This window comes from Eufriesea mexicana, unplaced genomic scaffold, assembly GCF_001483705.2.
Source record: "Eufriesea mexicana isolate 0111107269 unplaced genomic scaffold, ASM148370v2 scaffold77, whole genome shotgun sequence".
Taxonomy (NCBI): Eukaryota; Metazoa; Arthropoda; class Insecta; order Hymenoptera; family Apidae; genus Eufriesea; species Eufriesea mexicana.
This window is the reverse complement of record NW_016908244.1, coordinates 899,783-956,572: the sequence shown is the minus strand read 5'-3', so window position 1 is coordinate 956,572 and position 56,790 is coordinate 899,783. Positions and strand designations below refer to the sequence as shown.

Sequence of the window (56,790 nt, the reverse complement as noted above, 5' to 3'; positions counted from 1 at the left end):
TATTGACGTCAGATTTTAAAAAGGAAGTCCGAGGAAAATAAGACGGCTTGCTTGGTCGGGAAATGAGCGGATTTAAATCGCGCCGAGTTCGAACTAACAAGTGCACGCCGGTGGTACCGGTTTAACGTGTTCCCGGTGACATTTCAAATCGCCTTAAATATTTATTTCGCGCTACCGTGGTCGATTTTTTACGTCGCTTTGCGTCATTAACGAGGAATAACCTCGTTCGCGTGGCCCGCTAGCCGGAGGGCCCCCCCGACATCGTGCCCCGCGACCAAGACGCCGGATATTACGCCGCTATTCGCGATTTTTCGTGGCGTCGGCCAACGACGAGGAGGATGACCGAGGTCTGGCTGTCGGGAAGAAGCCGCGGTCGCAAATGAGCGAAAAATAAGCGGGCAGTTCTAGCGAAGTTACTTAGACCCAATTAAGTCGAGTTTACCTTAGAGCTACGTTGCATTCGCAGCTTCCACGTATCAGAGGGAGAGGGGATCGCGCGGAGACGGCAGCGGAGGATGCTGAAGACGAAGCGAGCGAGAGGAGGAGACGAGAAGGGCGGCGAGGATGAGAGCGCGAGCGTGAGAGAGAGAGAAAGAGAAGGATGATGGGAGTTCAGTTTCCCCCTGCTAAGAGGGTTTGCTTGTATCCCTCGAGATGCGCATACGTCATCCGATTAAAATTAGTAATTAGCTAATTAACTTAAGCACGCAGCACTCCGGGCTAAGTAAGTTGACCGCCTGATTATGATGCATCGCTTCCGAGTTCGAATCTGCGCGCGCTTCGCGTTCGCGGTACCCGCGGCATCGCCAAGAAGGGAACAAGAAGAAGGATGGGGGGCAAGGCTGGCGGAGGAAATGGCGGAGAACCCGGCGGAAGTAAGAAAATGGGGAAAAAAGCGAGCGCGATGGAAGGAGCAACGCGTTGCAGGCGCGATTTATTTCTCGAGTTACCAACGACGAGCTCGTCGCGGTTGCCACGACGATTTCTTAAAAGCAAAGTTACCGTTCTCTCCGAGCCCGAACGAGATTCGAACGAGATTCGAACGAGCTCGCGACGCCGACTGGCAGATTCGTCCGCGTGATCCGAACGCGCGGAAAACGCTCCGCTTAAACGTACACCTCGACGTGCCCGTATCGAGTACCTATTAATCGATCGTGAATTAAGAGGGAGGATATAACCGCGACGTGGCCGATGTCGTCAGAGTGGCGCCTGACAGTCTGCCGCGTATCGCATTCCGCGTATCTCGGCCCGCAAATTCCACTTTTGCGCCGTATACGTTCGCAAGGAGGCCAGTGACGCGAGTGGAAAATTGATATATGCACGGGGCGATATCTGGTGGAAAAGTGTACGGTATCGTGGTATCCGAAGCAGCGCGAGCGAAGGGACGCGCGTCGTCGAGAGTGATTCAGAAGTGCTTTCCCGTGTTCCTTAACTAACCGTTCGTCGGTCCTGTGGACGCATCGCGTCGCGACGACCGTACTCGCCCCAAGTAGGATCGCGACAAGGACCAGGCTAAAGGTCCTTCCCCTCGCTCCCTTTCTTTCCTCCTCCCGTTTCCTTCTCCCTCTAAGTCCCTCTTTCGATACTCTCTCAACGGCTGTTCCAGCTTTTCGAATCTTCTCCGTTGTTACACGTTCAACGCTCGTGCTCGTCCCGTTCGCGAATAATCGCGAATAATCATTCCGACACGGCCGTTTGTCGCATTTGCATTGCGTCCGCGCTCCTCGCTGCTCCGTTTTAATATACCGAATAATTTCCCGTGGCACGCGAACGGATAGTAAAATTCGAGTTTATTAATATTTACGCGGCGTCGCGTGTCAAAATCATCGCGTCGACCTGTACCGTGATTCGTGATTCGTGATTCGTGACTAAACGTTGATGAACTCCGGTATTTTTGGACCGTCGTGCGAGCTTCGCGTAGAAGAATTTCGGAAATCTCTCAGGAATATCTTGGGAAGATACTTTCGTGTCGTATTCCCCGCAAATACGATTCCCTAACTCGCTAATTTGCCTTTCACGACTTTCGAGAGAAAGCGAGAGAGAATCCTCGGAGACAGATTCGCGGTTTCATCCCCTAAGTGACAGTAATGTGGCCAGGATTGCGGCCATTGGGAAGCCTCGAAAGCGATGTATCATCGTTAAAGGACTGTAAAAGATGCGTCGACGCTCCTTCGCCGGCTCTTTACCCTTCCATCACCGCCAGCCAGTCGGATAAACATTTATTTCCCAAAGCAGGAGTTGCGCTCGCTCGAGGTCAGACCGTTGGCTCTGGTAACCGGTGGATTCACGAGTATTCGTTGGATACTTTTAACGGAATTCTTCCGGCAACGGCGACAAAGGGTAACGAGGTTCGGAAACGCGGGCAAGATTTTCGATCGACGCGGTCGCTTTTGAGCGTAATGGGACCCGTATGTGTGATTTGCCGCAGGACCAACGGCTGTATCGCGATTAGAATTTCTTTGTACCCTCATACGCGACGCACACGACCCTCCCTAACGCTTCGTGTCCGCGTCTTCCGGGCGAAATCCTCGCGGACCGATGCGGGCTCCTACGGCGCAACCTCGCCGTCCCCGGATTCGTTTTAACCAACTATTAACATTAAATCCAGCCGAGCCATTAAACGAGCCCACATTTCGGGACCATCGGAAAAATTCCACCCGCCCGTAGTCTCCTAACGAATCCAATACTTTACCCTCTTCCCTCCCCCATCGTTCTCGTCGCGTCTCGTTAGCCGCGCGCCCGTTAGCAAAGTGACTGGTCGAGCGAAAAATGAGCAGCGAATAAATCAAAGTTCCCGGTATCGATCGAGGAAACGACCCAGGATGATAGTCGAGCTCGACAACGACATCGACGACCGGGAACGCCGAAAACACCCTTGGGAGCCGGCGCGCGGAGCCCAAGACCACGATTGTTCGCCAACTCGTCCATTTTCACGATCACTCTACGGTCACGAACTTCAAACTCTGTTCGATTGGTTGGTTGGCATTATAGCTGGCTGTAATTAGTGTACGAAACTGAGAGACGGGCAGAGGGGCGACGGAGGGGTGGCAGCATACGTGTAATGCTCACGTTAATTACCTGACATGTTTAGCATGCATTACATCCACGTATACGCGGTAGTAGCACCGACCCATCCTGACTGACTACCTGCTCGCCTGTTACGCTTTACCTGTGTGTATTCACAGCCGAGCCATGCGCGCGGCGCCAGGTAATGACCGAAACCGGGGAATTTTCGCCAAGTTCCTACCACCAACTTGAAATTCACAGGTATCTACCGGCCAACGTTAACTCCTTGCCTTACCGTTTAAGTTCCAATGGCGCGTGCCGTGGTAAACAACAGTGTCGGACACGACGAGCCACTTCGTCCTAACGCGACAGAGAATGACGCACAAGCGAGACAGAAAGTTCTCGACGAACTTGACCGGTCGTGTTTACGTCCTTATCTACGCACCATGGCTCTCACCGGGCATGCTCGTATTTGGAACGATTTCCTTATTACGAGTCTCACGCGACATCGTAGGCGAAGGTATTAAATACTCCCGATATCAAACGACCTAACCCAACGATCCAAAACCACCTAAAAACTTATCCAAACAACACGTAGACTTATTTAATTCCATCGCGCAACTTCCATGACTAGCATTATCCAAGTACACTGCGTTTAAATACTCCCGATATCAAACCATCCACTCCAACGATCCAAAACCCACCCAAAAACCTATCCAAACCAGCTCGTTGCGTTTAAATACTCCCGATATCAAACCATCCACTCCAACGATCCAAAACCCACCCAAAAACCTTATAGGTGATTAGACTTATTTGTGTACATCGCGCAATTTCCATAATTACTATTAACTAATTACGCTATAATTAAGCCTTTGGCTTACCATTTAAGTTGCGATGGGATGGGCCACAGTCAACGGCAAGATCGGTCGCACGTCGAAGAATCACATCCGAACGCGTCGAAGAACAACACGGAACTGAGACCGAAAGATCTGGACGAAAATGATCCACCTGACCGGTGATGTTTACGTTGAGCCCTATCTACGCACCGTGGCCCTCGCCGAGTTCCTTACCGCGAGCCTCGCGCGATATTGTAAACGAAGAGGTTAAGTCCGTTGTCCGACCTCCGTTCCTATTCCTCTTTCTACTTCCTCTCTGTACTCTTTACGCCCGGACTAACCAACGCGACAATCTGACTACGTAGTTAGCGAACAATCGCGACGCGACGACGTTCCGTGTAATTATTCGACCGATTTCGATAAATTATCGCCGCCATTAGCAAACGAACGAGCCTGAACGTCGACCACCGCCGACAGCAGCTGGAAAGTTCAATCGTTAGAAACTTTCGTCCGTCCGCGTTCCCGTCCGGACACACGGCGGACAGACTTAACGACCAACCGGACAGATGCCTCTGCAGTCGATCGAATCGAACGCGAGGATCAGTCGCGATGCAAATAGAACTCTTTCAACGAAAGACACGCGTATGCGCCGTCTGTTTCAATCGAATATCGAGATTACAGGACAGAATTGTTCCAGCGAATGGAAGTATCGCGTTCGGTGCTTTATAATTGACGACAATATTCGGGATGGATCATAAAGATTTCACCGAGATTCGCTGCAGCGCGACGGATAATCGGGGAAAGAACGGTCCGCATCCGTGACCGAAAGAACGATTAATGCCGCGCGAAAGGTAAATGGACGGTGAAGGGTACAGTGGACACCGGCGGCCGTTACGATCAGCTATCCGAAATAATGCATAGAACGTAGAGTGCACGTAACGGAATAACAATTTCCTACTGCATTAATTAGAGGTCGACGAGGCGTGAAATCGAGGTTTACGAAGCGTCAACTAGTTTTACACATCGCGACGGAATAATAACGTCGCGACACGACTAGAATCCCGAATACATTACCTACACCAGCGCAACCGCGACCTCTGCTGGATCGCTGAAAACCAAGGGATCGAGGGGGAGGGGGAAGTGGGCGCGATCCCCCACTCCGCCCCGCGCCACGGCTCGCCGGTGGTCTGTAATGATTAACGACGAACGTTAATGCCCGAAATTCGATCGCCGCGCAGCAATTATTGCAAACGTAGACGAGACCCGGGTGCGTGGTTCGTTTCACGAGACTCGAAAAGAAACTCGAGAAGGTTACACCTCGTTGGACATCGAGCGGTATCTATCGAACTCGCGATCCGTGAAACTCGGCAAACGAACGGTGCGCGTTACTTTGCGAACACTGTAATTTTAATTCGGCATAAAGCCGAACGTCCGTTCGCAAAATTGCGGTGTTTAATTGCGATCAACCGTGTAATGACCGGCAGCGGTCAATTAACACTTCCAAGACCAGCGCGAGCGTGTACGTGCGCGAGGGCAAGAACGTACGGCACACACACGCGCGAGACAGATCATCGAGTGTATACGTATTCAGCGGGTATACGCGTGCACGTAACATGCGAAGTAGACGCCTGGAATTGGCGTTTTTGTTTCCCGATATCAATTTCGGAGCGACGATGAGGGGCTTTTAATTGGGACTGGCGATGCTGGTTGGCAGTGGCGACGTTGCTGATGGCGACCGAATCGTCCATCGACAGTAATGGAACGCGATAAATGCAAGTAAATCTCGACACGAGCAGATTCGCTATTTTTTTCCTTTTTCCCTTTTTTTTTTTTTTTTTTTTCCCTGGTGAATACGACCTAACCGAAAATTAACCGTCAAGTAGGGACAGTGAGCGATGAAACTCTATCGGTTTCGAATCGAGTTCGATAACCTCGAATGTTGCGTTATCGAGAGTCGCGAATAAGTAACAAATATGTCTGCGAAGGTACGTCTCGTCGAAAATTTGAGAGCCGAATGTTGAGAACACCGAACAGCCTGGTTGAGAAACACTAAGAATGCTAAGAAACACTATACTCGTATGCGATATAATCTTATGGGTAGGTCAATAAAACAGTCTCCCGTTATATCGTTCGAAATCTGTTTGAACGCGTAGCTGTCAACGTTCGTCTACGGTCGATGAAAACGAACAGTTTACCAATCGAGAAAATTGCGAATATCATAGTCTTATGTTGCAAATGGTAAAGCATCGTTTCTTACCGTACACGTAACGTTGTGTCGCTTGGCGAGGAATGAGTATCAATATTTGAAAGTTCACTGTAATTTGTTTATCCCGAGCCGAAGAAACTATGGCACGCTTCGAAGTTTACGTTCCACTTGGACTATCCGCAGCGCCAGAAGAATCATTACCGGCTACAACTGGTCTAAGCATAGTATACCAACAAACTAAATAGATGTCATTACCGTTACCGTCCCTCCTCCCTGCCACGCTTTTTCTATATCACGTGATGCATTCCACGAAATTTGTGTTTTATGGTTATGTTATCTCTATAACCACCGTATTAAAAACTAACCGTTTGATGAATTGAAATTTACGCAGATGTTAAAACGAAGGAGAATTGAAACGCATCGTGTCGCGTTATCGTCGTAGCATCGAAGGTCTTAATTTTACGATTGCGACGCAACGCAATTTAAAAGCGGGAAAATTTACTGCCAAGCATTTGGAAGAACAGTGACTCGAAATACCTTTGTCATTCTTGGCGAAGATTGCTTCCTGCAACGATACAATAGCTTTGCTCGCAGGTCTCTAGTCGATGATTCTGGAAGTGGTTATATTTCACTGCACACATTCTATTACGAAGTTACAATTTGATCGATCGTAGGAAGCGAATACCGTCTGACCCGCACGAGACGCGTGAACTCCACCTCGATTTGAATTTCACGTAGAAAAATGACGCCGCCATTTGTCCATCTAGCGACCAAACATCGAACTAGGGAGTCAGCATTCGAATGGTAACTGCTCTACGTATGACTTTATCTTCGAATTCTACTTCGTCATTTCCGCTGCTTATCGCTTAGGTAAACTATTCGTATTCTAAATATAGTATGAATAAGGGAACATTATCACCGATTCCATTATAACAATTATACGATATTGAACGACAATGTTGGAGGGAACATTGGAAAAAAGAAAAGAAATAAATAAATATATGTCACTGAGATTCGTGTTTTACGTGCGATTTCGATAATAAACGATTGAACGCGTTCGAGATAAATTGGTTAAAATTAAACTCTGGCAGAAACTAACAAAGGAGAAGGGCGGATAGAGGAAGGGTGACGAGAATGGTTGTAGGTATGGGGATGAAGCGTAGAATGGGGAATGGGCAAACAGAGCGCAATTAACGTGCGACCATTAAATATGTACGCGAGTTACTGCGCCACGATACGTGTGTGCAGGCCAGCGCAAATGCATTGGCTATCGAACGCTCGCACGGCACTACCGATCTCTTCTTGCATCCTGTTGGCACAGCCGCTTGATTAGCTCCGCCATATTTACATATCATTAGCCGAGTGTTTGTCCGAGTCGGGAGTTCCCCTTCTGCATCACCGTTGTCCGTCAATATACGAAATAAAAGTTATTACGCCGCACAAAATATTGCGTCGATAAAAATCACTCTTATAAAAGCAATTTTTGCTTAAACATCCTACTACTTGAAAATCATATTAAAAATTTAACGCGTATAAATAAACTTACGTTCTAAAGTGTATCGTGTTTCAGTTTCACTTTATTCATAAAAATACGAATTTCGATCTTAATCTCGTTGCCTACATTGCATAACAATTTCCTTTTTTTTTTTTTTGTCATTTTATACACTACTTAAATGTATTGGACAAGCTGGCGGTGATTGCCGCAAGAGGAAAAACGAAAACGGAATAAATAGAATAATGAACTCGACTGCTTAACGCCCAATTTTCAATCGGACAAATTATCTCGACGATAACGTAGTGATTATTTCACCGCTATATAAATCGTAATATTCGACACAATCTAATTGCTGAAAGACATCTGCCTATACTGCAGACTGAAATGTAGTAAATACTGCTACATTAGTTTATCGAAGAAAATGCTTACGAATTTTATAAATGGTATGCTAAATATAATAGTAACGTTCTGTTTCGTCGAGGCATTTACTTCGATGTAAAATATTTAAAAAAAAAAAAAAAAAAAAAAAAGAAAAAAAGAAAAAAAAAAGGAAAAAATCTTTCTTACGCGTCATTTGTAAGAAATCGTACCTCCATCGCGAAATTAAGATAGCAAACTGCTTTAATAATGTTTTATCTACTTAACGTACACGCAACCTTAACGTCTAGGTTATCGATTACGGTAACGCGTTTTGATTATCTTTTTCTTCCTCTTCGTCCTTCTTAATTTCAATATGGCGACATTCAAATCAGTCTATTGAGACGTACACGTTTCTCGAGCTTATCCATAAGAAATTATTGTAAAAAGTATCCTTTTAAATTACTATTAAGGCAGTATGGTAATATGACTCGACTTACATACGCAGGCTTCGATTTAAGCCTTTCACAAATCGCCCAGTATCTATCAGATATGTGCGTGTTTCCTATTCATCGAGATTGAATATATCAATGAATCATTGCTCAATCAAAGCCTTTTGAAACTCAGTAAAATGTTTACATAAATAATTTTACTATGCATCATAATAATTCGTAGATTTTTACCATCTTTCTGAGCTAATCTTCAATGTATAATATGATTGTGTAAACATTACACAAATGATTCACGATTTCCATTAATTTCTCATCAAATTGTATCATTGAATTGGAAGAAATTCACACTTGGTCCTCACGCAATTGTTAACTACTACGAAAAGATCGAGAAGAGATCTAATGAACAACAATCAATAAATAAACGAATAGCTAACAAAATTAACAGAATAATAATCGTAAGGCAATGTATCTCTATAAAGTGAAACGTACTGATGCTTAGTTACGATCATCAACGTCATGTTATAGTCGGAACAGTGATACATGAACGATTGCAATGTTTCTCCAGGCAGTATAGGAAATAGGAACTGCCTAAGAAGCTCAGTAACGATTACGAGTAATCTAATCCGTCTTAAACGCATACGGATTCGAATTTATCTCAAAACTATCTGTACGTTTAATAAGTTTTCTCAAACGTAACGTATTCCACACGAAGAACTTAGTGTTCAAGAAATAGTCAATTTCATCGACGAAAGGAAAAAATTTCAGCAATGAGCATAATCAGCGCGTCAACACCGCATTGTAATCTAACTCTAGCAAGTGGCAGCATTGCTACATCCTGTTTCCAGCATAGCTGATTCAAATTGCTCGAGCACTTGCATACTCTCCGGGGATACAGCAGTAATGCCCAGACGTTCCTTGTATTCGTTTCCGGATAATCGTCGTCGAGAGTACTTAATAGAATCGTTCATCGCTTGTTCCGGAGTATCGCTGTCGCTCGTACTACTACTGCTGGTACTGCTACCGCTGCTGCTGCTGGTCGAACGTCTGCCACTAGATAAGTCTTGTCTCTCGGAATCAGCCTTATCATCAGGAACTGAGACCTCGTTACGAAGCTCCAAGAAATTATTTTGTGCGTTACACAGAGATGCTGAGTCTTGCCGATCCTTCCGATTCTCAGATACAATTTCCGTCAGGGGTCCAATGCGTCTCGTATAATTTACATCGGTTGGAAACGTACCAGTCAATGCATTATCCTCCTCGTCGTCAGGTCCACATTCAACTCTCACATACGTATTACCGTGTTTACGTTCATATGTGACAAAGTCGCTCGATCTGATTGACTTTGAAGGAGCAGAATCATGCGATTCAGCGCTCTTAATCGTGTCATTCTTTTGTCCTTTCTTCACTATAATCTTGCTCGAGAGCCAATTGTTCTGTTTGATCTCCCGACCAACGAAATCATCTTCGAAGTTGCTGGATGACAGAGGTGTCTTGGTGGCATATTCGCTACTATTTGTGTCTTCATCCGCAATTTCGGTAACTTCGAGTTCATTCCTTTCGGAAGTAGTACCGCTTTTGTATACTAGCTTTGCTCTAGATGGCGCTGGTATATGCGCTTCTTCCAATTTCACGTGCTCGAAGAATTTTGTGAGGGCACCACGTTGTAATTGGACCGTAGGCTCGTTTCGTTCGCCTGATTCCAGCTGGTAGCTTTGATGATACAACTGTTGCCGACCGACTGAGATATCTTTGTTAGCTGCGCCGACGTCTCTTGATTCTCGAGAATTATCGGTGAGGATATAGGACTTGTTATGGCCTGAGAACAATGAGTGGAGAAGACCACCGGTTCTTGGCCTGTACTTTGGACGACTACTGAACAAGGTTGTTTCCTCTGGCTCGGTTGATTTTGTAATTTGTAGCTGTTTATCGGATTCTGTACTATCGTAGGAAGGCAATAGGATTTCTGTGGCTCTGGCAGATCGCAGTTGATTGATACCGAATTTATTCCTTGGCTGCCTGCTTCTGGACTTCCTTCCGTTGAGACTTGTTCGTTCCAACTGATATTTGGCCGTGATGGAGAGATTCTCTGCGTCGATGATCCGATTGAGGGCGGGTACTGCGCGGTTTGTTTGCTTCTTACGGTTACGACTGACGGCGTCAGACAACTGTTTACCAATGAGCATAGCGGAGTCGGAGACGGCGATTTCTGTCTGAATGCGAGAGTTGTAGCCTGATGTGGTTGGCAGTTTATAGTTGAGCACTGTGGCGTGATTTTGGTCGTCGGAAGACTGACTCGTTCTTCTAATTGGTTCTGTGATTTTTTTAACGATAAGGTATGATTGATGCTTTTCTGACTGAACACTGGTGACTGGTAGCTGATAGGCGTAGGACACTTGAGGCTCTGCTCTGTCGATATAGGCGATACTCGATCGAGGCAGCTGGTTGAGGACGATGGAGGAGTAGGACATGGAACTTTCTCGATGGTCACTGTTGATTGTTGCAGAAGACCCAATGTCCGACTGGTTGACGCTATTGGAGGAGATTGGGATGAGGAAAGTTGAGGAAGGAAGTTGACTGATGCCGATGGAAGCGGTGAATCCCCGCTTTTTCTGAGTTGCATCAGTTTTATGAAGTCCACAAGCCGCTTTATAGATCTCTGCGTCTTCTCTTGCTTTCCTAATAATTCCTGGCGCGTGCGTTGCTGTAGCTGTTGAAAGAAAAATTAAATAATTAATAAACATACATTGTTGTCATAAAAAGATCTGAAAAAAAAAAAATATTGAATTCACATCGATTACTATCTGATAATATTAGGATAAAGATGCACATGCTCTTGGAACAAAATTTAACGAATCAATTTGTAACTGTATCTCCCGACCTATGCGATATTTACACACATACGCGAGTCTTTAACTCTTCTCATACACGAATCTATCATCTTCGACAATTAAAACTAGATTCACTAAGACGAAATACATAAGCAATACTGAATTTAGACTTAAAAAGTAAAGACGAAACATTAAAACTATAGATAATTCTTTCTTTTTTTCAATATAAGACACTGAAGTTTCAATTGTACGTGAAGGAAGCATCGTGCATTCCGTATTTTTACGGATTAACGAATAAAATTATTACTGTAGATGAATAATCGATCCGACGAAGGAATAATTCATATAGGAGAAACAATTATCTAATTTATACCTGTATACATATATGTAAACTCTACAGTAATAACGCTAAAAAAATGATAACGTCAGAGACAAGTCGATTTTTGTACGAACCAAAGGAAGAAATAATTCTGCTACAAAAAATCGACACATCTTGAAAAAATAATATACAAAATGAAGAAGAAAACGTAGAGATCTTGCAGGTTCTTACTGATGAAAAAACAAAAGATGGAATATGTTTGCGTATAATTTCATTAACTGAACAGCATTCCAAATGAAAAAAAATTTGTGAATTTCTTTCTACGCAGGCCACAGGACGAACCTGAAGGGACTGGCCGAGTAGTTGTGAGCGTTTTTCCAACTCGTAAACCTGCAATCTCAGATCCGAGTTTCGCTTGCGCAGCTCATATCTTTCTCTCTCTTTCTCCTCTGCAAGATATTTCGCGTTCAATACACGTTGCTTTTTTGAGCCCTATTACTGACGATCGACCAAAAAGTTCTTCTTAATTGCAAATTCTTCTGCTGTATTTGAGAAGCCGGTCTCACTCGCGACACTTCTTCCGGCAGGCTGCTCTCTCGTTTATTCTCTCTGTGTGCTTACGCTCAATAAAGTCTGCGGCAACGCTGCGATACCTCGTTGCACGTTAAATCTAGAAATTGTGGACCCATGTTACACAATTTCCTGCCCTTCTTTCATACAACTTGTTTGCATTATTACAAACAAACTTTTATATCGCGTACATAAAAATGTACGCTAACTTCTGATTATCGAGTATAACCAAAAGTGCCGCTTTATTTTCATCTTTTTCTTTTTCGTTTAACTTTTGTTAACAAGAATACATCACTATACATCGAATGATTCCGGACGGTGCCGCCGCGAAATGAGATAAGCGTGCCACGAACATTCATAAAAGCTAGTGTCTGCAGGAAACAAGAACTTTTTTGTCAATCACACGATCAACATTACTACAGATAGAAATCTTCTGAAAAGCCAAGGACGATTTACCGAATTCCTCGTCCTTTTTAAACGTTGGGCGTCCTCCGTCTTCCTCCTCCCCGTCATCACCGTCTTCAATTTCTTCCTCTTCTATTAGAGCACACTTGGGACATATTCTCGGTGGTGCCGGTGAAACAGAATGGCAGGACACGTGGTAATTTGATGCACAGTTTTCGCATACCGTTAATGTACCTAATGGAACAGACAATTATGAGTATTAATGACTTAAAGGTATACATAAACGATAGGAGGTAAACGTCGATCGCATACCTGGATTCCTACAACTTATACAGACTGCTGAATCACTGCTGATCCTCTCGATAGTGAGACTGGAAGGTAACCCTGGTATATGAACCGCCTTGTTGCCAACCGAATGAACGGACTTTACAGTAGGTACTGGCAACTGAATCTGACTGGGTCCATTCTCAACCTTATTCTTATTGGGAAAAACTTTACTTTCCGTTACACTCCTAAGAATATTTGGACGCGTGGTGGACTTTTGAACCGGAATCAAAGATTTCATCACTGTCCTTGGCGTTGGTGGCGACGTAGACTTTGGTGGCACAACTTTTACAGGAGGTGGCGATGGACCATTCATGCGAGCGGTCGTTTGACGAGTTTGCGGAACATTTCCAGATTGCAGGTACGAGTGTCTCTTTCGTTTCTAAAATAAATGATCGTCAGTTGCGACACACCGTCTGATAGAAAAATTGCAAATTTCTCCATACTTACCGTTGGCACTTCGAGACTGGAATAAACAAATTGCGGATTAGCGGTGCTGCGACGTTTCCTTTCGGCCCTTTTATTTTGCAATTCAGCGCACGTTGTGGTCGTAATGAGACCAAGAGCATTTAGGAAATTAATTTTTTCGGTCGATTCGATTTTACAATCATCCGGGTCATCCTTCTCGGATTTCTCATTGGAATTCTCGTCCATAGAAACCTCAATAACGTCATCCTCGCCGGAAATCGTTTCCACCGAACTGGGCCGTTCCCTGAGAACAACGAATCCGATAAAAGATTTTGCAAAACAGCCTGGCATTATCAACTCGTGCAAACTATTCGCAACTCGGTATACTAAAACTCACTTGGTAGGCGCGGGATTCCTCCTAGGCAAGAGAACATCCCCGTTTCTAACGATCTCCTCGTAGTCCTCTTTCGAACTCTTCGTGGTGAAGTCATTGCCGGTCTTAAGTTTTGTCTCATTGTTATTCGTAATATGATTATTGTTGTTCAAGCCGAGAAGCGACGCGATGGAAACTTTCGCCCCGTTCGCATTCTCCGCTTTGAATGTTTCGACCTCTTTGCGCAGCCGCTGGACAACTTGCTTCTGCGTATTAAGATGGCAAACTATGAGCGTGAGAGCTTCGGTCAATGATGATCGTAGAAAACTTTCTTGGCAGACTGTGTGTCGCAGATAGTTTAAATACGAATGCGTGTCGTTAAGCTGCAAACCGTACAAACGTACTCTTAACGAACGAGCTTTTCCACGAGCCGCGAAGACATTCGCCCGAATATCAAAAGCGACGCAACGCGAATGCTAGCAGCGGTAATTGTTAATAAATTACGAGGAACGAGTGCGAATCGTCGGTTATTGCGCTAAATCATCGAGACGTACATTCTGCCAAGAAGATTTTTCCGCGACCCTCTTTACTTCTACGACTATTCGACGATGGAACACAATTGTGCACGGTTACGTAACGAATAATCGAAAAGCGACCGTATTCCATCCGAGACACATAGATACAAGAGTAGCCTCCCGGTATCGACTTTCGATTCTCTCGAACGGCGATAATTCTTAATTAATATCCGAAAAAAAGAAAAATAAATAAATAAATAAATAAAAAGGCAAAAGCATAGATAAGAGAAACGAGCCCTCGTAATCGTAAAGGAATGGATGTATTTCGTAGGCAGGACGTTAATAATCTTTTAAGATTCGTCGGACGGCTTCCCCCCGCATGGAAGACAGAGCACCGTCTCGGCGAGGTGGCGAGGAACTCGGAGAAGTTTTCAGAAGTAAAACGTTTAACTCGAAATACAATGAACAACGGTGGAAGAGCGATCCCGGTGAAACGAGCGTGGAAAGCTCGAGAAAAACAGGAGGAGAGGACGTGCCAAGGTGGAGAGCGAAAGGGAGCGGAAGAAGAGAACGGAAGAAAGGGAAAAAAACGCGGAGATTTCGTAAAGAGCTGAAAACGTTTCTGCGGGACATTTTATTGATTGAGCCCCTCCGCCTCTGCCCGGCCCCTACTCTGCTTCCTTTTCACCCAAGTCCCATTCGCTCTCTCTCTCTCTCTCTCTCTCTCTCTCTCTCTTTCTCTCTCTTTCTCCCACGCTCTCTGTCCCTCATCTCTCTCCATCTCATACTCCCCGGACACCCTCCACCCACTCCCACCCCGTGTATCAGTGTATACGTCCGTCTCTTTCGTTCCCGGTTCCACCATCTTTGTCCATTTCTATCCGTTTACGTATCTCCTTTACTCCGACAGCAATCTACCTGGATCGGTCGTTTATTGCCAACGCGGAAAAAGAAGAAAAATGGCAGCCAGTGGAGCGGCGGGGTGGCAGGAGACAGGAGAGACGGGAGAGACACGAGGGTATAAAGGGGAGAGAAAGAGCGCATCCGCGGCGACGGGATTACCGCGAAAATGTTTAGGAAAGGATGCTGGGCGATAGCAAAGCGCATCCACCGGAGCCTCTTCGGGCAACACTAGCCCCGTTATCGATTCTTCCCGTCGATTCGCGAATCCGAAAAAGAAACGATTTAACGCCACCGGGATACCTTTCGAGAACGCCTTTCCAAATGCGACCCACGAAAATTCCATTCCCCGCGCCCGCGCTGCGTACACCAACTTCCCGTTTCTTTTTCCCCCTCTTTTCCCTACGCCGCAACTTTTTTCCAAACTTCGATAAGCGCAACCTACCACGGGTTCGGCTGTTTCCGGTCTACGAAACCGCTGGTCGAAAGTTTCCCCGGTGCTCGATTTACGCGTCTCTCGATTGGGAAATACGATATTGTTATTGGACGCGATACACGCGGACTTATGATAATATAACAGCCACGATAATGCGGTCGAGTAAGTTTACGAAAAAAGAACGGGAAGAAAAGGGATGAAAGAGCCTGTCTATTCGTATCTATCTTCCACGCGATCGACAAAGTTTGGAAAGGTGGTCGGTAAACTCGCTCAACGAGTTCGCTATTTAATTATAACTGTGCATTACTCATTCTAGCGAGCGTCCTACGAAGAAACTGCAAGCATGGCGCATGAGGTCGATACATAGACGCTTGATTCGATAACGTATGGGAAATTCGTGGCGAATGCGTTCCGAAACTGACTCGTCTCGTTAACGTGACCGATTACACGCTTTTCGAATCCGAAAATTAACTCGTTTCCACGGTAACACCGACGTCGAAAGGGGATACGTATGCACCGTGAAGGTAGCCGCGTTAAGCCCTTTCGTGAAATTGAAAATGCATAAATCGTAATAGGTTATGATATATCGTGAAACAGGAAGAAGGAAAAATTATTACGCTTTTTCGGCGAATATTCGACTCGCCTCATCGAACGATGAAATCGCCGAGATAAATAATACCGTGACCGTCCTAATTAGTATACCATCTTAAAAACATTCCTCTCGCGCGATGGGTCTATCGATCGAGTTAGCGGGTGTTTCGTTTGTCTGAAATCAAGGACACGCTGGACGGCCGGATTTTCAAACGCGTTCCCTACGCGATCCATTATCGACGGGATAATTTCACGCGATATCGTTTCTATTTGCACGTAACAGACAGGCATAAATATGGAACGTGGACGGACAAGCCTGCCCTGGATCATAGCGAAAGAGTGAGGCCCGAGGAAATCGATTCTCAACTTACCTGGCACCTTCCCAAAGACACGATGTGCAAGTGAATCTTTTGTATCTGACCAAGGATGTCTGTATTCTGCAAAACGAGAGAGGACACGATCTTGATTAGACGTACGATACATATTCCATATTTATAGAGCGCTAAGTATAAACACGCATGAGACTTTCTCTTAATGCGGAATAATAACAGGACGAACGGAAAGCACGAATTGGTTTCAAGCATAATTTCTTATAATCGCGTTTTACCGGAATGCACGCGCCGACCGATCTATTACGTATATAACATAACGATTAATTATGGAAACTCGCATATGTAATCGGTGCGACAATGTTTATTACTTAATCATTCCTCTTTGGAAATGGAAATAGCGCGAAGCTGTACAAAATAGGAAATGCGTTATATGTTCGAAACGTGCTAATAACTCCGTAGGCAACGAGATGGTAGATAATTTCGTAGATGGTTAATACACGATAGTCAATACCGTACGAGGTGAAATGAAAAAAATATTCTCCCGAAGAATATCGATATATCGAACGGTAACGCGTTTGCAAGACACGGACGATTTAACATCCACTAAATACAGTAAATCAATTGTAACGCCAAAAATAACTGGTAGCGGAGACTTGGTTTTCCGGCAAGCCTGGTACGAGTACCACCGTTATTACGATCCCTCCGAGATACTCGTACATACACGATCACGTGTTTACGAAGTTCGAATTGATCGGTAGGATTAGGAAAAGTAAGCGACTTACGTTCGGGTCATCCTTCAGTTTGCCCACGCAGATCTGTAATGAGAAAAGAAAATTTTCGAATTAGCCACACTCTCGAAGACAGTTCGAATATTCGATTCAGAGCATCCACAGTCGCTACGCTTTTATACACGCGACCGTGGCGTCTCCTCTGCGGCGCAATGACGCAATTATCGTAACACTGTGTGTCGATCGTATTGGAAAATGCCTACGAACGGTCGAATTGACGTTTTTACGCGACTAAAAGCCTGCTTCCTCCCTCCTAACCGTTTCTTTCGAGTTGAAAAATTATTTTAAATGGACTTAGTTTCATAATGATAACTTTTAGCCGATACTTGGCGGTAAACAAACGGGAAAAAGATCAACGAGAATCGTATCGACCACCAAAGTAATCGCGTTCAAAATAAAAATGAAGCGTATTATATATAGATTTATTTAAATATCGACGTAATACTAAAATAAGCGCATACCAAGTATACAATGTCGTATATCAGTCTTTTTCCCCATATCGCGTATGCACCAACTATGCTTTTAAGATGTTATAAAATTTACGAACCGATATCACTGCGCACCTGTTTCCCGACAATCGACGTGTAACTGAAATGCCTATCAAGCAAGAACAGGTTTGTCCTATCCGGTTCGCAAATACGCCGAACGCGAATATTAATCCAATTCGATCTAATTGATAAATTCGCGATTGATAATAAACCATCCGACGATTAACCGTTAACCAGCTGTTTAAATCGCTTTTTTACGACTGCGTTCGAACGAAAAAAAAAATGGCAACAAAGAAATATTTTATGAACTAATTAAGCGCGAAGCTATTACATGGAAGGCGAAACGCGAAAAGATATAAAAATAATGGAGATCGATAGGAAACGAAGTTCGGAGATGTATCGATTAAATATATCTTCAACTTTTGGCCGGACGAAAATATTCGATTTCGAAGAGTTAGACGGGACAAGGTCGGTAGAGCAGGGCAGAATGCCGATCGTGCGCCGACAAACTTTCCCCCATTGCGCACATATCCCTCTGGCGTTACTATTTGTTAATAAAAGTTTGCTGTAAATAGACAAAACGAGTATACGCGTTATGCACGATTCGATAATATTGGTTTATATTGCTTCAACGTACACATCCGGAACTTGTCGATAGAATGCCTTGACTCTTTAGTCGTTTACAATGTACAACGTACTCCAACGATAACGAAAAAGCCGTTGAACAGTAGCATTTTAAATAAGAATATTGACAAGAATTAGCGCTGCGTCTGCTCAAATATGTTTCCGAATTTTCTTTGCGAATCTACTTCCTAGTCTGCTTTATAGGTCATCGAACAAGCGCAAAGGAATTTCAAAGAAACATGTCAAAGGAGAAAAGAAAACGTATCGGAGTAAAAAAGAATAGAAATAATTAAATATGGCGAAAATAGTTTCGTTTACCGACAAAGGTGCAGAGTACGCGACATAACCGCGTTAAAGTTTACGGCGTTGAATAAAATATCGAATTAGGCAAAGACAAAAGTAAGCAAGAAATGGTGGAAGAAAGAAAGAAAGGAAGAATATAGAAGTATAGGACTATAGAAGTTAGGGTAAACGAGAGAAAAAGAGAGGGAGATCAACCGAACAAGTGAGTAACTGAATGAACGAGTGAGAGAGATAAAGACAGAAACAGAGAAGGCGAGGGGAGGGGGTAGAGCGAGCGAGCGAGCAAGCGTGCGAGAGAGAGAGAGAGAGAGAGAGAGAGAGAGAGAGAGAGAGAGAGAGAGAGAGAGAGAGAGAGAGAGAGAGAGAGAGAGAGAGAGAGAGAAAGAGAGAGAATGTTGGTTCTCAAAGTCATGCGACGCATCGGTCGAAGCACTCTACCAACAAAGGTTAAGGTCTGAACACTCGTTCACCTTCGAGTTTATGTGATTCGTAAAAAAAATGACCATTGCACGGTGCAAACTTGTAACATGATTAAAAGCAAGCAAAAGTTCCTTTGGAACTTGTTACGCTTCTTTCACTTTCGATAACGCGCAACGTAACCGAAGAGGGAACACAGTTTACAAACGTCCGATACGAGTGAAAGGGATACTTTTATAAAATAGATCGAAAGGAGGTGTATGCCATATTAGTGAATCAGTTTCTGTTCGTATCTCACATAAACCGGACATCTTTGATCGAGATGATCGTTTCATAAAATTTCAGAGAATTTACATCGAAATAACAAGTTCCGTAAATATAGTATAGGAGGTGTGCATTTATGCACGCGCGCGCGTGCTTGATGCGTACATGCGTCCGTACACGCATTGTGCGTGGGAATACCAAGGAAATTGAGTCACAGAAAGAATTTGTCAAAAAAATTTGAATACGTGTTTAGTTTGCGTATACTTTGAAATAATTCTTAGGAAATAATAAACTGTACCCGAAAAATCCGTTAAAACTGTTCGAAAACTATTTCACTTCCCAAGTCGATTATTTATCGAACATGCTATCTCGATTTTTCTATCGATACGAAATAATGTGTTACGAGAAGTAAGTAGTTGGTCAAGCAAAAATCATTCGTTAACTTACTCACTCACTCGTTCGTTCGGCTTCGTACTCTCAATCTTTAAATCGTTATCGACATACATGCATAGCCGCGGGACTCACCTGATGATCGCGTATGGCATTTTTCAGTTTAGTTTGCACAGTGAGTATTTCTTCCTGCAAACTCTTCGATATCTCCATATTTTTGTATCAAGATTATTCGTTTTTCCTCCCTGTTCAAAAATCCGGCCGATTTTAGCGAGAGAAGAGGAGGACGGGAAACCCCTCCTCCCTCTCACTCTCACTCTCCCACCAAATTGACGAGAACAGCGGTATACGCTCCGATCAACCGCACGCACGGCGCGCACCAGCCACGAACTCTTCGAGCCACCGCAACGACACTTGACCGTTTTAACTTAAGAAAAGCGAACAGGTAAAAATGTCACAGACACATTTTATCGCTTCGTTGCGTACGTACATATGCACACCCTTATTTCACGGCACCGATGAGACGAAACAACGTCGCGAAACCGCGCACCAAAGTGAATTGTTCGCTCATCAACGAGCGTCTGTGCTGCCACCAGCACTGTTGCCTCCGTACACGGACGTGCCAAGTTGCTCGAGATCCCCTGACACCCCTGGCCCTTACCCACGATCTTTCTCTCTTTCTCTCTCTCCCTTTCTTCGTTTCTCTCGCTGCGTTGTATGCCCAGGGATCCGACGCGCTCCTTGAAAGAAAGTTTTCGCGCCAAGCTTATAACCGGTACATGTGCCACGTGAAAGAGCTTATCAGTTTATATTACAATTTTGCTATGTGCTTTGTTTGCATATGTTATGCAACCACTATGAACTACGCTTACAAATTTACACAAATACAGGATGTTCAAAGAAAACATTTCCTTGAAGTAGATCTTTTACGATAGTGAACGTTGGTAATGCCGGCGATAGTGGCGCCACATATTTGCGATTACGAAACCAAACGTCGTTCATGATAGGAAACAAGCTCGTTTTGTGAAACTCGATGATGTGTTTCAGAATTTTCACGCATCTCGAGACACATCTTAAGATGTCTACTCTCATTAGGCACATTAAATTTAATTAGCATTTATCTTGAGAAATTCACTTTTGTTAGTTCCTATACATATTCACTTGAAATAATGAAATCTTTACACGGATTATACGTTAATCTATTACGCTTTTCCATACTTATTTTTGTATTTAAATATGATAACGTACCATTTGTAATGTATTTTATATATTTAAAGTTATAAAAATTACATGTTTTTAATATTCAGAATATGATAATAAAATTAAACAAATAGGTACTCGATATTTCATATTATAATGACAAGACTATTATATATGGAAAAAAGTATATTATATGGTTTTTTTTATAAACCATAACATATTTCAATTTACTAAATTATTAATTTATATGATATGAAAATACATTTAATATATAAAATGTTCATTATATAGGCTGAATAAAAAAAAATATATTTATATATATGTGTGTGTGTGTGTATTCATACATAGAAAAATATGAAGTTTAAATCGATCATTTGCACGTGACTGTATATCACGTGATCACTCATCACATACCTATTTTATAGGCTAGATTAATAAATATAGAATATTATATCTTTACTCTTTGGTTTATAAAAATTTAATTGAGTTATAAAAAAATATGCATAAATGTTTGTTCTTAAATACTATCATTTTACTAATTTATTTCGAATCCAGGATTGTCTTTAAGAGATTTTATACCATATAGAATATTGACGAACAAAATAATGATTAAAGATATTAACAAATATGACATTGCGATAACTTTCAAAATATGTTATACTCTTAGATTTTTCCCATTAATTTATAACTGCAATTTGAAACTATATATTTATTTAATAAATATAACATGTGAATTATAAAAGTGTGCAAATTATTAATTTTTTTTGTAAGATCTATCTCTTAACTGCATTTTCATACCTATTTTGATAAATACGGAAAAATAATAAGTTTAGGCCAAATATTTATAAAAATTGTTATGTTTGAACTATAGACATTGTCTGCAAGTTTATAATGATTATTTTGTTCAGAACTACTTAAAAGACGATTTTGTTACCTTACAGTTGTACTTAGAGTTTGAAATAAATTTATATCACATACACAGTACGTAAAATAGGACTTAAAATATTATAATTTTCTCGTTTAACCTTTTAAGATTTAGTTTGTTCCTCGGGTATATAGTACGTCGTGATTAAAAAAAAAGCGCATGCGCAAACCTGAAAACTGTGTTTAGCGTTCAACTTTGTACAAGTTCTTATGTATATTAAGTACGTACTTCAACTTAGATATATTACATTCATTTTAATTGAGTTTTTTCTATAATCATATTTACTTTTCTAAATTTTATGATATAATTTTACTTATTTTTTAGTAACATAAAAAAATCGATAGCATCGTCTTTAATAGATAGTGAGGTTATACTGCAAGTTTTTTTTATACATTTAAAAATAAACATTTTATTTTGTTTAAAAGTAAAATTGTGTTGTGATTATTTAATATAATATATGTTAATAATATATTCCTTTATTTTTTACGCTTTTGCCTCATATGAAATTGGTTATTATGTATATCAAATATTTCTTATCAATTTATAAAATAAATAATTATTGTATTTAACAAATATATACATTAATTTGTGTATCATTAGTCAAAAGAGTTTATAAATATTTCAGTTACCTTAGTTTATATAGAAACAGGAAAATAATAGCGGAATAGTATTGAGCTCGATTATAAAATGTTTGTAGAAATGGCTGGTAAAAGGGCTGCATCAACAGATTTAAATCATGATAACTGGGATGATGAAGAACGACCTGAAGAAGCAGGAACATTTAAAAGAGCTACAGAGGATCAGATGAAGAAACGTGTTCTTAAAAAAGCTAAAAGACGTTTACAAAATTCTGAAGTAAACTTTTACATTTCTGTATCTTTTATTTTATAATAAACATATATCTTCTTCTTTTTCAATATTTTTCAGGACACTGGCAGAAATGCATTTGGTACATTTACAGGTTTCAAAACAACTTCAACGCATAATTCACCTTTTAGCTTCTTAGCTAATAGCAATACTAATGTTAATACAAATGATACATCTGCTAAAACAATTACAAATATCAATAAGTCTCCTATAAATATTGAAACTTCTAAAACTAATGAAAATGGCACAAACAAAAAAGAAAGTTCAGAAGTACAAACATCATTGGCTACATCTAGTAATAAAAACAGTACTTCCGATCAAGAAGACCAAAATATATTTAAGAAATCTCCTGAATATTTTGCTAAGTTAAAAGGATTAAATGAAAGTGTGGCACAGTGGATTAAAACTCATGTTGATACAAATCCATTTTGTATTTTAACACCAATTTTTAAAGATTATGAAAGATATCTTAAGGAAATTGAAGCTAAACATGGAAGTAAAATTGAGAAACCAACACAATCACAATCTGTACATATTGGTGATAACAAGGAAACTTCAAATACAGAAAAAAAATTTGAAAGTTCTCCATTTGGGGGAACAAACTCAAAATCTCCTTTTAGTTCAACAGAATGGAAACCTGAAAAATCAACTTTTGGCAATATTACTGCAAGTTCTAAATCCATATTTACTAAACCAGAACACACTCTAGAAACGGGTAAATCCATTTTTAGTAGTACAGATCAAACCTCAGATTCACATAAATCTATTTTTGGTAATATTGAACAGAAAGCTGGTAGTAAAAGTATATTTGGCAGTTCAAGTTCTGAAAAGAATCCATTCTTAAATAAACCATGTACTGTATCAGATAAATTAGACGAGCAAGAAACAAAATCAGATACAAAATCTACTACTACTACTACTACTACTACTACTACAGCTGCTACAACTACCGCTAGTACTACCACTAGTACCACTAGTTCCTTTGCAACAACAAGCACAACCACTTTCTGTTTTGGTCAAAGTTCCACTACTAGTAACACATCAACTGGTTTTAGTTTTGGAAGGTAATTTATTTAGATTCTTAAAAATAATCGAAATATCGTAATGATTGCATAATTCTACAGTACCAAACCATTTACATTTGGAGTTGAAATGGTAAAGCCACAGGAACCTGAAGATAACGAAGGAAAAGATGATGAAGATGAAGAGCCACCAAAAGCAAACTTCAAACCAGTAACAGAAGAAGGTGCCATATTCGAACAAAGGTATTTAACATTTTATGTAATAAATGCACAAAAAATGCATTGATTTAAAGTTAAAGTTTAAATTTAATGCAATGTATTTCCATATTTTTTACAGATGCAAAGTGTTTATTAAAAAGGATGGTAATTTTACTGATCGAGGTATTGGAACATTATTTCTAAAACCAACTCCAAATGAAAAAATACAATTACTAGTACGTGCAGAAACTTCTTTGGGAAATTTATTAATTAATACTTTATTAACTGAAAGTATTCCAACAAAACGTATGAACAAAAACACGATAATGTTGGTTTGTTTACCATTACCTGAATCACCATCTCCAGTACCAGTTTTATTGAGAGTCAAAACAGACGAAGATGCGGATACATTGTTGGAAGCACTCAATAAACATAAAAAATAAGAAAGAAATGGTACCTATAAACAATAAAAAATGCCATTGAAAAAAGATAATAAAATCGTTGAATAGTAACTAATGAGTTTTTAAAAACAAAAACTAACTATTGTTATCTTTCGTATTCATTGTAATATTTTGATCGAATTTGGTATAAAATATGTAAAATAGAAACAGACTCATCGTACATATTTTTTATTTTTTATTGTACGATAAGTACGTTATCGTATCAGTAATATAAGTAATATTAATATAAAGACGTGTAATTGAAACAAATAAATACGAATCAGGTTTAAAATATTTAAAGTATATATATGTTATTTGGTACATGCAAGTATTTGTAAAATGATGGATACGAGTATCTAATTAAATGTATATATTCAAATTCATTCTTTACATAACTGTATATTATAAATATAAATACTATAACGATAATTTTTAATTAGATAAAATTATATTTATATTCTTATTTTCATGTCCGAAATGTTATGTACATGTTTACCGGATATTACACGTTTTTCAATAAAAATATTCATAGATAAAAAACAGTGTAAATAGAAATTAAAAGAAATAGTAAGTTCGTCGTAACGTATACACTTCTATTTATTCTTTAATATAAAAAATCTTGTAGTTTTTATTTTTATAACTTATTGCATTGCAAATTGAATTCCTTTTGTTGTTTGTTTTCTTCCTTTTTTTATACAGCATCGAAATAAACTTTTTTTTTTTTATTTAAGTTTATGAAAGAAATATAAAAATATTGCAATATTTTGGTATAATAGTATATATTTAATATTGCCTGTTTTATAAAATATCATAAAAATAATAGATTATCTTAAGGAATGTCTATATTTTAATTATTTGCATCAATGTAACGTATGTTATTGAATTAAATTTACATTTACTTTATTAAAAATATAATATGCATGAAAAATAAGAACAACATTCATATAAATGTATTTATGATGATAACATAATATTTGGAATTAGATAAGTTTTTGTAAGCAGTGTTCTTAATTTAATGTGTTGGTAACTATTTTAGAAATAGGACCATTAAATAGACTCACATATTTTAAATAAATTATCGCATATTGTATTAAACGTTCTACAATTTTTCAAACTAAAATATTCGGTGTAAATAAAAAATTGTTAGTTAGTGTGAATAAAATAAATGTAAAAATTTTATATTTTTTATCATTTATAGTGTATTTACAATTGGTTATGCAATGTTTATGCATATACCTAATGTACAGTTATCGAAAGTGATTTTTCAAAATAATAATGTATTAATAATATATTAATTTTTGCAATTATTTATAAGCAAAAAATATTAAACTCTTTTTTACAAAATAAAAAATTTGTTTCATTCTTACTGTAATAATATATATCATAAATTTCTGTATAAAGTTGATGAAAGCTGCCACTGCAAAATGCACTCTTTATTTACAATAGCCATATTAATTTAACGTCGATTCAATAATTCATAAATATTTAATTCCTTATTGTGTATAAATCGTAAGTTGACATGTAAATCTTTTAAACATGAACATTTTTAAATGTTTAATGCAATTAACAGCACAGCACATTATCCTAAAACTCATTTATAGAATGTTACTTAAAAAACAATTTTAGAATTATTGTATGTACAGAACACATTTGCTTTCTAATAAGATAGGTACTCTTTAATGATGATATGCCCTATACAAAAAGATAATAAAATAAAGTTGGATTTTCTTATAAAATATTTTAGTGTTATGATTTATATCTATTTTAATATTGTACACCTTGTTTTAAAGTATCAGTGAAAATTACTTTCATATTTGCTAAGCTCTTTGGGCCATAAATGTTTTTAAAGCACCTCTTTGCCCAAGGCCTAATTGTATATGTTGCATATGAATTTCAACACAATTTTGAAAAACTTGTTGATTTTGCGGACTTAACTTTGCACGTATTTGTTCCATTGTACCTTGTAACACTTTCAATTCATATGCATTACGATCTGAGTCCGATAAACTCTAAAACATAAAAATAGTTATATAACATCGAGAGTTTAAGAAAAAGATAATCATATTAATGATAACTTTTCAAATTACTTTTACTTGAAGCATAAGTGCTGTTAAATCTGTTACTAATTGAGTCATTTTTCCTGGTTCCTTATCATTGATCATATTATTTCTTGCAACCATATCTGCAGCTTCCTGCCTACATTTTTCGCGCAGATGAGAAGGAGCTAACATAGCTGCCACACTAGGTTCAGGAGCCATTTCTTGACAAAGTTCTTGAACGTCGTTAAGATAATCTTGTAAAGCTGTATTCATTTTTTCCAATTCGACTACGATACTGAAATACATAAATATAAATATTAAAAGGAAAACATGAAATATAATGATAGCCATATAATAATCACTTACCCTGCATATCTTCTTTCAAAATCTGGTGGAAGTAACTCTCCAAAGGAGCGTCTTTTCTCCGCCTCACTGTTCATTTCTTTCAATTTTTTTATTTTAACTTTTTTAGCAGCTAATATTTTATTTACTTTCACCATAAATTCCAATAATTTTAAAGGATAGCCATTCATTGTTCCACCAATATGAGATTTCTTTGGTAAAGATACAGAAGCATTCGATATTAAGGGATCGCTATTTAAGCGAGGTGACATTAATTTCATGGCATATGGTGGAGATGGTACATATTGTACATGTCGTGGTCTAAACTTTTGTGCAAATGAGGCAACACTTATTGTTTCTGGTGGTTCATTTGACTGTGAATTATAAATAAATATAGAATAATATAGTACTTTTATAAGTTCTCCTTGTTCCAAATCAAGTATACACATACCAGTACTTCATAATCAGGGACACTATGTGTTCCAAGTCCAGCACGTTCAAATGTAATTCTGTAAGTATTATTGCTGGTATCTACAGCATCAATACTTCCAGTGAATAAACCATCTTGAGGTTTTCTCAGTCTTGCTGTAACTTTGGTTCCTATTACTAACTGCAATGGTATTTCTGGTGGTAAATCTTTAAAACTGTTAATATCTGCAGCCTTTCTTTGCTGTAGCATTCGGATTTTTTGTCTTTTTCTTTCTAATTCCCGTCTTTCCTCCTCAAAAAAAGACTGTGAACACCTCCGAGGTTTACCCATCATTCTTCTTATTTTACACCATTCGACACGTGTTAATTTCCGAGTTTTTAATTGTGGAAACGATTCTTTCAAACAAATCATAAAATCATTGTCACCTTCAAAAAGTGTCCTGCATGAAAAAAAGAAAATTTAGATTATATTACATTAAATTGTAAATGTATGTGGATTCACCTTTTTTCATACATACTTATCAATGTTACTATAAAACCACTCGTAACAAACCCATTTGTGTGCTTTTGGTAATTTCAATAAATTTCTTAATCTCATACCAATCTTTTGTCCAATTTTACGATCCGGAGATGAAGGTTGCATTGGTTTATCAGGTTCTTTCTCTTGTTTAATCGGGGTCATTGTAGACGATATAGGTTGACTTAACATATTATTTTTTCTTGGCTCATTAATTATTCTATTTTGCTTTTTTGCAGGGGATGGTCTAGATACTTTTTTGGGAGATTGTTTTGCATCTGGATGTGACGGATCCTTTTTGATTCTAAAAAATTCATGTTAGTCAAAATTCATCGTCATATTAGTTTATATATTCACAAAGTTAAATATTTACCTATGATGAGGATGATTAACCAATATGTCATCGTAAAATAATTTATTTTTCTTTCTAATCCTGGCTGGCATTCCTCTTCGATTTAAAACTTGAACTGGTTGGCTAGGAGGATTTGGTTTTGGAGGAGGTTGAGTACCTACTCTTTGTAAACCTAAAGCTGCAGGGCCAAGTTCAGGTATTGGGTCAGACTCTTCTGTATCCATATGTGAATCTGTTGAATTATTTGAAATTTGTTGATCATCCATATCCATTGTATCATCATCGATCACTTCAGTTTTAATTTCATCAACAGATAGATATCCTCCATTTTTCATAGATAAAAGGGTTTCAGCAGATTCACCTGGGATAAGAAAATTATTTATACATTAGAGAAGAGAATACATACAATAATAATAATAATAAACAAAGATATTATTAATTTTTCTACTATTTCTATTTTAGATTACGCTAAAGTAATTATGATTAAAAAACAATATCAACAAATCTGAAAAATTTATTTGTAATTATTATTTAAATATAGAAGTATATAAATAATTATCATGACAAAAATCATTTTCTAATAAAAAAGTGTTTTATGTTATTTTCAAACTGTATTTTATTCCATAATATCATATACTGTAAGTTTTTTGAGGATTCATAACTTATAAAAAAAGTGATGCATAAAATTGCTAGTAACGTTTGATATAATTATTCATTTATGCATATAAAATATAAATTTTTTTCTCTTTCTCTAAATCTATCTTTAAAAAATTGTTCAAATTGAGACTTCGAAAAGAACCAAGAAAATCATTCTGCTCTTAGCTATCGACATAACCAAACTTGTACGTAGTTCCGTAAACAGTATGTGTACTCATCGCATTAGAATTAAAGTTATTGAATAAGTTATATTACAAAAATTATAAAATATTTTGTCAAGTATTTGTTTCCGAAGTATCACTTAATAAATGAAATCTCAAACGGTAAAGGTCTTCATTGTCCCGCTTGAATTGTGTATTGGTCATTTTTGAAATTTTAAACCAGACCTTTCTGAGCGCAATTAAAACACCAACTCTATGTCCGTTAACATGTTGTAGACAAACCTTGTATGTTGATAATGTCAAATTTAAAACATTTCTTGCTCTTATATAACTACTTTTTGTTTTTAATTAACCTTTATTATATTAATTTTATCAAGAATAAGTTAACTTTTACTCACTTTCAATCATCTCCGCCATGTTGCTATCAATGATGCATCATGGGTATGTGTTTCCGTCGAGCTCGCCCGCTTCGCGGTGAATTTCGTTAGTGGTTCTTTTCCATCGTTCCAAACGTTGTGATTGGTTAGCAAATACCTTTGAATACTGAAACAGACCTCGTGGAATTTTTAAATGTACACTAAACTGAGTGCAGAACATTTTATAATAAGATAAAAAGAAAAAGACTTACTGCTATTTAAAAGATTTAATAATATACAGAATCAGTCGACAAAATAAAATTATATAAATTCACATTTATTTGTACAATGTCATTCGTAACGCACGTGTCGTTCCTAAATTTAGTCGTGTAATTTATACTCTGAATTTAGCGCTCTTATTATGATATCGATACTAACTTAACATGATACGTATAAACCTCTTTTGCTTACTAATGATTTTATCGGTTAATACGGATAATATTGTTTCCATCGATAAATCCGTAGCACCTACTAAATACTGCAGAAATAAGGAAAGATTAATAACATCCCAAGAAAACGATGAATATTTGCTTATTAGTGCCGAGATAGATACAATTGTGGTGATGGAATGTCGATTTTGGTATGAAGTACATATTATTTTATCGATGGAAATGGAAAACTAACATTTTATTCTTACATTTTTCTTATGATATAGCAACGACAAGGAAGAACGACAGTCAAAAATTTGGTACTATCAAGATCGATACAGAGAGGTGCCTGAAAAAGAGATTGAATTAGGAATGGATAATAACGCTTCGTACAATAGAATTTATACGACGCCAGACCTTTCTTTAGTAATCAAAAATTTTGCAGAAACAGATGCTGGTGTTTATTTATGCCACGGTGAAGAAGGGCAGGAGATTGAAAATAAATTCAACTACAGAATCGAACGTAATATACTTTATCGAATTTACTTCTCTATAGTTAAATATAAACGCAATTAATGTTTAAATATGATCAGTCGAATAAATTTATTTTACGACAGCAATTTTCAAAGAACACGGAGTCTCGTACACAGAGCAAGGGAACATAACTGATTGGGAGAAATATCGTGAAATATATTTGGCATCAGTTACCACACGATTCGCCGTAACATCATCATTAATACTATTCCAGATTCAAGTGAAATATTTATCGAATACTCGCCCTTCGTGTTTATATGGGGCGTGGTTTGCATTAGGTTTCACAAATGTCTGAGTTGGCTGATATTCGAGAAGTAGGAATAACGCTTCAGGTTATTTCTGAATGGGCAGCTTGGGGTCCATGTGAACATTGCGTGCATAATCGGGGGTATAGGACGAGTGTTGGAAACTGCCGATTAAAACGCCAAATAAATATGGTAAGAAGGACGAATTATGGCGGTACAGATAATAATCAACTATATTGCATTATTATAGGCTGTTGCTAACAAGAGCGATTCATCTATAGTTAAGTTCTTTCGAAGGTCTCCCTCATTACCCTGCAAGTGAGTGACCTCGTTACTTTTTTACGTTAAATTATATAGGAAAAAGTGTATTCATACTATCACGGTTTATTTTAGAGCGATTTTACTCGAGGAAGAATTTCCTGGCATTAGCAACGCTGTGCGCCATGTGCCGGCATTTATTTTGAAGGAACCATGCAAAAAATGTCCCCGCGTGAAGAAGAAAAAAGATCACGGATTTAGATACATTAAACGATTTGTGCTCGCAGAAGGAGCTTATCTCACAATTATGTGTCCAGAGTAACAATTAATTTTGGAGTCGATATTTAATTCGATTGTTGTCAAGTTACTCTTTCTAATATCAAGTTCAAATATCATAGAGGAACCATGGATACACAAGTATCATGGAAGAAGGATTCGATCACATTGGAAAAGGGTGTTCGACGATCCTTTCGCAAATTGGATCCAGATGCTCGCGTGATAGTGGACGCTTTTGGAACACTTTATCTGATAGGTACTTTGAAAGGATAAATTACGCATCATATACTATAGTCTGACGGATTTTTTTGTTTGCACACTATCAGATGTTTCCGTTCATGAAGAAGGAAACTACACGTGTTACGTCGATAACGTTAATATGATGCGAGCTAAAGTTGTTGTTGTTTCTAAAGCTAGACTACTAACTCGAGGTAAAATTTGATGAATGTATTAAATTAGATTATCGTATCGATTGTACTGAATTTATATATTACGTTGCAATTTTAATGATAATACTTTTTTCTTTTATAGAATTTTTACGTCATTTGGGATACCTAGGATTTATATTTCTACTTTGTTCGTTTTGCTACTGCAGTGGCCTGGTTTACACGTTCAGGCAGAGACACAAATTTGACACAGCTGTTCCGGAAGAGAAACAGGATGCAAATGAACAGGAAGAAGAAACACCATTTATCGATTAAAATTCATAGTACAGAAAATGACTGATAAGAAATTGATTTAGTTTCTTATCATAATGTTATTAATAGCACAAGCTGTTTACCGACCGAGTTATCATTCCGCGAACGATTTCTCCTACGGGATCTTCTTAAACAGGCGATGACCTTAAAGGTAGCCAAGTGAAAGGAGGCAGTGGGAGGGACAACTGCATGGAGTACGTGTCCGTTTCTCGTAGTCATAGTTTAGTTTCAAAATGGCTGAGTTTGGTCGTTCCTGCTTCTCTGTGTCACTTTACGAGTGAGAAAATCAATTAAAAGGAAAGATATTGGCAAATAGTATTCGAGATAGGATGAATTTAAGGGCAGAGGCTTTCGTAATATCCACGGTCCTTTGCCTGGTTCTGCTCCACAGCGCAACCGGTGAGTTTTATACACAGATTGAATCTACACATATATATGCACGCATTGTGGACAATGTCATACTTTCACCGTATACCGTACAGCACATCGTTTCCATCAAGTGTAGTGTTTTTTTGTCAATTATTTAATTGCGAACCTGTTTACGGTCCTGAAAAGCGAGTCTGTCGAAAGAAACGATCATGTCAGTGTTGGCGTACTGCGCCCGTGAGTAGAGTGTTATTTACAAGTGCTTCCTTTTAGGACTTCTTCGAAGATGTGTGAATTGTAGATCAAGGGGAGAATTAGGATCGTGTAAAGATCCTTTCACTATGAACTCGACGGCGATCGAAATGGAAAAAGGTGTCGACGCTGTCCCCTGTGCGTCAGGTTGGTGCGGCAAGATAATTGAACGACAAGGCATAAACAACGGTACGTATACGATAAACATGCGTTTACATTTGTAAAAGAATTGTTTTACAAAAATATTTTTTCGTATAGAGTATGGTACCGCTACGCAAAGGCTTTGTTTCCAACGTGGACCCGATGACGGTGAGGAAAGATGCGCGTACACCGTGTGGAATTACAAAAAGGTGTACATGTGCCTTTGTTTCGGGGATCTCTGCAATGGAACGACGAAACTAAGCTTCTCTAATGGCTTGATTTTCGCAACGCTTTGCATCTCATTTCGGTGGTTTATTTGAAAATATTAGGACTGAATTGAATGTATATTATTGTACAAAAAGTTCCTTCTATCTGTACATGACGTGATATCTTTAATTTCGACGTGCACAACCAGTATCGGTTCGTTATTAAGCGTAAATGAGGAAAATATCTGTAAAATATCTGTAAAATTCTTAATTTTATTTAGAATTTCGTATATTATGTATGATAATCACAAGAATCTGAGGTACACACATTTTACGTAATAAATCTTTGTGGAACGCTGTACAGAAATTAGTACAATACTTGTACTAATGCCGCAGTATACGACCATTTGTGTTCATTAAACCTGCAAGACTGTTAATTACGGACTATGTAAAGAAAAGTTATATATTATTCTTTTTATTGTTCTTAAAATTGTCGAATAAAAAGTAAAATTGATCTTTTGAATGGGAGTAAATACAAATGGAGCATACGTTTAGTCCGATATTAAAAGTGGATTTTACCGTTTCCTTTTATCTAGCAACGTTCATTAGCCAATGGGTAAATTATCGTTAATAAATTTAACGACGTCAAGCATTCGTAGAGAATGGAGAGTTAGGCCTTAAACTTCTCAATATGTGATCATGAAGGCCGTTTCGTCTCCTTTCTTCTTGATTTTTCAATAGTGCCCTTTCATGTGGAATATCGTCGTAAAACAGTTCGCCTTGACCATAAAGATATTTTACAGCCAGCATTGCTTCTTCTCCGGTCAATAGATACGGGTCGTGATATTCTGAAATGTTATTAAACGTAGAACGAACGACTCTCGTTTTACTATTAAAACTAAATCCGTATATCTATCCTTGCATTCTTCCAGCGCATTCTCGCGTGTCAAATGTGTTACTCACCAAGCCCATTGGAAAAATCAGGTGTCAGGTGCCTCGATTCCTGCGAACTGTAACCAAGATCATTGATATCCACCGGGGGAATAAAAACGCCTACTGGCCACAGAGATTCAGCATTTTCCGGTTTGATATGAACTGGCGCAACGTTCCCTTTGTTGCGTAAGCGTTGTCCTGCGAACATGCATAAGCCACCGAGTATATGATATAATATTAATATTAATAATTAACAGGCACTTTCGTTCCATTAAATTATCGGAGTACGCGCACACATTCTTACGCTTATCAGAGTGAAATATCCTACCGAATTCCCTAGGATTTCCCGTGGTGCTTCTTCTCCCGATAGAGACGTACGATCTTTGATCTATCGTTCGATCCCCTGATAGATAAGATTTAATGTTATTTCGCTGCAATGCAAGATTTTTAACGATAAACCACGTAATTACATTTATGGACTAACCGTCTGTCGTAATACCGTGCTCATAAATATGCGGAGGGGATATAAATTTCACGTGCACTTTTGAGAGGGGCAAAGCTCTAGTTGCAGCTACCGCAACTAAGAAGACCACCACTTTCATCTGTAATTAAAATTCTCGAATGTTCATGCGTTTACCACGGCCAGTTTCCAGGAATTCAAATTTCAGATTTATGCGCGATTAAATTATACGCTCACAAGTATAGCTTATTTCTTTCACCGCGAAATATCGCGATGCATGTTTCGAAGGACTTCATTTCACTTTTACCATGGAAATTGTCCTCTCTACAACGTTAATATAAAAGGGGGTCAAGGTATCCGAGGGCAATATTTTTACGTTATGCTAGCCCCCCCCCGGATGGCCGAAACGAACGAAACAGTGAACCGCATTTACGAAACGATGTCGACATCGGTAGATCCTGCTGCGAGTGAAACGGAGCAAAAATTAATTGCAGGCTCGGTATACCGCTGCCTAATATAGTTAGATAATCCGGTGCTCATAAACGATAATCACGGTTCGTGGCTGACATGCTCCAGCATATCGTATTACGGATGTATACGAGATAAGAACACAAGTACTTAGAGTCTCCGTGATAGTGATTTGTTTGCAGTGCTGAGTCGTGTATCATCCTTATTCCCATATATATCATCGAGCAGTGTAAGTCAAACTGTTATCCAAGCGCATCGGGTGTAACCAGACCGAATATCGCGCCAAGCAATGTCCACTGAAATAAACAATTATCCTTCGACACGAATGCCTCGTACATGAAACGAGTTTAAAAGGGAATCAGAGAGCGATCATAGGAGCAACATCCTCGAACGCGTATAATACTGTGTACTCGTGTGTCTGTGTTTATGGTCACGTGAATATGTCCGCCTGTGTGTATCTGCAGATGTACGCAATAGATGACTGTGAATTGGTTCGCTCATACATGACTCGCAGCGGCGCGTCTTGCAAAGGATTACATAGATATCTGTCCGCGATTTCGCCACTCTGTTGTACATTCGAATGCGAACCTTCGTAGAAAGTAAACGTCCAAATAGTGTTCATATTTTAGGTGAAACGCCGCTCTCCTTCTGTCTTTGCCTTGTTATCAAGGCACGCTGATATTTACAGGGTTATTTGCTTCTTTCGAGAACGGATTATTCAACGATATTGGCCAACTTGCATTATCCACGGTTTTCATCGAGCTTAACGGCTCGCGAATCACTGTATCGCGCCATTGTTTCGGCAAGCGCATCGTCAATAAGACCGAAATGAAAATTATCGCGGGTCACGTCGGTTCATAATATTTACCTTCGGTTAACGGAATTCCGACGATTAACAACCGTCCAGTTAATGATAAAATGTCGACCCAGAAACGTATAATTTCGCGACCTATACCGATCTAGTATGTAACGATACCGCGATTGAAACTGGATCGTATATTTTCATTAGCCTCACATGGAAGGAGCCCACTTGCGCTTGACAAGAGCGTTATTATACCCAAGATAGCAGCGGTTAAAGACATTCATGTGTTCGACGGTGCGTGTCAAACCACCCTTTCGCCTTCCTTTCCGCTCACCTTTACTGGCGAGGTAGAGGTGGCTCCTATTAATTCTGCGCCCATTGTACGCTAGTGAAACGAAATGCAATAGCAACGATGGAAAATTTTTCAGCGTCGGCACGGGCATTAGCATCGGATGTAACGCTTTTATAGAAATCCCTAGTTACGAAACGCTACGTATAAGTGCCTTCGATACATTTCTTCGAACAAAGAGGCCCGTTGCGACTAGACGGGAAACGTGAGAGAAAAAGAACGAGGAAATGGAAACGAATGTTTTTATGGAATCGACGTATACAGTATGAATGGTATATCGCGTAAAATGTCCGTCTTTAGAAAGTACCTGTTGCATACAGACACGCCGAGTATCACGCAGTTAAACAATCGCGATGACGCTAAGGCACGTGGTCGAATGTGGTTAACATTAATCCAGAAAACCTTAACTGTGCATCAATGTTGTGTCAGCTACGATAAAACTGTCGACGTTCAACTATATCAACGAGCAGTGTCCTGCCAATTAACCCGGTCAAGTGTCACGTCCAATTAAATGTAGTAGCAATAAGCAATAGAAACGCACAACCTTCGTTTTATTATATGGAAACGTCGACCACTCGTATACAGACCACTTTATACGTACTTTTAATCACAGCGGCGAACTTTCGATATTTTGAAACAAAATCGCGAAGGGAAACGATCTCGTAGGCGTACACAGAAAACTATTTCGGAAAATATCGACAGTGATCTCACTCACCGTCGACATCGCGAAAAGCACTTGTAAAATTCCGACCACTGACTCTTAGTTCCTTTCCGCTGGTTGCGTTCCTTATACACCGTTGAACACTCGCGTGAAAACAAAATTCCGATGGTATACTCTTCCGAAATGACTTATGCAGCGTCTCTTAGACACGACCAGGAACTGTTCCAGTTTAAATGTGTCGGGAGAATGTCGCGCGTGGGTTCCAGCATCCCCCTTCTTGTTATGTACCCCACCTGTACAGACCAGGTTGCCAAGGTTCGTAAGGACTCGCACGGGGACACGGTAGAACTTTCATTTCGGTAAACGCGACGCAACCATCCTTTATACGTTTCAAAGGAACCGCGCGCAAGGATGACCAATGGCTGCGCGGCACCGTATGCGCAATAGCAGTCCTTTTGGCGCGTTATCCGCTATTGCGTCATAGCTACTGCGAAATTGTCTAAAAGGTAAGATCTTTTGATTTTCAAGCGATAAATCGTTATATTATTCCTCATGCGTCATGTTTACAAGTATAACGATCTGATTTCTTAAAATATAGCTCCAAATTTGTGAATTCTTTGTGCAATTGGCTGTTCCGCTGGTGTTCTATAAGGTCTGCCATTATGCTTCGAAAGTGAGTACATAAAAAGTTTATTATACGTATTATTGCACGAGTTTGAAATAATTTTGTCTGTTAGTAAATATATGTTTTAATCAGCGACTTCCAAATATTCGCTGTAAGAAATAATATTAGAATTTTGCATTTTACATAAGTAAAATTTTACGTAAAATTTTGTATTCGCAATAATTTATTACTACGACAAATAATAATTCTATGGAATATAATATAGAAGCTTGATATTATTCGAGGTATTAGATGTATATATACGCGAAATAGGTACTTGAAAGTCTTGAAAACAAAATTGTATAGGGTACCCTGGAATGTTAAATTCGCGCGCATTTCATGTATGATGTAATGGCGGTGTACTGTATAAAGTGTAAATAATGATATGTTCTTGACACTAAAAACATATATTTACTTCCTTATGTGATTATTACACAATAATTGTTATACGATATCTATTTTAAGTCATTTATTTTGTATAATTGCTTTGGGACCCATGCCAAAGAAATATAACCTTAAGCAGTGCTTAACCAAAGTTTGCATATTTATTACACAGAATGTGATACATAACACAGTTATATCTTTTTGTATTAAGTAGTTTATGATGTGTTATTTAGAATGTTGTATTAGAATCGTCAATGATGAACCACGGATAATAATATATTTGAGAAATATTCATGATATATTTTAGTCGGATAGGTTTTCAGATTGATATGTTATTTTCTATTCGTGAAATGTAATAGGAATAAAACTACGGTAGTTTTAATCGGTTCTTCTGGTTAGTGTTATATACGTGTTTAAGAAGACAAAGAAAATGTTCTTTATTATTTCAATTTTTTATGGAAATTTTAGGAATCTTAATATAGCACAACATTGATTCATGTAAGAAGCGTATATGCATATAGTATAGTTTTGAGCATGCAGTAGTATAGTTTCATTTACTTTAACTGCAGTGTTGATTGTTATTATAAAAAGCATAGTTTGAGAGGTATAAAGTTTTATTTTAGGAGTACAATTGTTCACATATATTGTTTACAAGAGGTATCATTCTAAATCACAGGTCGCTATGCAAAGTTATTCGTTATTATTTAATAGTTATAATACTATTTAAGGAACCAAAAGCAATACTTTGTTCAGCAATATATATTTTATGAACAAGCACTTTGCTTAAATTGTTCAGCATAATTTATGTCACGTGTTATTACCAAAGCAATCATTCCAGTTGTTGTAAAACGTGTTTCGATAATTTCTTTTCATTGAATACTATTGAATGTTTACTATGTAACTTTACGATCAAAAGAAGAAGAATCATGTTGTATATACAACATTAAAAGTCTATTACTTGTTTCATCAATATAAAAACATTATTTGAATTCCTAATATCGATAAAATATTTAGAAGTTAATATTATCTATAATCACCAAGCATTATCTATGTTAAATTTCTGCGAATTGTAGATATAATTTCTACTTTAAAAGGATATGTATCATTATACAAATGTGTTTTCACGCTAATATATAATCTTCCTACAATAAAGTTAATAATCAGCGTTAAAATACTGACTAGGTCTTCTGCTTATGCATATTAAGGTTTTCTTGGAAGTACAATGCACGTGAACATATTACTCTATTTAAAATACTTCAATTACATATAATTAAAATCTTCTAAATAAATACACATCTCGTTAATCTGGGCAATCGTCAGTCAGTATGATTAATCTTTCATCGTTCTTTTTTCCATTTTATGTAATTACGACTGTACGATCATTGAATCATAATAAATTACATCACGATAGAGCATATTGCTCGATCCAATTACGTTAGAAGCAGTGTCATTGTACTTTTTCTTCCTATTAGTGTATCTATTCGAAGAACAGTGACGCTTTTTTCTAATCAACTATTTTCAGTGTACGCAGCATAACTAATTAACGCGACTAACGTACCATTAAGATGGTCCCTTAATGGAGGAAAACAATCCTGCTATTTTGTCCGTTTCGGATCAATCAGATCGTCTCGTAATAACTCACTGTACTCGTTTCCACGAAACACTCATTCTCTTAATTAATCCTCATCTTCCTTTTGCCTCGTTACTTCGAACATCTTCACGTCGATCCGATTTAGCGTTGTTGAAATTCAAGTATTACACTTTCGAGGGAAAGATTGATACGTAACTTTTCTTACGCTTCGATCTCGCCGCTTTGATTGATCCCCTATTTCCCGTATTCCTGATGTATAGACGTAAGGAACCAAAACGCCACTGCCAAGAATATCGTACCGGAAAGGTCGCCTAGGGCCGTCAAGTACGGAATAGCGGAGTTATCCGGGTCGATTTTGTATCGCCACATAGCGTGAATGATTATATGTGCCACGTACAGTAACAGCATAACCTGTGAAACAAAAATCGCCTATTTTTCGCAGCCATTCCGGACCTTTCACTTTTTCGATACTCTACTCGAATCGCGAACGTTATACTCACTTGAAGAACAGCCATGAGGATGTAAGAGAAAACGAAGTATATGTGCAACGTGGACGTTCCATTTTTCATGTAATCGGCGACAAAAATGAAGACTAGTTCACCGAAAATCGCCATGCAAATGAGTATTCTGGCCGTTTTCGCGTACAGCGCTGAGGAATGAAAGCGAACGTTATTGCGCAATCGGGGGGAACTGTGAAAAAGCCTGTAACAGCGTAACATTAGTTATTCTTGCATCACTTACAGCCTCTAAACAGCGCATTCCACGGGGCAATGAATATTTTCGAGTCTGGCGGTAAAATCCCCATAATCGTCGTCTGGTGTAACGTAGTTGAGATTCGAGATGCTTGCACGGAGACTAAATTACCACCAATTCCGTTTATAATTGGTTGGAAGATCACGAATCCATTGAACGAGTCTTTGACTCGATCGAGGACCAAACCGCCGAATCTAAATCAGAATGTAAATAATAATTTTCAGGGTCGTTTAGCCTCGAGGATTACGTCGAGTATTAACGGCGCGAGAAATTGAAACGAACCCGCTGATAAACAATGCCGATAAAACAGGGACCCATCCAGACGTTAACACGTTCCTGGTGTATTTGTTTCTCAGAACCACGCAGATCCAGAATGGCAAGATTAAGAAGTAGCAGCCGAGTATAACGTACAAAATCCACGTTTCCAGCGGCATTCTGTTAAACAATGCCGATGCGATCGTCGATAGCACGCTAATTGAGACGACGTCTCCGAAGGAGGCGGCCAAAGGCGTAGCTAAATTATCCGGGTTCATTTTGCATTTGTACGAGATCATGATGACTGCTATCATTACGAAATCTGTTAGGAAAGAACGTTAATGAGACTCATGCGCGATACAAAATTTCATGGTATGCGACACACGTTTGAGGAAAAAAGGAGAAAAATAAAAAGAAATACATAAGAGTCGGAGTAAAGAACAAACGTGGTAAGCATGAACTTGTTTCTTTTTACGGTATGCAATAACTTAAATGAACGACGTATCCTGAATAAGAAGTTACTTAATAAGAAGAAACGACATGCACAAAATACCGAATGAACGTTAATTGTTGATGGAATCGAACGAATCTCGTTTGCAAGGCCGAAATAAAGGACGTAAATAAGAAATTGATCGATGATCAATGATAACGGCCTTACCTAGAATAAAGCAAGAACTCGTGGCGGTGCACACGCTCGCTGTGGTTAATAACAGGCAATTGTCCCATTTGAAAGTGTACGCGCTACCTCTCGTTATCGCGTCGGCCACGACCGCGAAAATCGATACCAGAACAGCCGCCACGATCGCCTGAATCTGTACCAGCGCGATATTACCGATGATCATTTTCACGATCTCTCGAAACCCGTGCATATTGCCCAGATTGGCTTGCGTGCACAAGCGTGAGGCCAAGCACATGTCAAGATTGCCTTTCAGGCCCAACAGCGAGGGTACCAGGATGATTAATTGAGAAACGGTGTTGAATACTGGCCAGTGCTAAAACAGAGACGACATTTAATTAAAGGGGATTACGTTCCACGGACTATTCTTACAAATGGAATGCAACCAGGAATGTAAATTACGTTTCAAGAATTTCTACATTAGTAGACGCCGATAAAATCTTGGATCGCGAATGTTTGCACCAAAGGGTCGGGTGGCGTTAGCAGGGGATATAGAGGAAGGTGTCTATGTGTAAGATCACAATCCTGCTGCTCTTGGGTCAACATATTTTTGATTTGTACTGCAGATAAAATACGGAGACGCGATAATTGAAAAAATAACGTTACAACGCGTTTTGACATTATCTTCAGACAATTAAGAATGAAGTGCGTGATCGATAAGGGAAATTTTTCTGGGAAAAATACGTGATTTACAGCGAAACGTAGAATCGGCGATACGTAGGAGATAATCGAATTCGATACAACGAATTGCTTTTAAAAATTTGATTAATATTCGAAAGAAACGTACCTCGACTTCCGCAAGCACGAGGCCCGCGCCGATGGTACCTATCCCTGCGATGAAGAAAGGCACAGCGACCTGAAGGATGGTGTGATACCATCTTTCGTCCCTGAGTGCGCTGTTACCAAACCCATCCGTGTTATTATGGAAGTCAGGATCGGGATCTGAATTTTCGATTGAAGAGATCGTCACTATGGAACTTCCACTGGAAAGTGTTCCACCACCGAGATTGGGCAGTGACATGTCCGTTTTGTTCTTTTGGCTGTTAGGGCTTTTCAGACCCGCTATCGAGAAATCAACACATCTCACATTGCACCGTACGACGTTTCAAAAACATTTAATTTAATCGTTCGCCGAAACGTTATCGCGGATCACTGATCTAAACACCGGCCTCGCGTTAATCATTAGCATTCCCGGGGCTCGACGAAAGCTTTGCTAATTCTTACTCAAATTTTTACTCGCAGGAATTCGCGATGTTTTTAGCCGTCAGGTAAATGACTGGTCGTGCAACGGCACGACCGCATCGTACTTCTCGATGCTCCCGCGAAACTCGTCTCCTCGTTCTGTACGAGCAGATGGAAAATAACGAACAGAGTTATCGCTTTAGACCGGTTGTTGTTGTTTATAAGTCGATTTGCAATACAGACGCGATATTTCCTTATTGTTTCGTGGCCCCGGTGGGGAATACGATACGACGGGTTCTTTGATCGACCACACGATTGTTTTATCAACATGTTCGCGAGTAATTAACACAACGGATTTTCATTAATATCAATCTGTGGGACGCTCGTTTGTGCAAAGTCGCGTTTCAATCGGCTCTCTTGGTACTCCGGCCTCGTCGCTTGCCGGTTGTTTAATGGAATCGTCCGCGAAACAAAGGAACTTGTGCGTTATCATCGTCGGCAACAACACACGCGACGCATTCTATCCTGCCGCGTTGATTTCTCGTTACGGAGAGCAAATGTCTATAAAAAGTCGTACGGTTCGTGACCTTTCGAGCGGAGCACGTACGACAGAATTTAAGCATTCGACACTGGCAAAATTAGCGGCTCGATTGTCATCGATCTTTCGTCTTATTTTTGATGCCAAGGCTGTGAGTAATAACGGCAGCCCATGATATGTAAATGCGTAAACGAACGGTCGGTCAATCGTTGCTCACCTGCGACTTTCTTCACCACTTCTGCCCCGGCTTTAATGTCGGCTACTGCATTCAGCTTGTTATCCAGTGCCTTCTCGATGCAATCGAAATCTAAAGCGTAGTTATCCTTGCCGTTCGACATGTTCTCTCGTTGTATGGTGAACGCGTGATCCTTAACTCGCCTGTCATTAGGTTTGTTTGCTAGATGCTCGTTATAATCCACGCAGTCGTTTAACTTTATATCAGTCACGTTCAGCAGCGCCGGTTCAGTCGACGAGTCCGGAAAAGCGACCATATCTGCAATACGTTTTCGTCCCCTTTTGCAATTTCTCGCGACCATTCGATAAAGGATAACGGTTAAAGAAGTCACCGGTGTGTTTCTCGAGCAGCGAAACACACGAGTGTCGCGTTAATCTCGCGTGGGCGTCGAAGATCGGCTGTGTAGCCGAGCTAGGGCACGCTACACGAGTGCAAGATTACATTCACGTGGAATTCATTTTTACACGTACCGAGTTCGGTGTTGGCGGACGATCTTGTGGTATCCTCTACGAAATTGGCAGAGTCCGGGATCGACTTGCGATAATTTCACGTCGGACCTGCCTATTTCGGTCAGCCTTGACCTTTAAAGTTTAAAAGAAACGGGACGTATATAAAAGAAATTTTAACACAGAAGGTTAGAACGGGAAATGTGGAATTTTATTAACACACAGGACGAACATCGATTAATCTGCGATATCACCGATAATCTTAAATCTTGTTGTTGGAAATATAGACGTTAGTTGACCGATATCGATCGGAGAATTATACATTAATTGATAATGCACGAAGACATTCACGGACTGATAGCTGCGTCTTACCACGCTCTTAATGTCGTTGCTCTTAGTCTAGTCGTTTTGATAGCACGTGAAACCTTATATACGGGATCAGCATAGTATCATTAACGACACGAGGAACTTAGGTCTTGTATTACTATTAATCCAAGTCCACGTGTCGTCGGATTTAAATTACACGCATGCGAGAAAAAGCTGAAAGCAGCCATTTGCAATATTTCTGCAGAATCTACTTGGAGGGCAGGATTTTTTGTGAAATTGCCAATCGAGTATTTCCAGTGTCACTTTCAAAGGAGACTCCCGAGTATCTTGATTTAATTTTTACACGCCGTTGAAAAAACACCGCAACTACTCGAGATAATTAATGAAGCTCAACGTGCCGCACCTGTTTACAGAAATAAATTTGCTACCTATTACGTACATTTAATCGGTGCTCCGTGTACACGATAAAAATCCCGATATCTCGATAACAATATCGACGTTCAATTTTTCGGAACGGCAATCTGTTACCATCGGAGATACGCGCGCTTCTCGGGCACGTTCTCCGAATTATAGTTCGAGTAGCGCTTTTTACACCGCTATCAATTCGTGCTTAAACCACTGTCACATTTTATTCTTTCCGTTTTACGTTCGAAGCGTGGAATATGGGAGCTGTTAGGCTGGCAGTTATCGTGGAAACCGAACGTTATTACCGAGCAAAAATCATCGCGCGACACGTGGGATAGAGAGAGAAGGAGGATCGGGATTCGACGAGGGGAAAGAAATAAGGAAAATAAAGAACAAGGTCTTATCTCGACCGATACTTACGTAGTAACGATATATTGAAGAATTTGCGCCAGCGTGTCGATGTTTCCTCGTAAAGCGTTTATTGTGCCTTGATATTCGATTAACCCTGCCGCTTCTGGCTCGCGGCTGTCCGGTCTCGTTGTCGAAGTCGCGTGCGATTTCGTACGGGACTCTTCGCGATCCTCGCTACGTGAGCCGAAACAAAAACCTGTTTTCGTCGAGTCTTGACGGAACACTGAGATCGATGATCGATCCAGCGTCGTGAGAATCGTAGAAGGAAGAAAGGCTGATTGGCCGCGGGAAAGGAGGAAAAAGAAAAAGGAAGATGGAAGAAGGCGCGAAGCGTTTCGTACGGTTGACGCACCACCGTCGCGCGAACTCAACTGTTTGCCTCACGCGGTCGTGGCCGACTGATAAAAGAAGCTTCAGTTCGTTTGTCGGCACTTCGACCGCTCATATGCATGGATGCGACGTGCTGCTGTCCGGACATACGCACGTGCGCTATCTCGTCGGACGATGGTGGGAGAGCTTATTGTAAATAGATCGTGGATCGTAGATCGTTAATTGATTCGCGACATCGCTCGCAACAAGCTTCCATCTTACACCGCGATCGATCCGGTATCCCCCGGATCCCTGCCGAGTATGGCGCCTCTTCTCCTTTCCACGCTTTTCGATCCTCATACGCCTATCTACGCGGATACCCCTGCAGTCCCGCGCGCGCGTTATCCAGATTTCGAGAAAACCGCGAATTTCGTCGGGGCTGTAAGTTCTCCTTAGACGAGGTAAAAACGAGTCCGATGTTCTCGATCGTTCCCGATAACAGGTACCGATCCTTGTAAAATCCAGGTTGCTCAAAGCCATCCAGTTCATTTGCATCTGTACGTGATCGAGATGTAAAAGCGATTTAATCGCAAACGTTTTATTCGCGTTCTTCCAATTCTTGCGTTCATTCTTCGATTAGAATCGGCGACGTGGATCTCGAATGGACGTTCTCTCGATTATCGTAATTCTTTTTTTCTTTTTTTTTTTTCCCCCCGATTATTTCACGTTCGCGTAACGTAAGATTCGGCGTTGCGCGTGGAGAATGATTCAGCATTGGAAAAATCCTACGCGATGCTAGGAAATCTTTTTCCTATTTATTTCACCGAAAGGACGAGTATTCGAATATGGCGCGATATCGAGCGAGCCGTTCATTGAATATCATCCGATCGATGGAACGTTCGGATGACCGAGAAGATGCATTCATTTCCATTTTACGGTATCCCATGCGATGCAAATGCGATTGCACGGATGTAAATCCGTCCGCGGCACGACACGATCGTTTTCGAAGGAATTTCTCAACAATTGGTATTCCGTGCGTGCGCTTACGCCAACCGAATGGGATTTACCTTCGTTCTTTTCGGTGACGTCACAACGAGCAACTCACGAACAGAACAGGGAAGTACCTGACAGGTGACGCCTTCGTCGTGTAACCTTAATCGTAAATTTGACGATTCGTGTCGTCGGACGGCAGATAACCACAGGGAGATCACGATAATTTCCATTATCGAGTGTTACGCGCGATTTATTAAAACCGATTTCCATCGAGCGTGCACGCGATTCAGACACGAACGAGATTTCAGATACTTTCAGTGCCACTGGATTAAACTATCGTGAACGAAGAGATCATCAAGGTTAATAAATGAATTTCTTTCTAAGCCGAGACGTTCACGGTACCGTTATCGTTTAAAGATATTTCAGCTGAATTAAGATCGTCATATACGTAACGTCACCGGTGTCGAGTAACTCGTCAGGATAGTGTTATTATTTTCTCACCTTGTCCCGTCAATTTCAGAGTGATTTCATCGGATACCGGGGAATATAATAATATCAGTTGGTTTCGTGCGGAGTTTATTGCCCCTTGAATTTAGAGAATCGCGAATGCAATTAGCACGGAGGGACTTTGACTTTACACGGCCCGCTGTTGATAATCGAGTTCGGCTTCGCTGGAAATCACTATTAATACACGCACTGACACTTTCTCACGCTGAAACGTCTACGAACAGGATTTACGGACGCGTTTCCCTGGGTCTACCATACCCGGCGGGCATGCTCGAAGACTAATTTCACGAGAACGACTATAAACGATAACACCGAGTGTAGGTCGAGTACGTGTCTTAATATTTACATTTCAAAATAGGAGTACCGTACCGTCGCTTTCATTTTCTGTCCGAGGGATGATATCGGAGCCATAGACTGGCCTGTGCGCCCGAGTTTGTTGATTCATCAAACGGTAATTGTGCGTTACAGCTCGACGTGCGTAATGTGGAATTTCGTAAATACCAGATGCACGCGAAACCACGTCGACGCACGATGCGAAAATATAAGAAAAATGCGATAAAAATGAATTCACCCGCGTTTGCTAGATCATTTAAATCGTTTAATTCCACTGACATCGTTACCGCGGAATGAACAATAAAATCTTTTAGTCGCTGACATTCGACACCTCTCGCTAATCTGAATACTATAATGTAAACAAATTTTATAGCAGCTTTATTGCTGGCTGTAAAACACGTGGATCCTTTCCACGATTCGCGTGCTATAACTACCATTATAAAACGTATTATGCACAGTGTGATTGGCAGTGATTTTCTACGAGCTTACTGTATTTGGTACTCCTCTTTTCTTTCTCGTTTCTCTTTTTCTCATCTTTTTTTTTTTTTTCTTCTCGTTCCTTTTTTTTTTTTTTTAAACGACACAGATCACGTTTGTTTTGAATTTATCTTCGATCAGATATTTCGATGAATTTCTTGCTAACGTTAAACACGAAAACTTCCGGTGTATTGTATATTCATAGATTTCAACGTGATACTTTAAACGTTACCGCATTGTAAGTAATTGTTTTGCGCACGGCATATGGTCGGTGCGTTAAATTTCAACACGAATGGCATTGGCAGCGTTATCAACTTCGATGCAACGTTCTCGGTTAAATAATTACAATAAATTGAAGAACACCGGTGACTCATTCCGCGGGAGGCATAAGAAAATAAGAAAGGCAGATGTTCATTGGTATTCTAAAGAAATAGGCCGGATTTATTCCCATTGTTACCTCTTATTTCTTCTTCTTCTTCTATTTTTTTCTCTCTTTTCTCAAGGGAAACGTATAAAAAATCGGTTTCACTAATGGGAGTTTCTAAAAGGATAAACCCATTGTTAAAATGCTATCCACGATTTATGAATGTATCGAGGGTACTTACAATTATGGAAATTTCCGGTCGACACGTAACACGAGCGATAGATGGAGAAATGTTTTCTGTAAAATTTGATTTTCAGGGAGATACTTACTCTCGACCTTCAGTCGCCTACGTTGAGAGCCTTGTTTGTTGCAAGTAACATTTGTCATTGATAATGGAGATTGCTATAACAATAAGAAACCTATTACGAGTATCGTGGAGTATCGTATTGCAGCGTGAATTAAGAAATAGGTAGCAGTTACGATTTACATTGATCGTTAGATTAAGTACGATACGAAGGGAATCAATCTTGATATTGGAACGCGAAATGATTCCGATGTTCGATTTTTCGTTTCCATCGGCGATCATTATATTTACCTTGTTACACTCGTAGTTTATCGGGACCTTTATCGACGTGTGCTTGATTGGAATTCCATTTCCTCGATAGCCAACCAGACCGGACGGAATTATCATTCGATTCGTAAAAATGAATTATTGTTGTATATGGATTACACGAAACGAGCATTACAGTGTTTAATTTCCTTTAGTTTCCATTGTTTCCTTACAGCCTGAGATATTCAAGATGATATGTAATCAGATACGTAGCAAGCATTTATCGGTTATGATAACGTAATTAGACCGTGGCTGTATATATTGCAATAGAAGAACCCGTTTATCGATTCGGGATCGTTTAATGAAAGTGGGGAAAAGGGAATGAAACGACATTGTTAATGATTATTAGACTATATTATTGGACGTATCCAACTATTCTTGACTAACAAATAATATTTATCGACGAACAACGAACTTCTATGAACTTACATCGTAATTTTGATTCTCAAATATTTTGATTCTCGCTCCTTCGATTAGTTTTTTGTACCCTCGATCGTGTCAGAACAATCGCTAACAAACGTCATTTTTCTTTAAAAGTAATGCCGAACATAGTTACGATGAACGTTAAATACAATGATGTTTTGTCTACGTGTCGCGTTACGATTCGTCGAAGGCTTTAAAATATATTTCTCGCTCGATGGTAAGAACATTCATTGACACGAATGTACAATGGCTTTTGTGCGATATCGTATATCTACCTTATATAAAAGACCTTGTTCCCAGATGGAATTTGATCAATTTGTATACGTTTGTATTAAATTCAAGGAACGACGCTGTGGTTACGCCTTCTCCCATATAAGCCAGATATACCGGACACGTCGCGAATTGCCTCTTTCGATCATTCGGCTTCAAGTACACCGCGTTCGACAACCATCCTTTCGCATACACGTATTATCCGTAACTTATAAATACCTCGGTCTCGATTAAATCGCACGTAATTTCTCGTATAATAATATCATTTTCTCTTTGTTCCTCGAAAAGAAAGTCAAAACGTAAACGTCATAGAGCAAGGTATAAATATTAGAACCTCTATCGTGTAAATACTTATAAATATATGTATTTAGATGAAAGCATTACATTAGGAACATTCGGTCTGCTGTACTCTAACTTTACGTTACAGCTCGCGTTACTCTTAAAATTATGGATCTCTCTTATCTCTTTTTTCGTTTCTCTTCTCTTTCTTTCTTTCTTTCTTTCTTTTTTTTTCCCTTTTCTTTCTTTTCTTAAGAATCGGTAGTTTCCTGCTCGATAAAACGTACTATTGCGTAGAAAAGATATTCTTCTATATTTCGGAAAAGTCTCGTGTCACCACCGTTATGAGGAAGGTCGGCGCTCTATATTGCAAAAATAAGATAATCTTGTATACTTTTGATTATTTTCGAGAAAATATCTTGGTGCTGTGTGCCTTTACTCTGTCTATTCGGCATTTTCTATCCGTTTTCACTTTTCGTTTCGTCGTTTCGGTGCTGTCTGAGTGGCCGGCTAAAAGTTTACGGTCATAATGGACGAACGTAATTGTCTTCCATTTTAATGTTCCTCGTCGCATAGCAGTTGATAATTAACATACTCGCCTGTACGTGATTACATAAAATCACGTTGATTTCTCGCGATCACCGTCCATTATGTACAAAGACATCAGCTTGCGCGCATGCTCTCCGTAAATACACACACGTATTCTTTAATAATTCGTCATCGAAACAGTGTCTACTTGTACTTGTGGTTCGCCGAATAGATACGTTCGTTTTAATTACGCTATTTTCACCATTTTCGCCATTATTCGCTAAGAGAGAAACAACTAGGGGACCCTGAATCGTGGTACTTATCGATCGTAGATTAACCTTAAACAATTATCTCGTAGCGATTGTATCTCCTCGAAATCGCCGTGACATTTAACAACTAATTTTGATTTTCTCTCAAAGACTTATCCCTTCTAACCACTTTACGTATTACGATATACTTAGGTGTAATTTCGCCGACTTACCGGTATTGCTTAAATTTATGGTGTACACAATTCGCACAATTCACACACGTACATACACATGCTTTGCCGTTTAGAGACGTACAAACAGAATTCCTATATGCGTGTACATATAATCGAATAGGATACCGTTGATCGAGGGCCCTGTAATAGGGCCATTCCTTCCAATTATAACATTAACGCATGGCGCAACTTCGATTAAGTAAAGCTTAACTTAGGAACGTACGTTTATATAACACGTTAATAGGAACTTAATAAGTTTTCGTGTATCACGTTATCATCGTTATATCATTTCCCCGCGAAACGTTTTTCGCTGATATTTACAAATTACGCCCACGTGCGTTGCAATTTTGCGCATCGACGATCTTTTTCTCGCTTTTATGCTGTTTTAATTCCTCTTCTCTCTCTCTCTCTCTCTCTCTTTTTCTCTCTGTCTGTCTCTGTATTTTTGCAGTTAGTCGTGTCGCTCGTTTCAGTCGAAAACTTGGGAAAAATATAAATAATCGGTTGTTACGTCGGTTGAAGTGTTCACGGAGAACGAAGTGTCATGCACGTGTCTCCTCTGTGCGTTCAGAATTTCTTGTAGCGCTTGCGTAATATTTTCAACCGGAACGGTATTATTGTCAGACGGTTTTCCCGGGTTTACGTAAAGGAAAATAAAATTCGCTAGATCCTCGTACGTCTATATACGAAATACGGTTACCGCGAGCTGATTTCGATGGGAACGAAATCGGGAAGGAACCGGGCGAACACCGGTGCCTCTCGCGATTAGAGGTAACCACCTGCCGCGTTTTAATTAGGTGCCACTCCGAACGGCAGACTCTCGAAAAAGAATTCCAACTCGAGATTGCAAAGTTGTCTTTCCTGCACCGTTCTTGCACATTCCAGCGAACGAGAAAAGTACTTTCGAACGTACTTTCTGCACCCTTCCACGGTTCTTGGATCAGAATTTGATTTACAACTTTACTCGTTCCTCCGTGTTTCCCGTTTACACATTTTATCGAAGCATCGAAAGGAGAAAAATAGGAAAAAGGAAGGAAAAGAGGAGAAAAGAGGAAAAGGAGGCACAGAGGAGTGAAAGGCACGTGCCGCGTAAAAGGGGTGCACGCGAGTTCGTTCACCCTTCCGTTCGGTGGAGCCCATTCACGACCCCCCATGTTAATTCCTCGCGTTTTCCCGACATCGACCCTAATTTCACGATTTCGACGCGTTTTACAAACTTTTTTTTTTCTCTTTCCTTCCATGATCCTAGAACCCTTGGCCGTGCGAGGCTATTCCACGGAACAGCGGCACGTTCCCATCTGTCGTCGTGGTCGTTCGTCGACAGGTCGTAGGAAAGAAAATAGGGGAGAGGCGGGTCGGTTACAATGGAGTTCGGAAGCGGGCTCGTGCTAAGCCAAGAGAGGGGGGGACAAGGGGGGAAATCTTATAAAAGATTTCCAAAATATTGTGTAAATCGGATGGGGTGCGTGCCAGCTGAAAATTTGGGGTGAAATTCGTGGAAACGGTAAGCGTATGCCGTGGCGCGCACCCGGCACGCTTCACGCGCCACGATACTGCTAAACAAATAAAGGGTTGGGCGCCTTTTCCGCGGTCCCTTTTCAAAACTCCGAAAACGGATCGGCGAACAATGTCGATATTTTCACCCCGTTCTGGCCAAGTTTTTCTCGAATCGCGGATTTCTCTGGGTATATTCCCCTCAGGAATCGTTGAACCGGAAAAAACTGTATACGTGCACGGGCTCGCGCTTGTCGGTGCGCGATACATCGAAGGGCAGAGGGAGAGGGTGGAAAAGCGCGCGTGTATTTGTCGCGCGGAGAAAAACGAGGGTGAACTCGATGAAAGGATGCCACGAATTTCAGCCTTTCTATTTTACGCGAATTCGAGAATTTTTTTTCTCCAATGTTGCGCGATTCTGGTAACGCCATTGTAAGGCAACCGACACCTATATTTCATTTCTCCGCGGCACGGTTTTCAGGGAGAGAGCTACGTTTGCATGAAGCTGGTTTATCAGGTTGCTTCGGGTGCATTCAGTCTGATCGATTCCACGCCACGCGTTTACGTTCGAACGCGTTTTCCCGCGATCTCGATGAGAATCGTGTCAACGAACAAACTGTGTCATTCTGATTTTCCGTGTCGATAAAACGTCACGACTCGCGATATTCCTCGGGCAAGTGGGAAGGGGATGAAAGACGCCGGCTCTGGTCCCGCAGGTCCTCCCTCGGTCTCGTGATTTGTGTCGAAATTTGGCTACAACGATCCTCGTTCTCCTTGGCAGTGACACTCTCGTTCGTAGGATCGAACAATAGGGTTTCACGAAATTCGCTACGTAGCGAAATATTTCGGCGACCCTCATCTCGCCACGTGGATTCTTTTGATCGTCGAAGACGACGGTCACGGCTGCGTGGTAGTGCCGGTGGTGGCGAAATTATTACGGGGGGATGAAATTTCCAAGTTGCTGGACGATAGGGGAAAGAAAGCGAACGACGCAGCGAAGGAAGAAGAGACGAAAGGGGCGAACGTATCGAAAGGAGGGGAGTGAGTTCGAGAAGGGAGAGGCTTTGATAATTGCAATTCACTTCCTTGTCAGGGTATAAGCAGCGTTGCGGTTGTGGTGGTTGATGAGTAGGAGAAACAGGGTGGACCAGGAAAAAGGAGGGGTGTGTACGGTTCGATACCTTCCTTAAATTTACCACGAACTTCGAGACGCGACCGAGCTCTACCACCACCGATGCCGCTGCCTTCGTAAATAATCGACGAGGAAACAAAAGCAAACATCCCGATTATTTTATGCTATACAGGGTGAGAGGAAATAAGTCGATCGCTCTAATTCCTCGAAACCTTACCAATATTCTCGCGAGAAATATACATTCCGCTTTGAGAAGTCTTTTACCTCGTTGAATTTCACGCGATCGAGATAACCAAAGATTTATTACCACATTCGAAGTACTCTTCTTTTATTTTCTATTTTTTCTCCTTTTTTTTTTTTCATTGAAAAACTAATTTCCTCTCGCAATGTTTCCTTTTTATCGAGAATGGATCAGGTAAAAAGTGATTACCGATAATTAATACCCGATGGCGAGCGGTAATGAAAAATTGGCGGTTCTTTGTCTATAAGAGGGAATTACATTCCCCTCCATATATATATTTCCCCGTTTTCGGAGCTCTTGGAAACCGCAAGATGTTATTGATTTTTATACATATCCCCGGTGGGTGTGGGTGGGTAGACGTCCAATTTTCGGTGTGTACGTACGTTTGTGTGTTTGCGTACGAGGGTAGGGGCTGGCTGTGTGTCATTTACTCATTGGTGGTCGTTTGTTCGAGAGAGATAGGAACAGTTGCCTTCCGCCTTCCCTTTTCAAACCGTTGACTCCGGCCATCAACCAAAAGGAAAAGCTCCGATATAGCGCAAGCGTTTCACGTCTTCGGATCGCGCTCTCCCTCTCGCTGAAAATTGACCAACCCGCTTTTCCTTTCGTTTGCCCATAAAATATTATCCCTCGCTACTCTCGGCGAAGAATCGTCGGGAAAGAGAAACTCTTTCTCCCTCGCGCAGCTCTTCCGCCCCTCTTTTTCTTCCCAATTTCTCTCCCCAGCGCGTTGCGTCGTTGCGCGTGTAATAGAAAAAAGGGAAAAAAAAATAGAAAAAAAGGGAAAAAAGATATAGAAAAGATCGCAGCGCAAAGGAAACTGGATACGGTGATGTTTGACTTGTAGCTTTTTGTTCGATAAAGCGACAAAAGTGCGGGACACGCGAGCAATTTGTCAAGTTTAATTCGTCGGGACACCCTTTTGCACCGCGTTGAAAGACTCGTAGGAGCGGCACCTTTTAAAACACGGCACACGGTGAAATTGATCGATCCGACGGACAGACGTTTGAGTACATTGAATTATACAAGTTGATGTCGTGCAACGGCGAACGGTAAAAATTTAATGGGAACGTAAAACGGGTGGGTCGCGACGGATGCAAATAAGAAACGAAAGGAAACGAAAATCATATGGGAACGAAAATCAAAGAAATGAAAGATACTTTATTTGTGCACACCGTTCTGATCATACGTGTATAAAGGTGGTGGTACACGGGATGAAATAAATATACAAAATAATACAAATGAGAAAACAACAAAATAGAAGCTTTCTTACTTCGCAGTCTTATATAAAAATATACGATCGATCTTGTATATCAATAAACCATTCGAGGTTAGTTATATCGTGTGTATACATATTATATATATCTCTATATATATATATATATGTTTCTTCGACCGTGTCGCGTGACTAGAACATTTCTTTTTGGAATTGTAAATCGTGTCGAAAATGACTAGATGGACTAAAAACAATTTCCCTAGATGCGAGAAACGCGTTACATGAAACGATACGCTTGTCAAACACGTACTCTCGTATAATACTATAATACAGATCATGTATATATATCATCTTTTTCGTTTAAATACGAAACGCGCTTAGCCTATGACGTACTTAATCCTTCCGTATATATAATCAATAATATATATATTATATATTATATATACATATGTTAAATATATCTCGTGTCTCTTTCTATCTTTTTGATTTAAAGGGGTAAAATTTGATTTTGCGCTCAATTACGTTAGTCAAGGCAATACTCGTTTCGGGACACACCGCTTGCAGTGAAATTTCACGATCCCCGGGACCCGGGACTGCAAGGATCGTCATGATTTTTCGTTTCGCGCGTTGACAGCGATTCGCGAATGCCTGTGGAAATACTATGGAGAACAAAATGGAGAAAGGAAAGTGTGCGCTATCGGGGCACGATACCACGACGGTGTGACGCGGAATCATTCGTACGTGGCGAAATAAATTGCAGGCAGCACGCGAAAAACCATGACGCCCTCGGCGCGTTGCTCGATTTATTATCGACTGCGAGTCGTTACGATAATTAAAATCTACGACCCTCGTTGCCGCGCACGGGCCATTAAGTGCACAATACGCATAGTTGCATGGGATGCAATTAAGAGGGTACCGATTTACATGGACGCACGCGTTTTGCATGTCACACCGTTCTCGTCGGTGGGGCGAGAAAAATGGACAAAGGGGGAGAGAGGAAGGACGCGCTCTCCACCCTCCGTGCCGCCCTTCCTCTGCCCCCTTCGTTCAGCTCCTTTCTGTCGGACTTTTTCGGAAAAATCCCGGCCAAGGTCGCGACCTTTCACCGTTCTGACCTTCGCACAAGGGGACCAGATGTGGTGGGACCGTTCGGCCAGACCCAAATCGCCGTCTCGACAATGCCTCTAAAAATTCCACTTTCCCCAAGCCAGAATTTCTCTCCGTCTTTTTTTCTCCACTCCTCTGACCGACGGCTCTTCTCCTCGTTTCCGTACCCTCCTCTATACATTTCGTCCTATCTCTCTCTTCTCTCAATGCATTCGTAATGGCCGATTCCTCTCCTCCGGTCTCCCCTAAAATATGTTAATGCACGCGTGCGCGCATACTAATTCAGACGAATTTTCGCCGGAAAACCCGGACGTGTCCTATTAAACGACGCGGTCCTCGAGTTTCAGCTGTCCCGGGGAAATTTTTATGGCCGCTGAGACAAAGGTCGGGCACCGAGAGCGCCGTTTTTCCTTCCGATATGCCATAAATCCTGATCGCGCGGAACGCGTTCGAGCCTGATGAGCATTCACGTTTACCGAATCGCGTCTGGGTGCTCTGTCTTTTGTTCGCGTCGATGTTCAATGGGTGCTCGTTCCCGTCTCGCGATCGATACACCGCCGCGTTTCGTTCGAAACGCGTCGAATTCGCGCGCGCGGGGCTGCCGTTCGTTGAACAAATATATATATATATGGAAGTCGGCGAAACAAGCCGCATTATTGTTTCATAATCCGCGTGGTTAACGTCGCGTGGGCGTGCGTCGAGGGCGGAAATGTAACGCGGGCCTATTTGTTCATCGAAGGGACGCAAGAGAGACCCCACCGGTGCAAGGAACGCGTTTTTGGCAGGCGAGTCGAGCTCGGGACGGCTGCGCGGCTGGCTATCCGCTGGTCACACTGTAAAACCAGCTGTCTTTTACATCGTTTCGTTCGAATGCTCGTTGACCGTTAACCGAAAAAAAAAGAAAAAGGGAAAAAAAAAAGAAAAAAAAAATTGGAAATTCGACTAAAAATATACCACCGTGCGATCGATCGCGTGACGCTTGGCGTCTGTTTTTTCTTCCTTATTTTTTTCTCCTTCTTTTTCCTCCCCTTTTTTCGCCAACGCGGTATTCGTTCGTTAGATTCTTTTTCCCTTTTCTTCGGGGTGATTTAAAATCGGGCTAACACGTAGCCGTATCGGAGAGAGTTGTAACCGGTTGGGAGAATCGGCACGGATAAACGTACGATTACACGCGCGGGAGGGAAGAGGAAACTGCCATTACGAGGTCGAGAGGATTATCGTGGTACGAATTGTTTCCTGTATATACTGGCAACGGAAATAAATGACATCGCGTGGTGGACACTCGAATCGCGTCCAACTTCTATCCGACTCTTATATATGGCGATAACGAAATCTTTTGATTCTCAGTTTCTTCAGCTGCAAGGCACGAGGTTGAAACGTCATTTCAGAAAGGAACTTTTACGTTTGCGACGCCGTCGGGGCGACGGCCGCTATTTCGTGTAAACAACTAGACTATTTAAAATCTTACTGCGTAGATAGATAGTCGGAAAATGGCGTACAGCTTTTAATCGTAAGATTTCGAGAAATTGGTATCGTACAGTCGAATACTCGAGTGGTCGTTTTGTCCCTTCCAAAAATCGGATAGAGATCGATTGGCGTATATATGATATCCGCGGCTTGCGAAACGTTATATCGATATATTTATTTTAATTCTATGCAATGCGTTGGCTGTGTATACGATTGTACTTTTTGTTGCGGGTTATACTGTGTCGACCCTGAGTTGATTGGCTTTCACTGCTCGTTGATACCTAAATATCGTAACCGTAGATTTAATCATGCTCGCCTCACAGTTACAGTGATTCAGATTCTTTCGTTCTTCTTTCATCGTCGCATTCTTCGTTTCGCATATTTATCTTTTACCTTAACGCGTCTACTTATAAATACCTCTATAAATCTTCTTCCCTAGTTTTTCAACTTTGCTTATACATATATAAATATTTATATATATAT

At 40.3% G+C, this 56,790-nt stretch overlaps 6 protein-coding genes across 8 annotated transcripts; 2 read left to right on the top strand and 4 right to left on the bottom strand.

The window, feature by feature from the left end:
• Positions 1–9,161: 9,161 nt before the first annotated feature.
• On the bottom strand, positions 9,162–21,831 carry LOC108554815 (serine-rich adhesin for platelets). Its single transcript, XM_017910213.1, has 9 exons — positions 21,762–21,831; positions 19,763–20,367; positions 17,136–17,168; positions 16,393–16,458; positions 13,604–13,845; positions 13,249–13,510; positions 12,787–13,180; positions 12,526–12,708; positions 9,162–11,059 (listed from the first exon to the last, which is right to left on the bottom strand). The coding sequence occupies exons 2-9, from the start codon at positions 19,838–19,840 to the stop codon at positions 9,162–9,164; spliced, it is 3,156 nt and encodes a 1,051-aa protein (XP_017765702.1). The 5' UTR covers positions 19,841–20,367; positions 21,762–21,831.
• A 68-nt stretch (positions 21,832–21,899) lies between these two features.
• On the top strand, positions 21,900–24,282 carry Nup50 (nuclear pore complex protein Nup50). 2 transcript variants are annotated; one of them, XM_017910224.1, is made up of 5 exons: positions 21,900–21,972; positions 22,450–22,607; positions 22,680–23,683; positions 23,744–23,884; positions 23,979–24,282. In XM_017910224.1, the coding sequence occupies exons 2-5, from the start codon at positions 22,452–22,454 to the stop codon at positions 24,280–24,282; spliced, it is 1,605 nt and encodes a 534-aa protein (XP_017765713.1). In that variant the 5' UTR covers positions 21,900–21,972; positions 22,450–22,451. The 2 variants fall into 2 exon arrangements, with proteins under 2 accessions (XP_017765713.1, XP_017765712.1); XM_017910223.1 differs by lacking the exon at positions 21,900–21,972 and having other exon boundaries at positions 22,440–22,607.
• Positions 24,283–26,080: 1,798 nt separating this feature from the next.
• On the bottom strand, positions 26,081–29,213 carry LOC108554826 (protein lin-9 homolog). Its single transcript, XM_017910225.1, has 7 exons — positions 29,175–29,213; positions 27,980–28,319; positions 27,608–27,910; positions 27,112–27,529; positions 26,685–27,034; positions 26,367–26,613; positions 26,081–26,288 (listed from the first exon to the last, which is right to left on the bottom strand). Exons 1-7 carry the CDS (start codon positions 29,191–29,193, stop codon positions 26,097–26,099), a joined length of 1,869 nt encoding a protein of 622 aa, XP_017765714.1. The 5' UTR covers positions 29,194–29,213; the 3' UTR covers positions 26,081–26,096.
• On the top strand, positions 29,214–32,653 carry LOC108554809 (QVR superfamily protein rtv). The gene is made up of 11 exons (XM_017910203.1): positions 29,214–29,217; positions 29,658–29,772; positions 29,848–30,083; positions 30,178–30,314; positions 30,373–30,531; positions 30,590–30,657; positions 30,733–30,915; positions 30,996–31,129; positions 31,200–31,304; positions 32,211–32,378; positions 32,448–32,653. Exons 1-11 carry the CDS (start codon positions 29,214–29,216, stop codon positions 32,648–32,650), a joined length of 1,512 nt encoding a protein of 503 aa, XP_017765692.1. The 3' UTR covers positions 32,651–32,653.
• A 528-nt stretch (positions 32,654–33,181) lies between these two features.
• Positions 33,182–34,071, bottom strand: LOC108554808 (uncharacterized). Its single transcript, XM_017910202.1, has 4 exons — positions 33,954–34,071; positions 33,798–33,872; positions 33,500–33,667; positions 33,182–33,384 (listed from the first exon to the last, which is right to left on the bottom strand). Exons 1-4 carry the CDS (start codon positions 34,069–34,071, stop codon positions 33,182–33,184), a joined length of 564 nt encoding a protein of 187 aa, XP_017765691.1.
• A 4,351-nt stretch (positions 34,072–38,422) lies between these two features.
• Positions 38,423–44,461, bottom strand: LOC108554814 (solute carrier family 41 member 1). 2 transcript variants are annotated; one of them, XM_017910211.1, is made up of 9 exons: positions 44,086–44,461; positions 42,958–43,068; positions 42,470–42,745; positions 41,320–41,594; positions 40,515–40,848; positions 39,884–40,178; positions 39,590–39,795; positions 39,349–39,497; positions 38,423–39,259 (listed from the first exon to the last, which is right to left on the bottom strand). In XM_017910211.1, the coding sequence occupies exons 3-9, from the start codon at positions 42,741–42,743 to the stop codon at positions 39,083–39,085; spliced, it is 1,710 nt and encodes a 569-aa protein (XP_017765700.1). In that variant the 5' UTR covers positions 42,744–42,745; positions 42,958–43,068; positions 44,086–44,461; the 3' UTR covers positions 38,423–39,082. The 2 variants fall into 2 exon arrangements, with proteins under 2 accessions (XP_017765700.1, XP_017765701.1); XM_017910212.1 differs by having other exon boundaries at positions 41,320–41,474.
• Positions 44,462–56,790: the final 12,329 nt, after the last annotated feature.

Coding starts and splice junctions, on each gene's coding strand:
- LOC108554815 (XM_017910213.1), bottom strand. CDS start 19,840: ATGGAGATATCGAAGAGTTTGCAGGAAGAAATACTCACTGTGCAAACT. Junction 16,459..17,135: donor AACTGAAGGATGACCCGAAC/GTAAGTCGCTTA, acceptor CTCGTTTTGCAG/AATACAGACATCCTTGGTCA. Junction 13,181..13,248: donor CCAGTCTCGAAGTGCCAACG/GTAAGTATGGAG, acceptor CATTTATTTTAG/AAACGAAAGAGACACTCGTA.
- Nup50 (XM_017910223.1), top strand. CDS start 22,440: ATGTTTGTAGAAATGGCTGGTAAAAGGGCTGCATCAACAGATTTAAAT. Junction 22,608..22,679: donor GACGTTTACAAAATTCTGAA/GTAAACTTTTAC, acceptor AATATTTTTCAG/GACACTGGCAGAAATGCATT. Junction 23,885..23,978: donor GGTGCCATATTCGAACAAAG/GTATTTAACATT, acceptor TATTTTTTACAG/ATGCAAAGTGTTTATTAAAA.
- LOC108554826 (XM_017910225.1), bottom strand. Junction 26,614..26,684: donor TTTGAAAGAAGATATGCAGG/GTAAGTGATTAT, acceptor TATGTATTTCAG/TATCGTAGTCGAATTGGAAA. Junction 26,289..26,366: donor CACTTATGCTTCAAGTAAAA/GTAATTTGAAAA, acceptor TTTATGTTTTAG/AGTTTATCGGACTCAGATCG.
- LOC108554809 (XM_017910203.1), top strand. Junction 30,315..30,372: donor TAATACTATTCCAGATTCAA/GTGAAATATTTA, acceptor GGTTTGCATTAG/GTTTCACAAATGTCTGAGTT. Junction 30,658..30,732: donor TCTCCCTCATTACCCTGCAA/GTGAGTGACCTC, acceptor GGTTTATTTTAG/AGCGATTTTACTCGAGGAAG.
- LOC108554808 (XM_017910202.1), bottom strand. CDS start 34,071: ATGAAAGTGGTGGTCTTCTTAGTTGCGGTAGCTGCAACTAGAGCTTTG. Junction 33,668..33,797: donor GGGAAATCCTAGGGAATTCG/GTAGGATATTTC, acceptor GCATGTTCGCAG/GACAACGCTTACGCAACAAA. Junction 33,385..33,499: donor TGATTTTTCCAATGGGCTTG/GTGAGTAACACA, acceptor ATAACATTTCAG/AATATCACGACCCGTATCTA.
- LOC108554814 (XM_017910211.1), bottom strand. CDS start 42,743: ATGGTCGCTTTTCCGGACTCGTCGACTGAACCGGCGCTGCTGAACGTG. Junction 40,179..40,514: donor GAGTTCTTGCTTTATTCTAG/GTAAGGCCGTTA, acceptor CTTTCCTAACAG/ATTTCGTAATGATAGCAGTC. Junction 39,498..39,589: donor GAATGCGCTGTTTAGAGGCT/GTAAGTGATGCA, acceptor TTCATTCCTCAG/CGCTGTACGCGAAAACGGCC.